Source organism: Papaver somniferum, unplaced genomic scaffold (genome assembly GCF_003573695.1).
Source record: "Papaver somniferum cultivar HN1 unplaced genomic scaffold, ASM357369v1 unplaced-scaffold_132, whole genome shotgun sequence".
NCBI classification, from domain to species: domain Eukaryota; kingdom Viridiplantae; phylum Streptophyta; class Magnoliopsida; order Ranunculales; family Papaveraceae; genus Papaver; species Papaver somniferum.
Genome location: NW_020622381.1, coordinates 13,947,133 through 14,019,221, shown reverse-complemented (window position 1 = coordinate 14,019,221; position 72,089 = coordinate 13,947,133). Strand labels below are relative to the sequence as shown.

At 37.6% G+C, this 72,089-nt stretch overlaps 2 protein-coding genes and 1 pseudogene across 3 annotated transcripts; 2 read left to right on the top strand and 1 right to left on the bottom strand.

Annotated features, from left to right (window-relative positions):
- Nucleotides 1-6,412, top strand: part of LOC113333178 — a 6,440-nt pseudogene extending 28 nt beyond the window's left edge.
- Nucleotides 6,413-42,908: 36,496 nt separating this feature from the next.
- Nucleotides 42,909-43,809, top strand: LOC113332974 (enoyl-CoA delta isomerase 2, peroxisomal-like). Its single transcript, XM_026579461.1, has one exon. The coding sequence runs from the start codon at nt 42,976-42,978 to the stop codon at nt 43,594-43,596; it is 621 nt and encodes a 206-aa protein (XP_026435246.1). The 5' UTR covers nt 42,909-42,975; the 3' UTR covers nt 43,597-43,809.
- On the bottom strand, nt 43,756-46,976 carry LOC113332973 (pyruvate decarboxylase 1). Of its 2 annotated transcripts, none has more exons than XM_026579460.1 (7): nt 46,386-46,976; nt 46,003-46,194; nt 45,124-45,685; nt 44,940-45,028; nt 44,711-44,828; nt 44,361-44,549; nt 43,756-44,150 (listed from the first exon to the last, which is right to left on the bottom strand). In XM_026579460.1, exons 1-7 carry the CDS (start codon nt 46,643-46,645, stop codon nt 43,980-43,982), a joined length of 1,581 nt encoding a protein of 526 aa, XP_026435245.1. In that variant the 5' UTR covers nt 46,646-46,976; the 3' UTR covers nt 43,756-43,979. The 2 variants fall into 2 exon arrangements, with proteins under 2 accessions (XP_026435245.1, XP_026435244.1); XM_026579459.1 differs by having other exon boundaries at nt 46,003-46,166; nt 46,386-46,972.
- Between the last annotated feature and the right edge of the window lie 25,113 nt (nt 46,977-72,089).

Below are 72,089 nucleotides of genomic sequence, written 5' to 3'. Positions count from 1 at the left end.
TAGTAGTACAAAGCTGAGCTTTCAGACTTGAAATATGAAATAAGTTTCTGACATAGAAAAAAGCTGGTCTCTTTTTACCCAAATACTGACATCGGCCACGTGACGGACTTCCTTTACTTGTATCAATGTTTTTTCTTCTAAACAAACACTATTAGTCCCTCTTCTGTTTGGATTCTACTTCTTCTTTCTTCTTCTTCAGCTGCAATTTTCTTTTTGTAGTTTTTGTAGGGGTTTTACTCCCCAAGATCCTTGTTGCAGGCTCAAGTAAGTTCTAGTTCCTTCCGATTTTTTTGTAGCATTATAGTTCTTCAGCTTCAATGGGTTTCTGTAGTGTTTAGGTTTACACTTGATGTTGTTGTCTAGTTTTGCATGCCACAATGAGTTTAGATGATCACATTGGTGATGTTTGTTTGTTTCAAGCTTTGTATATAAAGATGATGGGTTTAATTCTTCAGCTCCAATGGGTTTCTTTGAAAAGCGGTGCTGTTTGGATTTTCTTGGTTGATAATTTTCTTGCTCTAAAAAAATACAGTCATATTAGTTCATTCTGAGTTGTGGGGTATTCTTTGTTTTTAGTTTTGTGTTTATTTCAGTACTTTTTTTTTTTAACTTAGTTTGCTGTTTCAACATTTTTTTATAGCAACTGATTCAACTTAAAGGAAGTGTTTTTTTTTTTTTTTAATTGTGTTTGAAATTTTCTTATGGCTTGGGGAAGTTTAAGCTTATTTTGCTGATTCAACTATGAATGTTGGTTTTTTTTGTTTGTCTACTTCTAAATTTCTCTACCAGGTATTTTAGGGTTTAGAGTTATTGTTAAGCTTTTTCTGTTGAAATTGTTGTTTGCTTTTGCATGCCACAATGGGTTTAGTTGATCATATTTGTTATGTTTGTAAATAGGACGAATTTTTAAAGTTGGATTAGTATTTTGCAGGAATGGGTTTTATTTCAAGGAAGGTTCTTCCAGTATGTTCGAATATGTGTATTTGCTGTCCTGCTTTGAGGTCTAGATCCCGGCAACCTGTCAAGCGTTATAAGAAACTACTGGCTGAGATCTTCCCTAAATCTCTTGTAAGTATGAACTCACCTTTGCTGTGTTGCATTGGTCTGGAATACATTTTGCTAAGTAGTTTTGTTAGATTGTTATCTAATTTCTGAGAGGAATTTGTAGGATGGTCCTCCCAATGAAAGGAAAATTGTGAAATTATGTGAATATGCTTCCAAGAACCCAATTCGCATTCCGAAGGTAAATTTTTCTATTCAAGTTTATTTGTATCATTAATCTTTTGATTACATCAGACAGTAACCAATTTGAAGTGAATCTGATTCACTGTTCTTTATTGTAGATTGTCAAATACCTTGAACAAAGGATCTTCAAAGAATTGCGTAATGAGCACATTAAAGTTATTAATATTATTATGGAAGCCTATAACAAATTGTTGTGCATATGCAAGGGGCAAATGTAAGTGTTTAAGTATTACCTGTCAAACATTCCTCTTTAGTCTTGGTCATTTAAAAGCTTTGGATATCAGTGAATCGCTTTACTGTTCTGTGGGAACCAAGTGTAAATGCATTTGACGTTACCTTTGACAGTATGTTATCTGGCCTTCCCATCTCATGAATGTTGTTGCTTCTGCAGGGTTTATTTTGCTGGCAGTATATTGAATGTCGTTTCTGAACTTCTGGATGATACAAAGAAAGACACTGTTCGGGTTCTTGGATGCCACACCTTAACCACATTCATTAATAGCCAGGCGAGTTTAATTGCGACTTCCATGTTCTTGCTTACGTATTCCTGTTTGATCTTTAATGTTAGATATTAGTCTGACCCATTGCACAAACAGGTTGACAACACATATAATCATAACATTGAGAGTTTTGTTCATAAAATATGCACGTTGGCACGCGAGACTGGAGAAGAGCATGAAAAAATCTGCTTGAGGGCGTCAAGCTTGCAATGCCTTTCTGCAATGGTAACTCACGTTCCTACCTTTTTTCAACTTATTTGTGTTGTACTGCTACTTAGGTAAATTTGTTATGTACAGTACGGTAGCATTGATGTTAATAATCTATTCTGTTCACAGGTGTGGCATATGGCACAATTTTCACATGTTTTTGCTAATTTTGATGAGGTGAGTATCGGTGATAATGTTCTAATTTAATGTTCAATTACGGTTTGCAAAAACATGTTTATGCATAAAGTAATTTATGGCAATTTCTGTAGATTGTGCACGTCACATTGGATAACTACAAAGCAGATAGAAATGTTGAAGATGATGGAAGAGGAGAGTCAAATCATAACTGGGTTGATGAAGTAGTAAGATGTGAAGGAAGAGCTGGTGCAGGTGTTTCTACTAGTGTTAGCCCTAGCCACATGATCACGAGGCCCCGTCCAGAAAAGAAAGATAGTTCTCTCTTGTCAAGGTAGAAGTTAAATAAGAAAACTTGAAATCTCTATCTTTCTGCATCACTTTTGCTGTATCTAACACACTTTTTACGCTATAGGGAGGAAACTGAGACACCAGCAGTATGGACTCAAATATGTATCCAGAAAATGGTGGAATTAGCCAAGGAAAGTACAACGATGCGTCGAGTATTGGAACCAATGTTTATCTACTTCGACACTAGAAAACATTGGGAACCACAGCATGGCTTGGCGATGGTTGTTTTGTCTGACATGGCTTACTTTGTGGAAGACTCAGGCATTTCTATCAAATTTTCATGCCTTTCTGTAGTAAAATAATGCTTCTTATTATCAATGGTTCTTTTTTTAGTTTCTTCCTTTTCTTTTGGAGACTTTGAGGAAATCAACTTATAACAATGTCCATAGCTAAACATCTTTTCAAAGACCGTACTGATCCTTTTTTTTATTTTGTGTTGCATCTTCAGAAAATCAACAACTAATTTTAGCTGCTATCATTCGCCATCTAGACCACAAAAATGTGGCATATGATCCCCAAACTAAATCTAATATGATTCAGATCGCTACCGCCTTGGCTCAGCAATTAAGAGCACAAGCTATAGTCCCTGACATTGGAATAGTCAGTGATATGTGTAGGCATTTGAAGAAGAGTCTTCAGGCGTCGGTTGATTTTGGCGGACAACAAAAGCCAAACATTAGTACTTCACTTCAGAGTGCTATAGAAGATTGCTTACTAGAAATTGCTAGAGGAGTAAGTTGATTCTCTTATAAAGAGATTTTTTGTTCACTTCTTTTTTTTACGAATTGCTTTTATTAACTTTTGTCCAATTACCTAAGCTTGTTTGTCATGACCCGTCTGCCGCTATTAGATTGATGATGCTCGACCACTATTTGACTTGATGGCGATTACATTGGAGGATCTTCCACCAACGGGAGTTGTTGCAAGAGCAACCATTGGATCAATGCTGATTCTAGCTCACATTATATCTTTAGCATCAGTTCCTTCTTATTCTCAAAAGGTTTCTTCAGTCTCAAACTCTCAACAACTCCTGTCTTTTTTTTCATATTTCAAATTTGAGAATTTACTATTCTTTAGTTAATTTGAAAGGACCAAGTTGTTATCTTGACCCACTTTGTACAGATTTTCCCTGAAGCACTTCTTGTCCAACTTCTGAGAACCATGATGCATCCCGATGCTGAAGCACGTATTGGAGCACACCAAATTTTCTCGGCTATTCTAATACCATCCTCTAGATCTGAACTCTCCATGTTGCATTCGGGGTCTCAATTTGAAGCAAGGAGGTGGCAGTGCAAGACTGCATCAGCATTCGCCTCGGCTACTGCTCTGCTCTGCTCGAAAAGCTCCGCAAAGAGAAGGACGGTGAAAAAGTAGATAAGCATGAGAATGGCAGCCCTGATGATTTCAGGGGAAGTGAAACCATTGAAGAGGAATGGAAGCAGGGTTGGATTCATAAAAAGTTGCCCAACCTTTTCAAATTAAATTCTTCCATAATTGAAAAAGCAACTGGGCCGAACGTCTCTCTAGATGCAGTAAGTTGTCATTTGAGGTTTTCATGTATAACGTATTAACTAGTTATTCAGGCCATATTATGATTTTCTTTGTATGCGCTTAAGGTTTGTTTAATGGCTACTTCAGGAACCAAATACTATACAACTGAGTGAAGATCAAACAGTTCAATTGCTTTCGGCCTTTTGGATGCAAGCCAGTCTTTCAGATAATTTACCATCCAATTTTGAAGCTATAGCCCGTTCTTTCAGCTTAACACTTATTTCTTCTCGTCCTAAGGTATTGTGTCTGATTTTCCGTTCAGTGTTACCTATGTAGTTCGTCATCTAACTTGATTCCTATTTATCATTTGAACACGCTCTATATTGTGTTTGAGTTTTCGTTCACTGGGTTGAATATTTGATGTCGCAGAACTCAATTGACAACATTGTCATCCGCTTCTTCCAGCTTCCACTTTCTCTGAAGAGAATATCTCTTGATCCTAATTACGGTAAGCAGCTTGAGAATCTCATAGCGAGGAAGAACCTTTTTCTTTGATTTCAGTAAATATTAATAAGTTTATTTTGAATTTCATTGGCAGACATGTTACCCCCTTCGTGCCAAAGGTTGCTTTTTACATTAGCAACATCTATGCTAATGTTTGCAGCAAAGATATATCAAGTACCCAACCTAAATAACTTTCTTACTTCAGTGGCCTGTATCAGTGTAAGTTGCCTTTATGTTGGGTATTCTAAATTGACATATCTATTTTGTTGTCTCTTTGCTGTTTCTATCAAATTCTGATTTAATGTTTCCTACGAAATTAGCATGATCGATATCTGAGCATTGGTGATGACCTGCAACTGTGCGTAAAACCTCAAGCAGACTTGAAAGAGTTTGGATCCGCGACAGATCATGAAGCTGCATCATATGCACTATTTGAGTTAAGGGAAGCCCGGCAGGAAGCAGACAAGGTTATACTAAAGATTTTGGTGGAGAACTTATCTTGTTTGACCAAGGTATGAATATTGTCAATGTGCTAGAAATGTTATCGTTCTATTTGTTTTATCAGATGGCTGTACTTGTACTTTCAAGTGGACCAAGTCTAATGCTGATTTATTTCTGTTTGTTTAGCTTGATACGGATGACTTGGCCGCACAGTTGTCTGAAGTTTTCACTCCCGATGATGCCTTTTTGTTTGGCCCTCAGTCGATTCTTGACTTTGACCACCTTCAAATGGCATCCCTTGCTAAGGAATCACTTTCCTTTGATGAGGTATGCTATATGATCCCTGATGGTTTTCTGGACCTATTAGAAAGTATTGATAATAACAAGAGTGTTTATGAGTGTTCTACTATTGATGTAACAAACAGGAATTTCAAGCAAACTCTACCATGGACGATGATGCAGCTACTGAATCATCAGTGCATAATTACTCCAGCACTATGCCTAGAACGCCTAATAACTCGTCCTTGCCTCATATCATAAGTGCTGGGCAGTTAATCGAGTCGGTATGAACACCTATCTCCTATGCTGATCTACATTCACATATTACATGCTTTTTTTATGTTGCGCCAATTTTAATGCTGATTGCGTAAATTGTGTACAATGGCGTTCATTTGATATTAGATTTTGATGTGTGGCTTTTGATCTTTCATATATCTTTTGTGGAACCAGGCATTTGAGGTAGCTGGTCAGGTGGCTGGTTCATCCATATCAACCTCACCTCTCCCATACAGTGCAATGGCTAGACAATGTGAGGCCCTAGGTACATGTACAAGAAAGAAGCTGTCAAGCTGGTTGGCTCATGAGACAACACCAGAGTCAAATTCATTTGATAATTTGTCCCTTACTTTACATGGCGATAGTAGGTCTGCACTCGAGAAGGTGAGCTCAAGTAGATGAATGTAATTTTAGGCTCAATATTTTCTTAGTAGACGGGAGTACGGGACTCTTGAGTAGCTAACCCAATGTCTAATATGCTTAAAATCCTCTGAAAGATTGAGCTTTTAGGAAAAGAAAAGAAAACAAAAGAAATCCAATATATTCATCTAGAAACATTCTAACTAACCTCCTTCGACGTAAATTGTTTAGGAACTTGTGACAATCTCTTGTATTTTTTAGATTAGCGTAGAAGCTAAAAGCTGATGTGGCCTGTTATTTGGAAACTGAAACCTTCTCTAGAGTTTCTCTAAATCATATTTTCTTTTGCTGTTGTTTGATGCAGGTAACCAACAATATTGGGTCATGGGAAAGCATCATAGGATCATCAAGCACAGAACAACAACCATGGTCAGCTATGAAGCTGCCCCCTGCTAGTCCATTTGACAACTTCATGAAAGCAGCTAGGTTCTAGATTAGAGAAAGAGAGAGATATGTTCATCATCATTGTATTATAACAGCTTGTAAAACCCTGAGTAGTTCACTAGTTATCATTATATATTCCTACCTATGTATGTTTCCATTTAGCAGGATCAAGTACTTAACCGACATTTACCTTCTCTACTTGTATTTTCTGCAATTTATGTTCCTTGAATAACAACGCAAATCGCTTGCAGAGCGACAAAAAGAAAGATTTGAGGAATGTAAAAATCGTAGTCAACTCGTCTATTAAATATAATCTATTAAATATAATCCTTTTAGCGTACCTATTTTTTTTTTTGATTCCACTAACGGCATATAACTCGCATCCATTTTCCAAATATGTCCCACCAGGATAGGATACATTATATCCGTAGATAATCAAAAGCTAACCTATTTTACATTGCAGAATCATTGATTAATTTCGATGTAGAAAAAGCTTTGAAACCTAAACCTAAGGATTTTCAAGATTTGAGTTTATCTGTTTCTTCAATCGGGCTACTTATTTAGAGGAAGGACCCACTTGCACTTTAAATCTCACACTTTCTATGTCATTTTCGTGAATAAAAACGAAACGGTAACGAATTTGAAGCTATTTTGGAATATGATCCCCTTAGAGCAACTGCAGTGGTGCGATCAAAACCAAAGATCAAAGATCAAAAAAAAGACCAAAATTTGGGTTTAGTCCGTGGTGTGACGCAACGGTACATGATTAAAATTTCGTCAGGCGGACTTTAAAAGTCCGCCCCATTAAAATTCCATCAGGCGGACTTTAAAAGTCCGCCCCATCCTTTGTAAATTTTAACAGGCGGACTTTAAAAGTCCGCCTCATTAAAATTCCATCGGGCGGACTTTAAAAGTCCGCCCCATTCTTTGCAAATTTTAACAGGCGGACTTTAAAAGTCCGCCTCATTCCTTTTTTTTTTATTTAATTAAAATTTCATCGGGCGTAATTTAAATCTCCGCCCGTTAACAAGCGTACTTTAAATTTACGCCCAGCATCATGCGTACTTTAAATTTACGCCCGACTATATTAGAATTTGGGATTTGGTCGCGACCATATTTGGTCTGGAATTTGATCTTTGGTCCAAATTTGATCTTTACTCCGTCCCACTGTGTTAGGATCTCATCCCATAAATTTGGTTATACTCGCCCACTGTGGATGCTCTTACAAAGCTATACATACCTACCAAAAATGAGTGTATTCTGAAATGTATAACATCACTATTTACTACTTTGAAAATGAGTCGTTGAAAAGCAACAGATTTTTAACCGTCAAAATTAAAGCCGGTAGATTATAAGATTTAGTATTTCAGAATGCCTCATTTTTAGTAGGTATGTAGAGCTTTATTAGAGGATTATATCCACATAATGTTTGCTTCAACTCCGTCATCATTTGATTTTTATTCACAGAAATAACGTAAAAAGTGTGAGATTTAGAGTGTTAGGGGATCCCTAAGGGTGGAGGCAGTTTAAAGCAAGGATGTGCAACTGCCAAACTGACTCCTAAGCCTAATTTAGGCCCATTTAGAAATTTTAGGCTATCTACAAGCCTAATCTTGCTTCTTTCTTGAAACTTGTTTTGAGGCATACACATTTTTTTTTTGAGGCATACTAAATGATGATACCATCTAGGGTATACTTATAAGGGGTGTCCTAGCAATGGGTAAATTACTAAGTTACCTTTAACTATTTTAATTTACTTAAATACCTTTTCGCAAAATTAAAAACATAAATCTAAACTAATCAAAATCAAAATCAAAATCAGTTCAATTTCTCTTCTCTTATTCTCCCCCTCAAACCGTTAGAATTTTTTTTCGTCGTCGATTAATCGTTCGGTCATAAATCTTTAATCGTTGGTTAAAGTCACCACTGTAAAATCAGTAAAACAAAGTGTTGCGCTAGAGATATCAAAATGTCGCAAAATCCCTAATGGAACCTACCTTCGTTCTAAATTTTTTGTGTTTCAAAAGAACAGTTCGGCTAATTCATAAATATCAATTTTGACCTGAACTTAGTTTATAGTTTTAAAAATAATTAAGTTCGGCTGATTCGACTTTGCTATATTTTCAGCCGAACTTTTGACTTGAGTTGTTTAAAATTGCTAGTCATACATTCGGCTAATAATTGATACCCCATTACAAATAACATAACGTTTGGATTACATTTAGGTTCGGCTGATTCGAATTTGCTAACTTTCAGCCAAACTTAAGACTTTAGTTTCATAAAGTTGCTAATTTTAGGTTCGGCTTATAATGGATGTCCAAGTATTAGCCGAACATAAAATTGTTGTTCAAATATTTTAAATAATTAGCCGAACCATGTTATTTATAGCCGAACTTGTATCAGTTTTTATCCGTTATAAGCCGAACCTGTGATGTATTACTTACATTTTCCACCAAAACAATACATTTTCAAACACTTAGGTTCGGCTGTATAGTTTCCGGCCGAACCGTTCTTCGCGCGAAAAATTCGGCAGATAAATTTATAGCCGAACCCAACACTGAACAACCGCATTAGTTTGTAAAAATTCAATTTTTTGATGAAATCAACCTAAAAGAAAAGGAGATTAAATACGTGTACAAGTATACCTGTGAATCATTTGAATCACACGTTTACGAGATGAAGATTTTCTTTCATCATTTCAGTCGCACATTTTGAATTACAAAAATCTCAAAAATCAAGTTTTTCTTTTTTACTTCTTCTTCTTACTCTCAAAAACCCGGCTGACTCTCTCACACAAATCTGATTTCTCTACTAATTTAACATTAATAACTTAAATCATTAATATTACCAATTAATTAAGGGCACAACTGTCATTATTAAAAATGGATGGATAAGGGGTGATAAGTTTTACAGCCTATGACCCTATTTTGGCTCCACCAGGTATGCGTCAAAAAAATCCAATATGCCGCAAAACAAATTTCTTTGCTTTATATAAAAAAATATGATCCTTCGTTGCACCTCTTAAGTTATTTTTTGGCACCCCAAAATATAGTTTTGCACCCCCTATTAAGAAATCTTGGTTCCTCCACTGGGAATCCCTCCTCATTTATGAAAGCTTTAGGTAGTAAATAAATTGTGGTTAAAGCTATTGTGAGACCAAATCGGTTGATTGTAGATTTCCCAAAAAAAAAAATCAACCTAATATGTTGTTCTTGATCAAAGGATGACAATTAAGAAACACTTTCAAATATTCCACGACATTTTGGATTGATAGGATTGTCGGTAGCTATAGAATAAGAAATAAAGAAGGTGGTGAAATTTTTTTTATTAGTTGGTTGAGGACGGACAGAGAAATTGATGGTGGTGGCGGTGGACACATTTGGAGAGTGGGTGTGAGATTGTCAGTTGTGTGCAATCCGTGGTTATATTTAGGAAGGTTAATGTGGTCTGAGTCATAAAGACTATGCAGGTTTAAATATCGAGTCGACTATGATTTTCACATCGCTCAAATCTTATTTTTCTCTCCTTTTAACAAAAAATCAGTTAACTGAGCAAATTATGGATTTTGCTTGTTCAATTGACAAGAATCGCAAAATAATGTTGGAAACTTTTATTAAAAGAATGTGGAGTGGAAAAATCACCGAATGTATTATTATCTTCGTTTTTGGCGCAAATCAAAAAAAAATGATAATAACTTTTTTCCAGAAACAGCGGAAGTAGTCATGTGGCCAGTTGATTGAACATGGAAGTATAAAGTTGTTAGTGGATTAAGAAGGGGGCCTATTTGGAAGCATTGTCGGAAGTGGGGTTTTAAAGAATAAAGACAAATGAGAGAAGATGAGAAAGGGGAGTTATGCCCAGAGGCGGGGAGTTTTCATTTTTCCTGTGATAGGAGAAGTGAGAGCGTTGCTGTCAAAGGTTGGAGGCCAGAGAATTCGAGAGAAAGAAGAAGAAGGATTATTGTCGGAGACGATGGTTAACGGTTCAATTTCTTATTGTCTTGTAATATATTAAGAGATTTTTTCATAACCATATTATAACATTGTAACCAAGGTTTACGAAGAATACTACTTAGAACCATGATTAGGGCTTTACACATCTCAATTAAGTCGTAAAAGGTCTTCCCAGCAATGAACTGGATTTTAAGCGAAATAAATATGTGTAACAATTATACACGATCTATCAAAATAATATCAACATTAAAAGAAATAGATTTTTACAAATGAAGAACATAAATATAATAAGAAACAATTTATGTCGTAATAAATTATACTAATGGAAAATCATACGTATGTGCAATAAATAGGCACAAACTAGGTATATGTAGCAAATATGCACAACTCAATTTATAGTAATATCAAGATTTGCCGATGATGGGGAGTAACTATCCACTCTTTTAGAACATTCAGTACAACCAATATGCACAGTCATATTTTATTTGTATGAGGTATTCCTTCCTGAATCTGTGTAAGAAATAAGCACAATTCAATCTGGTCGTAATTATGCATATTTTTTATCTGCAAATCCAAAATACACAAAAGTGGATCTGTGCAGCAAGTATGCTCAACCTAGACCTGTGTAACAAATATGCGTCACTAGATACGTGCTTATATTTTAAAGATGATCAGATGTTAACAACGTATCACACTCATAATATGCACATACTCGTATTTGCACAAATTCAATATGTACAAATAATATGCACAAAAAAGTGTGCACACACTCGATATTTGTAAACATTAAATTTTATCTAAAACATAAAAAACATATCAACAACAGCTAAAACAACCAAACATCACCAAGAAATATACTCTATAACTTAATATTTCAATATATGATAAACTAAATGACTATGTAATGATTAAACTCTTTAAACAAGTTCTGCTAAATATATCCATAATTAGAATTTTGTGCAGGAATTATGCTAAACTAGAATCTGCGCATGAAATCTGCACATATCAACACTAAACCTACTTGATGCTTAACCGTTCATAAGAAGGTAAATATATAGCTTCAAAATTAAAAGCAAATTAGATCTCTGAAAAAAGAATAGACGAATATAAAATATCAAACAATACATATTTTTTTACCCATGGAAGAATACACAATACATTTTTAGGCGTCGGTTGGATCAATTCAAAGGTTTATTCAGCATGCACATAAACAAGAAACCTATAAATATAAAGAAAAAACACCAAGAGAATTAATACCTTTTTTTGTTAATGTTTTTTTATTAGTTTTTTCTCTAGCATCTGATTCAGATTGTTCTTTATAAAAAATTTCAATTTCTTCTTCTTCAACAACTTTATATTTAGGTATTTTCTTTAATCTTGTTTTATGTGCATTCATTCGAAATCATTCATTTTTGTCTGATTTTTTTATTTTTAATATTGATGATGTTTTCTGTCCAAGAGTTGAAATTAACGATTTTCAAGATAATATTAATGATGATGATGATGAAGAATAAATTGTAGAAGAATGAGTTGAAAATGCTACTAATTTTTTAGAGATATTTTCTATTGCTAGTGTTTTTGTGGGATGATGATAATGATGATGTTTTCTGCGAGATGATGATAATGGAAATTCTCATGATGCATAATAACGATGATAATGTTTTTCGTGGCTTGTTCAACTTATTTTCCTAAAAGTAATAACTTTTTATACAATTTTGGTAATTGATGCAAGTCTCTCACAATCCATCCATTCAAAACTGTTTATCTCTTTAGTATCTCGAATACAATTATTCTTTGGATTGAAGAGACCTCAATACTGCTTCAAGTCCACTTTATTTCGGGGTTATCATTTCAAATTAGTCTTATTCGACTAGTAAAGAGTCTAAATTTTGCTTCCGTGTCGGTTTTCGATTATTTAGACATTTTGTGTCATTTATGGTTTTCTTCTTCAGCTTGCCATATTGGCAGGATTTTATTCTTCTTCTTTATTTCTTCGTGATGCACATCAATATAAGATGATTTCAATTCACTAGGGAAACTAGGTTTCTACTATTTACGCCGATTTTGGACGACGCCACATTTAATAATTTCCAGCCTCTGAAAAAATACAACAACAATAATGCAAGCTAGAATACGAAAAAAATTCGAACCAGTTGACTCGATTTTCAGAGGCAAAGATTCTATTCCATGGTGTGACGCTGATGATATTCTTGTAAGTATTTCTCTTTGGAGGTTATGTCACATTTCTTGATTCAGGGTATACAAAGTTTCACTTTTTTTCTTTCTATCTAATCTTGATTATTAATTTTCACTATAAACACCCAATTGGATGTTATACTGGAAAAGTGGACATGGTGTTTGACAATTTCCTAATCTGATTTTTTTTTTTGTTACAGTCTAAGCAAAAGATTTTTAGAATAAAAAAGAAAGAAGGTTTTGATGGATACTGGTTGAGTTAATGCAAAAATTGTTCTCCCTCAGTTTCAATTTTTTTGTCATATATATTAGTTTCATCAGTTCCAAACTTATGTCCTACTTATGTTTATATTCATACTTTTTAAATAAACTCTCAAAGGTACCCTTTATTTTTATTAGAAATATATTTTCAATAAGATCTTATTTAAAATCATTAAAAATATCTATCTAAATACGAAACAATATAATTAATATCTTTATTTTTTTATCATCATATCTTTTAGAGAAAAATTATGGTAAATAAGTAAGCGTAGTCTAGGAAATCTTATAGTCTTCTTAATACTTTGACTTTTTCAAAGCGGACTAAATATTGGAACGGAGGTAACATTAATGAAAATATGCTTGCCTTGTCACTTATTAATTTCCATTCTATTTATTCTCTCATTTAAATTTTACAGGTGTTTTTAACAAAAATAGTGTTTATCTTTCTTTCATCTCTTTATTGTTTTTTTTTTTTGTCGTTGTTAGGTTTCAACCAAAAAGGTTCTAGAACACTATATTATGTGTTCTTTAATTTGGGATAATATTTGATAAAGACAAAATGACATTCTACTGTGTAAGAGGCCAAAAGATTCGTAATTCAAGGATATAAAAACATGGGTTTTAAACCATTTACTCTAAACATCAATTGGATATAAATTTATTCATCCGACTCTAGAATTTTCAAAAAAAATTTCTGGTGGGTCTTGAAATGTGGATTTCAATTCACTCTATAACAACTGAGTTAAATATATCCATCTCATGAGTCATGTTGTTCTGAATTTAATTCGTCATGATATGGTATGCAACCACCTGAACTTCAAAAGATATATTTGACCGGAGATTTAAGAGATAATCATCCGTTTTATGTGCAACCCTTTTACCTACTACCAATGTGGTACAATCGTTTATAACGTTCTAAATTTTCTGGAGGATTAGCACAACTCCACAGAAACTGAATACTAAGGTATAAAAAGTCATTGCTTAAACACCGTCGAAGTCCAAGAATTGCACAAGCTCGACTCCTCCGAGGGAAGCTGAGCTGCAATGGACTCATTGATGTGCCAATTACATATGCCTAAAGTGGACTAGGTAGCCTCTTTGACGTACCAGTAGCAACTGCCTCAAGTAGAATTATCCAGTAAACATCTAAAAACTCGAGTCATCATTTTTTTTCATATTTCCCTTCGATTTTACTGATAATGAGTTCAGTAACAAGTGAACGAGACAACCTCTTTGACGTACAAACAAGAATCACTAAGAAGTTTTGCTGTTAGTAAATAAAATAAAATGGTTCCAGGAGATGTACCGAACGACCTATCCCGTTTAACTGATCTTGAGAAGATTTTGATTGCTCGTGTCCATCCAGTAATGCCGGTGTATCGAGTCAAAGGCCAGCAGTATAAATATGGTGGTAATGTTATTAATTTCATACAATATGTGAATGCGATAGCTAAAGTACTTCCATGTAAACTTAAAGATCTATCGGAAATTTTGGTTGCGAAGAGAACTTGCAATGTATCAACGAAAGAGTTTATAGTGCGGCGGGAGTATGTGCTGCAAGCTCTGAAGTGGCCGCAAGAAAACCATAAATTTTTGTCATATATATTATTTTCATCAGTTCTAAAATTATGTCCTACTTTTGTTTATAGGCATACTTTTTAAATAAACTCTCAAAGATACCCTTATTTTATTTTAATTCGAAATACATTTTCAATAAGATCTTATTTAAAATCACTAGAAATATCTATCTAAATAGTAAAAAATAGTAAACAATATCTTTATTTTTTTTATCATCATATCTTTTAGAGAAAAATTATGGTAAATAAGTAAGGGTAGTCTAGAAAATCTTATAGTCTTCTTTATATTTTGACTTTTTCAAAGCGGACTAAAATTTTGAAACGGAGGGAGTAACGTTATTGAAAATATGCCTTTGTTTATCTTTCTTTAATCACTTTATTTTTTATTTTTTTTTTTTCCAGACATTGTTAGGTCTCAACCAAAAAAGGTTCTAGAACACAATATTATGTGTTCTTTAATTTGGGATGATATTTGATGAAGACAAAATGACATTCTACTATCTTTCTTTAAGAGGTCAAAAGATCCGTAATTCAAGGGTTTAAAAACGTGGGTTTTAAATCATTCACTCTGTAATAGCTGATTCATGTCAAATAACAAGTTGATTTCGAAGTATAATAAATTGTCTTGGAATAAACTCCAAACATTAATCGGATATGAATTTATTCATTTGACTCTAGAATTTTCAAAAACGGATTCTAGTGGGTCTTGAAATGTGGGTCGCAATTCACTCTATAACAACTGAGTTAAATATATTCATTTCAGGAATCCTGTTAGTACTGTTGCTATCTTTTTAAAAAGGGAGAAGCTTTATCTTATCTCATTTGGATAATACGAGAATTGGTAACTATCCAAGAAGCAGGCAGTTTTTGGATCGATGTTTGAAGGTTTGGTCTTCTTCAATAATCCACTAGTAGTTATATAGATCAAAATAACAGTACTCCACATGTAAAATCTCTATCATAGTGCTCTCTTAAAAGTTTGATTGATGGGAACATTATTTGTATTCCTCTGACTATATCACAACAACAATATTTGTATTCCTCTAACTTCTTATCCTTTTATGGCTAAAACTTAAAGATCATTGATTTTGTAGATTTTAAGTGCAATCTATGAAACATATGGAAGTTCAACATATTAAATAATAACGAATTACCAATTAATGCAATGCGACAATACGAAGACCATTGATAAACTATACTTTGTAACTCCATATACTCAAGTTCTAGAAACAACTAGTTTATCATTCTTTACTGATACTTTGATCATAGCATGATGACCAAGTCACCAATACTAAAGTCATTATAAACAAACTTAACTTCACATGTTATGTTTTCAACGAATACTGACTTGAAAGAAGAAAAAATAGAAATGGAACAAGTCAAACATGTAATCACTAATTTCAAACTGAAGGAAGATGTCTTCGTTATCTTTGACATATCTTCTAATCTTCGTGAGTAACCAGAGCAAGTGTCAACATTTTTATGTTCTTAGTCTAATCTAACAAAGTTGATTTTAGTAATCAAATCAGGCGACTTCGAGGTTTGGAACTAAACTTTACAACCAAACTTGACATACCAATGCTTGGAAAGACAAACGGAGCAATGATCTAATAATATAACATGTCAAATTTTTAAATATTTAAAATTTTAATTTATTTGTGATCGTTAATAATTTTTTTGTTGTAAATTGCAGGAACGAAATTGTCTATCGTATTGGCACCACATAAACTACAAAAGTTTCCAATGTGTTGTTACAATATCTTAAAAGAGTTACCTAAATGAACCAGCTTTGTAAGCAAATAGTTATAAAGTTCCTGAAACATCACCATAATCTCATTCTTCTTCTACATCAATTCACACAATTTTCTCAAACCGCTTTGTCGTTTTCTTCACCGAGTTTAACAACTACTCGAAATGCCAATTCAAATTTCAATGTTGCTAAACAAGAAATATTTAGAAAGAAACAAAGCAAAACTGGTGAGAAAGTTATCCCAAGAAGGAGGATCTGAAGGTTTTGACATGAACGAGTTTATGGACCATCAACGGACAACTAAGAAATAAAGAGCAGTTGTCCGGAAATTTATAAAGGAGATGAAAGTCGTCTTTCTTAATTAGCATACGATTCTTAATGCAGACTCTATAACAATGAATGAGAAACAAAATATGTATGGCGAATGGATTTTAACAGGCTAAAAAGGAAGATGGAAGAAAAAGAACAACGAAAGGAACATCAATTTGCATATAACAACACAATTGATGATAATGATGATGATATTTGACTAATTGATGGTTAATCAATGTAATACTTTTACTTATTTTGAAATTTAAATTAGTAATTACTTAATTAAAAAGTAATTTTTAGTTTGTTGTTTTTGTTAGAGCACTGCTCGGTCGAACTCGCATGCGTTTCTATCTCAAGCATGTTTGTCAATGTTAGTGATCAAAACTATAAGTCTTGATTTCTAGCCTATTTGTAGATGTCTCGGACTAGGACATAGATTGTGTAGTTGAGCTTAGACTTCACGACGTTCATCATTTGAAGACGAAGAACTACTAAGGAGAGCTTGTGGAACTTCATCGGAAAAAAGGTATGTGGAGACTGAAAACTCATCTATCACTTGGAAAGTCTATTTATACTCTATCTCCTATATTGAGACATAAGTCGTATTACGATATAGCTTTCTATATACACATTTGAGATTTCGAGCTGAGTATATCTCGCTTACATATTTCTCGAAATATGTGTTGGCAAGCTTTCGCTTCGACCAAGTTCATCTTATATCATGTGAAAATTTTCGAGTAACATCTTGCATGGTTTGTGTGATACAATCATTTGATGTATACTTGGAATGATTGATAATGATTATTTCAATATCTTGAAAATTGCTTTGATGCTGATAGTGTGTGAAAACGGCTATTGTCATTATAGAAGAATGTTTCAATGATTGAAATAAAGAGTTGAGAACGTAACCATGTTTGGATATAAACATATATAGTGTGTTCGCACATTACTGTATAAATCCACAAATCGGGAACCAAGTGTATGCATATGTGTGTATGCCAAATTGGTGAAGGAGACAAGATAAGTATGCGTACCCGTACGCACATTGGCGGAAGTTTTCGAACCGAAAATATCTGCTGAGTTTGGGAATTACAAACTTCTAAACTAGTCACCTTAAGTATGCGTACCCATACGCATACTGTCGGGAGTTTTCGAACCGAAAATTTCTGCTGAGTTTGGAAACTTAACAAACTCAAATCCGGTTTCTTAAGTACGCATACCCGTACGCATACTTAAGCTGGTTACTTTGTCAAATCGGTCAGATCATGAACTTAAATATTTAAATCATAAGGAATGCAATCTTTGCAAACCGTGGATATAATGTTCATGATTGATTCAAGTGAATCAAACCGATTTGGTTTCAATTGTGTTTTCTATAAAAATTGAACAACTCTTTAACTAGTTTCATTTGAGTCATTTGAACTAGTTATGGTTGAGATGAATAAGGTTGATATGAGAGTAATCATATGGCTAAACTCGGTTAACTATTTGTGAACCAACATGGTGTACACGTTTAGGTATGGTTACATAAACCTAAATGAGGGTACATTTCATTTGTGTGTAACAAGCTAAGTTCGATCTAACAGTTGAAAGATATTAGCTTGGTTGAATCAGGTTTTTCATCTAACGGTGAATATTGAATGCTTTGTTACCAAGGTAACTTGGATTGCAAACCCTGATTTGAAAACTATATAAAGGAAAACTCTAGCAACTGGGAAACCTAATCCCCACACCTCCTATGTGTTACTAGTTGCATAACTAGAGTCGATTCTTCTTTAACCTTAGGTTTCTTCTCGAGACCCTGTAGGTTAACGACTTGAAGACTTCATTGGGATTGTGAAGCCAGACCCAACTATTATCTTTCTAGTTGCGTGATATGATCTTGTTGTTTCTATCGTGTTGAGTACAATTGAAATAATTGGCTCGAGATTTTATATCTCTGATAGGCAAGATAGAAAAGTAAACACAAACACCTTCGTCTCATCGTTTGTGATTCCACAATAAATTTTTTCTCTAGTCGATTAAGTTTATTGTGAGGTGATTGATAATTCTAGGTTGTTCTTCGGGAATATAAGTCTGGGTTATCAATTGGTTCCTGTTCACCTTGATTTATCAAAAGAAGGAACAAAAACTCTTGGGTATTTCTGTGGGAGACAGATTTATTCAATCCTATAGACTTTTCTGTGTGAGAGAGATTTGTCTATCAAGTCTTCGACTTTGGGTCATAGTAACTCTTGGTTGTGGGTGAGATCAACTAAGGGAATCAAGTGCGTAGTATCCTGCTGGGATCAGAGATGTAAGGAGCGCAATTGCACCTTGAATCTGTGTGAGATTGATTAGGGTTCAACTACAGTCCAGTCCGAAGTTAATTGGTAGTAGGCTAGTGTTTGTAGCGGCTTAATACAGTGTGGCGTTCAATCTGGACTAGGTCCCGGGGTTTTTCTGCATTTGCGGTTTCCTCGTTAACAAAATTCTGGTGTCTGTGTTATTTCTTTTCTACATTATATTTTGTTGTAAAATTGAAATATCACAGGTTGTGCGTTAAGATCAATCAATTAGAATATCCAACCTTGAGTTGTTGATTTACATTAATTGACACTTGAACAATGGTCTTTGGTACCGTTCAAGTTACTCCTCTTATTCAATCGGGCTCACAAATTTCTATTTGCTGATTCCGGATTGAATTAAGAGTTAGAGATATTAAACTCTTTGATATACTTTACTCTAGATTGAGTTTGACTGTCTATTTGATTCTCTAGAAAGTATATTGGGGTAAGTCCTCTCAGATTTCCAAACGAATTGTTGGGTGTGGTTGTTAGACCCCCGCATTTTCAATTGGTATCAGAGCAGGCAAACACGTTATAACCCTTATAAGTCTGTGTTTGTAGCAATCTGATTTCTGTGGGCTTGTGTATCTCTTAAACCAGCACATACATAGATGTCTTCCAAATCTTCTGATTACACCACAAATCTTGGGTTTGCCTCAAAGGATAACTCCTTAGCAGATTCTTCCGAATCCAGAGGGAAAAACAAGACTTGTGAGAACATGTCAGAATCAGAAATGGAACTCACCAGAACGTTAAAAAAATCTGCTGAAATCATTGATTATCAAGTTGCTTAAATCAAGTCTCTTGAAGAAAAGAATGATCAGCTCATTGATGAATTTGAGAAATCTCTTGACAGGGAACGTGAACTCTACATCTTCATTGAATCTCTCTCTAAAAACATCGAACAACTGGTTCAAGAAACTACTCTACAGCGTGAAAAGATTAGTACTCTTGAAGATACTGTTAGAGAAGACTCAATTAGAGAAAAGTGTTTGGTCAAGGCTCATTCATCAGAAATAAACAACTATCGTGTTGAAAAAGAGAATTTTTTTGCATCTCTTCAACTTGCCCGAGAACAGTGTGATACCTTGAAAAAGGAAAAATCTGTCTTGATGATTAAGTCATCTTCTACACCTTCTCCTGATACACACAAGGTTTTATCTAGCGTAAAGAAAAATTCCTCCAAGAAATTACCTACGGTGAAGTACTTGCAAAATTTGCATGTGCAGGCAGAAGTGTTGGGTCAAGAAAATCATGTCTCAAATCCACGATATTGTTCCTTCTGTGAGAAAAAGAATCACTATGCTCTTCATTTTTTTGCTAGGAGGAAACAAATTTTTAATCTCTATAATTTGCTTCTTTCTACTGTCAATGGAGTAAATCGTCTGAGGACATCTACAATGAATCTCTTACCGACAGAAAACCAGAAATCTTATAAAAATGATCTCTCTTCAAGAAACCATCACAGGTTGTATGTTCCTCATTACAGTATAAACTCTTGTGCCACTAATGAAGACTTTCCCTGTGTTTATAAAGAACAAGTCTAGTAAGTCTAGATCAAGAAAATGGAAATTCTTCAAATTCCCTTTTCTGGAACCTATCTCTAGAGGTCTTAGACTCAATCCTCAGAAAAATCCTTCAGATGGACTTTTGAAAGGGTTTATGACTAATTCCTCTGGAATACGTTATAATCAATGGAAAAGGGGGAATATACAAGTAAAACGGTCAAACAACCGGTACAACCCTTATCCCATGATTGGTAGTGAGACCACTTCTCACTCCTTTACCTAACTTTAGGTAACCTCATCCTTGAATCTATCTTGAGAGGTACAAGGATGATGATTATGGGAGTCTCAAGATTTGTTGTACGTCATTGTGTGTCGTTTTCTTTTGTCAATCAATCAAAGTTATGAAAGTCTGTTTTATGACCCAGGCTCTAATTCGAAGGATTGTTGAGCAATATTTGACAAACATTGTGTTTTTCCTCTTACTAGATTTAACTTAAATCCACCCTTCTCTTGTGAACGGTATGTGAACGTCCGTGTCCTACTCCTGTGAGTTCATAGGGTTTCCTTAATGAGAAGTGTCTTCTCTCAATACATATATATCTTATATTGTATTAATCCATCTATAACAAAAAATTATATAGAGAACTCTGCAAAAGCTCAAGAGATTGTGCATCTTGATATGGAGGAAGACACTCAAGGACGTGAGTCAATTCAAAAGCTGGTTCTAAAGAAGATGCTTGTAATAAAGGACCACAACTCCTAGATTGATGATTCTATCAAGGATTTAACTCGTTTCCAGAACGATTCTAAGGTCGAGTTTTCAAACCTTCAACTGGAAATAAACCAACTCTTAGATGGTCATGCCAAAATCCTTGGAAATCAAAATATTCTGATACGGAATCAGAAGAAGCTCATCATGGACTGTGTCAAATCTAGACAACTTGCTCGGGTTGTTGATCGAAAAGTGTGTGTTCTAACTAACGAACATGGAGTGTCTACGGTCAAGAGAGCAAATAAAATCAGTGATACCTTCTATGATGGATTCATTGAAAGGTATGAGGTTCTCAAAGAACTTTGATTTTTTCTAGTAAATCTTCTCTTTATGTTTTTGAAGAATAACTAGGGTTTGGAATAGCCATTATTGTGAGTACACATAGCTATGTCCAACAATTTTCATCTTCAATGTTTTAGATTTATTTATTTAAATTCTAAGTTTTTGGAAGATGATTTTTGCAGTCTTAATCTTTATGATTTCTTATATTGCAAACTGTTATGGGATATGTTGTTTACGTCAGTGAACCTGCACTGTCCCATACTTGTTCAAAAAGTTATCTCTATTATGTCAGTATGAATGTATTGATAAAAGATAGAATGAACTTTTGACATTACAAAAGTTATAGCCTTTTATGTCATTATTTTGATGGAAGAAAGGATAAAATTTTGTTTACAAGGATGAAATATATTATATGTCATTGTGCAAATAGTGATGGAAAATATAATGAATCCTTGTTTATTCCGCAGTATTGGTCGATCTCCGATCCACATCTTTGTGCATATACTGTGTTGCTCCGTAAGGTTACTTATGTTTGAGCTTTTGGTTATTTTAGTTGTTGCTCTGTAAGTTCTCTTATGTCGAGCATGACCAATTGAATTGATCATGTTGTGGTTAATTTGGTTGTGTATTCCAATTAAGTTACTCGTGGGTTTTCTTGTGATTAATTTGGTTGTATTTTTTTTCGATTGGATTAATCATGAATTCTTTTGTGGATAATTCAATTGAATACTTTGGATTCAAATTCATGTTTTCATGTGATTTGATTTTGTCCAAAGAAATCCTTCTTTTCTCTTGAAATTAAGGTCGCCTTTGTTGTTCTTTCGGGAATGACATACTACATGGGGGAGAGTTCATTTTGAACTTGTGCTTAATTGCCAAATCATTGTGGGGAGTGCGGCTGTGGAATATTAGGGGTTATCTTGTATATTTATAAACTCCTTGATGAATGCATTTAGCTTCGGATTTATGATGACATCTAAATAAGTTGATATGGTATTCTCTTTTGGTCATGAAGTATCTCTGTGAAAATTTCATGAGGACACTAGTTTTCGTACCTTTGCCAATTTATATTGACAAAAAGGGGGAGAATTAATGTGTAGTGTGATACTATAAATACATATGGTTTACGGATCATTATGTAAGGGGGAGTGGTTTTCATGTTGAGATAGAGTATTGACTAGGGGGAGCAATACATATCACCATAGTATTATTGTCAAAGTTGTGATACAATTGAACTTTGATGTTGTGTAATAATATTATGACATTGTATAACAATGATTGAGAGCAGTTTGTTTTCTCATTGTTATCGCTACGAATCTTCAACAACTGTGATGCTGAACTTACAACCTTTAGGATCATGGAGTACTTGGAAGTGATGAAGATTTCGAGTCGCGTTGAAGATGCCAAGGAAATCAAGCATTTGGATGAGAAGATACAATTTATATCTATTTTGTAATCCATATGTATTGATAGTTTTGTCACTAAAATTGACAAAGGGGGAGATTGTTAGAGCATTGCTCGGTCGAACTCGCATGTGTTGTTATCTCAAGCATGTTTGTCAATGTTAGTGATTAAAACTATAAGTCTTGATTTTTAGCCTATTTATAAATGTCTCAGACTAGGACATAGATAGTGCGGTTGAGATTAGATTTCACAAAGTTCATCATTTGAAGACGAAGAACTACTAAGGGGAGCTTGTGGAACTTCTTCGACAAAAGGTATGTGGAGACTTGAACTCATATCTCACTTGGAAAGTCTATTTTTACTATCTCCTGTATTGAGACATAACTCGTGTTAAGATATAGTTTCTCTATACACATTTGGATCTCGAGATTAGTATATCTCGCTTACATATTTCTCGAAATATGTGTTGGTAAGCTTATTGTTCGACCAAGTTCATCTTATATCATGAGAAAATTGCCGAGTAACATCTTACATGGTTTATGTGATACAATGATTTGATGTAGGCTTGGAATGTTTCGATAATGATTATTTCAATATCTTGAAAATTTCTTTGATGCTGATAGTGTGTGAAAACGACTATTGTCATTATAGAAGAATGTTTCAATAATTGAAATAACGAGTTGAGAACGTAACCATGTTTGGATATAAGCATATATAGTGTGTTCGCACATTAGTGTATAAATCCACAAACCGGGAACCAAGTGTATGGATATGTGTGTATACCAAATTGGCGAAGGAGACAAGATAAGTATGCGTACCCGTACGCATACTGACGGAAGTTTTCAAACCTAAAATATCTTCTGAATTTTGGAATTACAAACTCCTAAAGTAGCCACCTTAAGCATGCGTACCCGTACGCATACTGGCGGGAGTTTTTGAACCGAAAATTTCTGCCGAGTTTGGAAACTTAACAAACTCAAATCCGGTTGCTTAAGTACGCATACTTAAGCTGGTTACTTTGTCAAATCGGTCAGATCATGAACTTAAACATTAAAATCACAAGGAATGCAATCTTTGCAAACCGTGGCTATAATGTTCATGATTGATTCAAGTGAATCAAACCGATTTGGTTTCAATTGTGTTTTCTATAAGAATTGAACAACTTTTTAACTAGTTTCATTTGAGTCATTTGAACTAGTTATGGTTGAGATGAATAAGGTTGATATGAGAGTAATCATATGGCTAACCTCGGTTAACTATTTGTGAACCAACATGGTGTACACGTTTAGGTACGGTTACATAAACCTAAATGAGGGTACATTTCATTTGTGTGTAACAAGCTAAGTTCGATTTAACGGTTGAAAGATATTAGCTTGGTTGAATCAGGTTTTTCATCTAACGTTGAATATTGAATGCTTTGTTACCAAGGTAACTTGGATTGCAAACTCTGATTTGAAAACTATATAAAGGAGAACTCTAGCAACTGGGAAACCTAATTCCCATACCTCCTGTGTGTTACTAGTTGCATAACTAGAGTCGATTCTCCTTTAACCTTAGGTTTCTTATCGAGACCCTAAGGTTAAAGGAGAATCGACTCTAGTCGCAACTAGTATCACACATGAGATGTGGGGATAAGGTTTCCCAGTTGCTAGAGTTCTCCCTTATATAGTCTTCAAATCAGGGTTTGCAATCAATGCTACCTTGGTAACAAAATATTCAATATTCACCGTTAGATGAAAACCTTATTAGACTCAAGCTAATATCTTTCAACCGTTGGATCAAACTTAGCTTGTTACACACAAATGAAAAGTGACTTCATTTAGATATGAGTAACCGTACCTAAACGTGTGCACCTTGTTGGCTCAACAATAGTTAACCGAAGTTAGCCATATGAACACCTTCATATCAACCATATTCATCTTAACCATAACTAGTTAAAATGACTCAATTGAAACTAGTTCTAGAGTTTTTCAATTGTTTATATTCTCATAGAAGTATACAAGACACAATTGAAGCAAAATCGATTTTGATTCACTCGAATCAATTCATGAACATTATAGCCACAGTTTGCAAAAGATTGCATTCATTATTATATAAATGTATTAGTTCATGAACAAACCGATTTTAGAACATAACCTACTCAAGTATGCAACGGGTATGCATACCTAAGTAGCCGAATTTGGACTGTGTTCGCCAGTATGCAAACGGGTACGCATACTGTCGTACACTTCCAAGCTTCAGTTGAATCTAGTACGCGTACAGGTACGCATACTATAGCTACCGGACTTCAACTGACTTTGTCAGTACACGTACAAGTACGTATACTCTATCTCCCGGACTTTACCTGACCTCGCCAGTACGCATACGGGTATGCATACTACATTCCGTTCCTGGATCAATACATATGCAAGTACGCATATTGTGCTTATAATCGAATTATGGTTAAGTGTTATAAAATCCCATTTAAATCATTGAAACATTCTTAGAAGACGACAATAGCTGTCTCACACAAACTATTAGCTTCAAAGCAATTTTCAAGTGATCGAGTGATCAATACGAAACATTCCAAGTCAACATCAAATGACTGTCTCACAGAGATCACGTAAGATGTTACATGGCTATTTTCACATGATCATCTTTTGACTTTCGTCAAGAATATAAGATGAACTTGGTTAAAGCGAAAGATTACCAACACATATTTCGAGAGAGATATAAGCGAGCTAAACTCAGCTCGAAATATCAAATATGTATAATGTAAAACATATATAGCTATACGACTTTGTCTCAGTAGGAGATCAAATAGATTAGATTTTTGAGTTACAGATGAGTTCAGGTCTCCACATACATTTTGTTGATGAAGTTCCACAAGCTCCCCTTAGTATTTCTTCTTCTTCAATAGATGAACGTCGTGAAGTCTAAAACTCAACTAAACATTCTATCCTAATCCTAGACATAGCTATAAGTAGACTAGAAATCACGACTTATAGTTTTGACAACTAAACTTGACAAACAAGCTTAAGATAGCAACGCTTGCGAGTTCGACCAAGTAGTGCTCTAACAATCCCCCCTTTTTCAATTTTAGTGACAAAACTATCAATACATATGGATTACAAAATAAATAAACTTTGTAGCTTCTCATCAAATGCTTGATTTCCTTGGTTCTTCAACATTACTCGAAATATTCGTCACTTCCAAGTACTCCAGTGATTCTGAACATGTTCAACTCAGCATCATATTTGTTGAATATCCGTAGCTATAAGAATGGGAAAACAGTAGCTCTCCATCATTGTTATACAATGTCATAATATTATTACAAAACATCAAAGTCCAATTGTATCACAACTTTCACAACAATACTATGGTGATATGTATCATTCCCTCTTAGTCAATACTTCATCTCACAATGAAAACCACTCGCCCTTAGATAATGATCCGTAAACCATATGTATTTTTAGTGTGAACTACACATTAATTCTCCCCATTTTTGTCAATAAAAATTGGCAAAGGTACGAAAACTAGTGGGATCATAATGAAATTCTCATAGAGATACTTCATGACTAAAAGAGAACATATCAACTTTGTTTCGATGATTTCACATAGTCGAAACTTAGTGTATTCATCAAGGAGTTTATAAAGATACAAGAAAACTCCTACAATATTCCACATTCGCACTCCCCACAATGATTTGGCAATTAAGCACAAGTTCAATTAAGAACTCTCCCCGTAAAATGTCATTCCCGAAATGACAACAAGAGCGACCTTAGTTTTACTAGAAAAGAAGGATTTAATTGAATACTTTGATACCTAATAGAACTGTTATCTACGTAGAAAAAAATGCGAAATTGAAACAACACTACATTGACGTTCTAAGCCTTGATTTCCCAAAAGATATGAATGAGTCTAGGGTAAAAAGGCTAGAAACTAAGAAACCAAAACAACTCCAATAGATTGCCGTAAGTGTTGAAACGTAGCAGTATTTAAAGGTTTGGTGAGAATATCAGCCAATTGTTGTTCGGAAGGCACAAATTCCATATTGATGATACCATTTTCATAGAGATCTCTAATAAAATGATAACTTATGTCAATGTGCTTAGTTCTTGAGTGCTCAACAGGATTCTCGGTGATGCGAATCGCACTTGCGTTATCACAAAAGATCTTCATTACATCAGTGTCAATTCTGTTAGAGCACTGCTCGGTTGAGCCCACTAGCGTTGGTATGTCAAGTTAGTTTTCAATTTTAGTTTCCAAAATGCATTCTTGATTTAGCATACTAAAGATTGTTTCGGACTAGATTAGGTCTAAGAAGTTGAATCGAAGATATTCTTAAAGGATGAAGATTGAAGACTACAAGAAGACATCAACAAATACTTCATCAAATGTATGTGATTGATTTCATTTGGATTCTTGTTCTATTCTACTTTTCTAATCTATCAAGATATATGCTCACTATATGGAACAATTCCGATGACGGTAAATGTACATTTATGTATATATACTTGAGGTTATTTGATTCACGACTTTGGTGATAATAACCTTTATCCTTATAAAGGATCTCATGTTATAGTTAATGAGCTTGCGAATCTAATGATCCAAGAATCACTCAATTCCGAGTTACAACGACAAAGTTATGAGTGATTTAAGTTCATTAGTAGGAAACATTCCATGGGCTTTGGAGTGGTCCACGAACTTGGGCCCAATACGTGACTAAAAGGGATTTTTGGTCAAGTTGGTGATGTTTCCTTATCTAGGCAAGTTAGCTATTGGTCCAGACACTTTTGATTACCATATTAAAGTGTTTGTGATTCCCGTCTAAGTTAAAATGTGATTTATTCACATAAATATAATTTTTGCTAAATAAGTTATTTATTTAATTATTTTAGCAAGAGTTTTAACTTAGGAAAGACTCCCTTATTTAGGAGAGTCTTGTAAAAGGAAAATAGCTTTGCTTAGCTTCGAAGCTATTGTTCATTATAAATAAGGAGTTCGTGAGTTTACAAGTTTTTCATCCCTTTGGAAAATTGGTGTAAGCTCTGAAGATTGTTTTCCACGTCTTCCGTTCTTCGTGAACGAGAGTGAGATAAAAGTCTTTGTATTAGGGATCACAAAGCCAAGTTGGATTTAATCTTCGTGATTGATCATACAACTTGTAATCTAGGTTTTTCACCTCTTGTTTATTCTAAGGTTTTCTCTTTTGATATAAAACCATTCAAGAGTTGTTGATCATAAACCCTAGGTTTTGATAGATTTCAGTTTCCGATCGTATACCAACACTTGTTAGTCGAAATCGAAAACTAGAAAGAAAAAATTCTTTTGAGGTATCTCGTAAAAATACTTGAGAAGTTTTAAACAAGATATCTCTAAATTTATTCTAGTTGTTCTTGTGGTAGATTTATTAGGGTTTTCTTAACTTGGAAATTGATCTTTGGAATCGCCCAAGTTTACTTACGGAAATCAGGTTCACGGACTCCTTGTGTGTACGCATACTGATTGTAAGTTAAAACCCTAATCTACAAGTTTGTTTTGATATTACTTTTACCTAGTAATTGTTTTTATCAAAATAAACACAAGATTTCCAAAACCTTGATTCACATCTAAAGGGAAATCAAACTGGTGTTTTGTGCAGACAAAATATCAAATCGTATCGATCGTTGTGGTGTATCTTCTAAAGAGAACTTTGGGTTCTGCTAGAAGATTTGTGTGAAGAGTTCCTAAAGAGAATCGGTATTCTGTTAGGAGTTCTACAAGTGCTGAAGAAGGTATTACATCTAGTCCGAATAGGTAGTAGGAATTTGGTGTAATAACTTATAATCAGTGTGTGTTTATTCTGGACTAGGTCCCGGGGTTTTTCTGCATTTGTGGTTTCCTCGTTAACAAAATCTGGTGTTTGTGTTATTTCTTTTCCGCATTATATTTTACTTATATAATTGAAATAATACAGGTTGTACGTTAGTCAATCATAGTTGTTAAATCCGACCTTGTTTGTTGGATAAGACTTGATTGATCTTGAACAATTGATTTTGTTATTTTCACATTGTTAGACCAGTCTGGACTAACCCTATTTCAAGTGGACACTGTGTTGAAATATTCCTTTAGTGATTGTTGCTTAAAGAGCTTTATACACGGTGGATATTGAATAGGTTGTGATTAAAACAAAAGACTTTGTTTCAAGAGCTTCACACTAAAATCAGGTTTACGGACTTGTTTCTGTTTAACTTTGATTGTATTGAAATAGAGATATTAAACTCTTTGATATACTTTACTCTAGATTGAGTCTGACTGTTTAGTTGATTCTCTAGAAAGTATATTGGAGTTTGTCTATTCAGATTGCCAAACGAAATATTGGGTGGTATTGTTAGACCCCCGCTTTTTCAAATTCCATAATCAGTAAGCATTTGTTTCATCCATAGAGTTGAGTACAAAGCAATATATTCTGCTTCGCATGTAGACATGGATTGTGAGTTTTGTTTCTTGCTATGCTATGCCATAAGATTCAACCCAACACAGTAAAATCCCCCGGAAGTACTCTTTTTGTCTTCCACACATCCTGCCCAATCTGCATCTGAATAGGCCGTAATATCAGTGCTAATAGTAACCAAATGGACTCAAGGCGTGCCACATGAGCAAAGGTTTCGTCAAAGTCGATACCTTCAATCTGTGAATATCCCTGAGCGACAAGTCTGGCCTTCTTTCTGACAGTGGTGCCAAATTCATCAGACTTGTTCTTGAATATCCATTTGGTACCAACAATATTGATATTAGAGGGACAAGGTACGAGCTCCCATACATATTGTCTTTGAAATTGGTTTAACTCTTCATGCAATGCATTCACCCAAAAGGGATCGCTAAGAGCTTCATCAATATTTTAGCTGGGTTCTACTTGTGAAAGATAACAACCAAAATTACAAATATTTTGAAGTTGTCCTCTTGTCTTAGCTGTATAATCTTTTCCTCCAATAATATTGTTAGTATCATGATTCCTTTGAACCCAGAGGTGTCTTGGAGGAACACGTTCTTGTTCAACAGGAATAGCCTGATTAGTGCTCTTCTCCTCGTCACTGGAAATATCAGGATCAATGACTGTTTGAACAACTTCAACTGATTCTGAGATTTCCTTGACTTTCTCAATTGTCTCAGTTGGAGGCAATTCAACAGGAGGACTATCATGACGAAATTGCTTAGATCATCAATGATGACATTTGCATATTCCATCATAACTTGGGTTCTGAGATTAAATACTCGAAAACCACGACTATCAAATGCATATCCAACAAAGATACCCTTGTCGCTTTTAGAATCAAATTTTCTTTTTTGTTTTCGATCTTTCAGAATGTAGCGCTTACTTCCATACACTCTGAGATAATGTAAGTTGGGCTTCCTACCATACCACAACTCATAAGGAGTGTTTAGGGTTTTAGACCGTAGGTAGACACGGTTGATCAAATAACATTCTGTGAAAACAACTTCTCCCAAAAACCTTAAAGGTAAGTTTTTGTTATGGAGCATTACCCTGGCCATTTCCTGAATGTTGCTATTCTTCCTTTATGCAACTCCATTAGCTTGAGGAGTAATGGGTGGTGAGTATTGTTGAATAATCCCCAGTTTGTCATAACATTCAAACACCTTAGTGTCCTTGAATTCAGTTCCACAGTCACTTCTAATTTTCTTTAGTTTGCGACCTTGTTCATTCTGGATTCTATTAACAATAATCTTGAATTCATCAAGGGTTCATTCTTATGAGCTAAAAATGCCACCCAGGTGAATCTGGTGTAATCATCTACCATAACTAAAGCATACTTCTTCCCAGCAACCGTAGGTTGTTTAATAGGACCGAAGATATCCATATGAATTAAATCAAGTGGAGCTTTAGTAAGAATTTCTCGAGATGATTTACGTGGAACTTTCGTTTGTTTACCCTTTTGACAGGCACCACAGACACCATCAATCTTTGCATTGATTTTGGGAACGCCTCTAACAAGTTCTTTGTTAATGATATTAGTTAGAAGGCGATAATTTATGTGACCAAAACGCTCATGCCAAAGATGTGTAGATTCCACCTTATTCAAATTGCAACAATTGCTAAACTTAGTATCAAGAAGATAACAGTTATTTTTACCACGAGTTCCCTGGAAAATTACTTTTTCAGTTTTGTCTACAATGTCACATCCATTCGCATTGAAGACAACTTTATGGCCTTTCTCACAAATTTGACTAACAGAAGGGAGATTTGCAGTCATACCTTTAACGTATACTACATCATGAATTTCAAGAACGCCCGGAAGTTTGATCGTCCCCTTCTTGCTTATGTAGCAAAAACTTCCATCTCCGAATGTTACAAGACCTCCTTCAAAGTTGCTTGAATTCACAAACCACGAAAGATCTCTAATCATATGTCGGATACATACACTATCAAGGAACCATTGAAAGGGTGATGTTGATTTTAGAGCAAAAACTCCCATACTAACACTACTATCCCGTTTGGTATTTCTTGTTAGCTCTGTACACCTTTTTAGAGAAGTAAACAGTTGTTTATCTTTTTTATGAAGACTACTAGCAACCTTTAAACTTTTCTTAAACGACGTACACGTATGTTGAAAATGATCACGAGAATTTCAGTACATACATGGACCAACATCTTTAAACTCATCTGAGTAGTTCTGAGTAACATCAGGTTTCACAAAGCCTAAACCTCGCTTATCCCCTGACTTGCGACAATAATTCAGGGAAGAATTAAAGGATTTATTAAAATCCATTGAAGGAACTTTGACAGACTTCAAATCCTTATACTTTTCAATTTCTGCAATAAGATCATAATTGATCCGGATTTGTTTGTCCAACTTCTTCTGGAGAATAACTAGCTTCTCAGAACATTCTCTAAGATCAGAGTTAAATCCTGGTGAATCGTTTATCGAGACTTTACTATCCATAGAGTCAGATTGCTACAAACACAGACTTATAAGGTCTTAAACGTGTTTGCCTGTTGTGATACCAATTGAAAAAGCGGGGGTCTAACAACCACACCCAATATTTCTGAAAAACGGGGGACTAACAACCACATCTAATATTTCCCTTAGCAATATAGACTAACTCCAATATACTTTCAAGAGAATCAACTAGACAGTCAGACTCAATCTTAAGAAAAGTGTATCCAAGATTTATATCTCTATTTCTAAATTCAATCTGCAATCAAACAAATACGAATTTGTGAGCCCGATTGAATATAGGAAATAACTTGGACGGTATCAAAAACCAATATCCAAGTGTCAATCAATTTAATCAACAACCAAAGGTTAGATTCACAATTGATTGAACTTATTCACAACCTGTGATATTTTAATCATATAGAAAATATAATGCGGAAAAAAAATAACACAGACACCAGAAATTTTGTTAACGAGGAAACCGCAAATGCAGAAAAACCCCGGGACCTAGTCCAGATTTGAACACCACACCTTATTAAGACGCTACAGACACTAGCCTACTTCAAGTTAACTTCAGACTGGAATGTAGTTGAGCCCTAACCAATCTCACACTGATCGAAGTACAGTCGCGTTCCTTACACCTCTAGAACCATGCTGTGTTCTGCGCACTTCCATTAGCTGATCTCACCCACAACTAAGAGTTGCTACGACACAAAGTCGAAGACTTGATAAACCAATCTGTCTCACACAGAAAAATTTATTGAATAGATAAATCTGTCTCCCACAAATATACCTATGAGTTTCGTTCCTTCTTTTGATAAATTAAGGTGAACAGAAACCAATTGATATACCAGACTTATATTCCCGAAGAACAACCTAGAAATATCAATCACCTCACAATAATCTTAATCGCATGGTAGCGAAACAAGATATTGTGGAATCACAAACGATGAGACGAAGATGTTTGTGACTACTTTTTATCTAGCCTATCGGAGATTAAATCTCGAGCAAATCTTAGAGAAGATAGTACTCAATCACGATAGAAAACAACAAGATCAGAACACGCAACTACAGAGAAAATATTTGGGTCTGGCTTCACAATACCAATGAAGTCTTTAAGTCATTTACCTACTGTGTTTTGGAAAAACCTAAGGTTAAAGGAGAATCGACTCCAGTCGCAACTAGTATCACACATGAGGTGTGGGGATAAGGTTTCCCAGTTACTAGAGTTCTCCCTTATATAGTCTTCAAATCAGGGTTTGCAATCAATGTTGCCTAGGTAACAAATCATTCAATATTCACCGTTAGATGAAAACCTTATTAGACTCAAGCTAATATCTTTCAACCGTTAGATCGAACTTAGCTTGTTACACACAAATGCAAAGTGACTTCATTTAGATATGAGTAACTGTACCTGTTTGAGGGTAAAAACTGATTCTGTTGTTTTTCGGTAAATTTGGGGTGTGTTGATGAGAAACGAATTCAAACCTTAAACAATTGCACTGCACGAGAGTACTTTTAGATTCGAGAGATCAATCTGTAAGACTCTGTCCTAAACCAAGAAATGGTCGTTCCAGATTCAATTCGGTCACAAGGTGAAGGAGAAGGGATGATCTTAGGGAGGGAAGCGAAGAAGGTGTTTGAGATCAGAATGTTGAATTATGAAGGTGTGGTTGTTTTATGACTTGTATCAGAATATGGTTTCTGGATACTTGTGTTGATAACACTTGTGTTTTTTTGTTTGAAATAGGTTGAAATCCTATTTATACAAGTCATTGAGCGCACACCTGATCTCGTAGGAAGTGGAAGCAGTTAAGTAGTGGAAAAGTGGGGTTGTGTAAAGAGTGGTGATCACCACATTTCCATTACGAGGGAAAACTTGGCACACTTTCACCAACCACTCCCATTACTGTTAATCGTCCGTCCTTTCCTGACACTTTCTCGTAATGGGCGCGTTGCACGCCGCACGCTGTAAACCGCCAGAACAATACCCCAGTGAGCATCCCCCGGTTTGTGACATATTTGTTGTCTCGAGTAAATTGGTGAAGTCGTGAGACTCACAGCTAAAAGCAGGTCAAATAATAAAAATCAATATTTATAAAATATCTTATGATCGATGTATATAAAACATCGTTTTTAAGCAAGTAGCTGAAATTAATCGATGTGCAGGAAACATCGTTGTTTTAGAGCTCGTTCAAATTAGTCGCGAATTGAACGTCTTAAAAAGGTAGCATGACCGGACACCTTAAGGCAATTGTTTGGGAACCCTATAGGTGAGCTACCACTTGGTCGATCGCTCCCTGTGGATGAGGGGTGGCCGATGATCACATCGTTACCTTGTTAGCCTCTTGAAAATAAATCTAAACCATCCAACTAGGCTAGCGAAGTTGGATGGACGAGAACGATTTGCGGCAGTTGCATAACGCCACTGACTTAATTTAGGTTTTAAAAGTCGCGCGATCACCCTTCTTTGGGCGAGCGATTCAACGCGTTTCTGGTTTGACGTGGGCAAGTCGATCGACCAAGAATGTAGTTGGGTCGTTGGTGATCACTCCTGTAACCTTTTGAGCATTCGAGGGAAAATCTAAGCCGTCCAACTAGGCTAGCTAAGTTGGGCGGTCGTGATATTTTCTGAGACCTTTTTTGCCGGTCTTAGCTCGTTTGAGCTCATCTTTCAACAACGAGATCACCCATGTTAGGGTTTAGCTTTCAAAGGCGTTGCAGGTGAGCTAAAAAAATTTCGACTGGTCGGGATGTTAGTGGGACCGTCGATGTTTATCATGATGATCGCCTAGTTCCGCTAGGAGTAAGCTAGGCTTGTTAAACTGCGTGGCCAAATCGTGTGGCCGTGATCGTTTTTTTTTAAGACTGATATGTACAATCTAGATTTTTCTTAAGGAATTTAAACGTGTTCGATCGCGCTAACTTTTAATTAAAAAATGTGTAAACACACTAATATCTTTGTCAGAGGGTGGTGTAGCCTATGTGAGTGTTTTCATGCAGGTATTAATGCTGACATTTTGGGAGATTCATGCTACTCCGCTGCGAGTGAACATTAATCGTCATGTCATGCCAATATTTAGAGTCCAGCTGGGAACATTGCATAGGAAAATACTAGGCAGGTCAATGCATTAGTGAATAATGCAATAAATTAAAATTTACAGAATATCCGGGGATTGTTGCTTCACGCACCATTCTGGATAAATTTCGTAAATATGTTGAATTTATCAATACATATGTAAGTGAAGAGGTTTATGCACTCATCACTTTCAAATGGATTTTGTTCCTTTGCAGGATGGAAGCGTATTAAATACAGGGTTTTACAATTTTGACCCTGAACTAAATACCACCATCAACAGTGCCTAAACGTGTGCACCTTGTTGGATCAACAATAGTTAACCGAAGTTAGCCATATGAACACTTTCATATCAACCATATTCATCTTAACCATAAATAGTTCAAATGACTCAAATGAAACTAGTTCTAGAGTTGTTCAATTTTCTATTTTCTCATACAAGTATACAAGACACAATTGAAGCAAAATCGATTTTGATTCACTCGAATCAATTCATGAACATTATAGCCACGGTTTGCAAAAGATTGCATTCCTTATTATATAAATATATTAGTTCATGAACAAACCGATTTTAGAACATAACCTACTCAAATATGCAAACGGGTACGCATACCTAAGTATCCGGACTTGGACTGTATTCGCTAGTATGCAAACGGGTACGCATACTATCGTACACTTCCAAGCTTCAGTTGAATCCAGTACGCGTACAGGTACGCATAGTATAGTACCCGGACTTCAACTGACTTCGCCAGTACTCGTACAGGTACGCATACTATAGCTCCCGAACTTTACCTGACCTTGCTAGTACGCATACGGGTATACATACCACATTCCGGTCTTGGATCAACACATATGCAAGAACGCATACTTTGCTTATAATCTAATTATGGTTAAGTGTTCTAAACTCCCATTTCAATCATTGAAACATTCTTAGAAGACGACAATAGCTGTCTCACACAAACTATTAGCTTGAAAGCAATTTTCAAGTGATCGAATGATCAATACGAAACATTCTGAGTCTACATCAAATGATTGTCTCACACAAATCATGTAAGATGTTACAAGGCGATTTTCACATGATCATCTTTTGACTTTTGTCAAGAATATAAGATGAACTTGGTTAAAACGAAAGCTTACTAACACATATTTCGAGAAATATGTAACCTAGTTAAACTTAACTCGAAATATCAAATGTGTATAATTGAAGTCTATATAGCTATACGACTTTTGTCTCAAATAGGAGATAGAGTAGATAGACTTTTGAGTGGTAGATGAGTTCAAGTCTCCACATACTTTTTGTTGATAAAGTTCAACAAGCTCCTCTTAGTAGTTCTTCCTATTCAATCGATGAATGCCGTAAATTCTAATGCTCAACTACACACTTATCCTAATCCGAGACTTAGCTATAAGTAGACTAGAAATCAAGACTTATAGTTTTGGCAACTAAACTCGACAACAAGCTTGAGATAACAACGCTTGCGAGTTCGACCGAGCAGTGCTCTAACACTAACCAAACCTTTATGAGCCATTTATAGTTCGAAAATAAATATATATATTTATTTGAGCATCTAAGTACGAAAGAGGAATGTCTGTTCAACCTAAGAATGATAACAAGCGCCGAAGTAAAGCTTGTGAAAGACGCCCTAATATGGTGCTAGATGATCCCAATGCCAGACTGGCTACAGATAGTACAAACCAGCGCCAAGCCACACTAATAGGGCATTGAAGTTATGATTTACGATGATGGCTGGTGATTTGGTATGACGTTAGGCTATCCCTAACACCAGGATGATATTACTGTGCTGGCTAAAACTCGGTATTGTGTTGGGCTATTCCTAGTGCAAAAGCGCTAATGAAACACTGGCCTAGTGTCAACGCTATTTGAAATACGTTATGGCGTTAGGCTAATCCCAGCTCCTAAGAAACTGCTATCCCGTCCTAGCGCCAATCCTAAGATATGGTATCATGCTAGGCTAATCCTAGCGTCGAGATTCCTAATAGAGTTAGCCTAGTTCTAGGCTACCTAAGTTCCAGTACTATCCTATTTCTTGCATCACTACTACCATGCAATAACCTAATGCCAACACTAACCAGATCGTCAATGTTAGCCTTGGTACAATACCAATATCTATGCTCTGCTCATGCGTGCATCTCGAGTCTGAACTACCCTTTCTACGTCATGGGTTGAATGAGCCTCTAAAATAAGGTCACTGAAAATATCTCATTTGGTCGTTCATCTCATCACTGAGAATGAGCTTATTCATATGTTCGTGGCATCATCGTCAGAACTCAAACATCTAGTCATGACAAGACAATCTACTCTTAGACTTACTAAAGTTGGCATACTAAGATTTAAATCATTATTGACTTAATGTTTCCATTAGACTTGACACTGATAAGTCCATTTTATTAAATATTGAATTGAACATTCTTTCTCAACAACCATTACCATGACTTAACCAGAATAGTTCATGAATCCGTTATTTTCTATGAGACATCAAATATGTCACACAGGGATTCACATTGGGGTATTGGTTTGGTGATTTATAAAAACATGTGATATGGTAACACATCCATGACGAGAAGGTAATATGTAGTTGGATAAGTTTAGAGCAGTTAAGAGGATGAGGGAGTAACGTTCTTAGAATCTTCCTGACATAGCGGACACGACCTTGCCACTACCTCCATGACGATCGCTTCTTTACCTCTTCACAACTTTTACCACTTAAGAGAAATCCTTGTGTTAATTACAACTATAAATATATGACTTTATCTATTCAGAAAGGACGTCTAAGAGATAATCAGATTTATAGGCATAAATCCATCCTTCATTATAGTTCACCAACTGTACACTGCAAAACTCATCATACAGTAATTTCTCAACCTTTTCTGTTTTCCTCCTTTAAGATTAACTCATTGTCTCCATCTTTATGACCAAAGAAAAACGTGAATGTTTATTTCTTGGTTTAGGCTCATCTTATACGTTTTTTTATTTCTCGAACCTTTAAAAATTACTGTAACAGTATATTGTTTTTCAACCTGAAACAATAGGGGATTGATTGACAGTGGTTAAATGAACTAATCTTTGGAGGCTAAGTTTTGGTCGCTTGTTCAAATGTCTACCGCTATATTTTAAGTTAAGATACATAAAATTAAAATCTAAGAAAAATTATTTGAATATAGTACGTAACTAAAAAACTTAAAAACAAAGTAATAACTAAATGTTTAAACTAAAATAATAACAAGGATTTGCCCACCAAGTACCCATTATCTGCAAGGGATGCTGCACTCTGGAAATGCAATAAAGCTGACCATGCCATGGATTTTCTTAAGGCCATACCTGTTCAAGGTTTGAATCAAACATTTGGGTCTCGTCAGTTTCGCGTTGTCCTTAGCTACAAATTGGGTGTACCTTTGTTTGCGGAAGGTAGTTTGTGTACTATGGATATATATGGTGACCATGCTCTCCATTGTGCCAGTGAGATCGACCTCAAATTTCGACATGATATGGTACGTGATGTATATACGGACATATGTTACAAAGCTGGTGTGGCAGCTCGTAAAGAAGTTCCTATGGGTTTTCTGTCTAATAAAACTCATGCCATCAGGACTGCAGACTTGCTTGTTTATAACTGGAATAAAGGTCGGGATGTTTGTTTTGATGTTACCGGTGCTTATCCGTTCACTAGTGCCCGAGCCACTTCTTTCACACCAGGCCAAGCTGTTTCTGTTGCAGTCACTCGCAAACGTAATAAGTACTTGGATAAATGTTTAGAACATGGGTATGAGTTCGGTATTCTAGATTTTTCAACTTTTGGCGAGTTAAGTGAAGATACTTGTGTATTTTTGAGAAGACTGAAAAATTGTCTTGCTAATCAAGACGCTAATTCTAAAGTAGGATGGTCTCTTTTTCATAGAATAGGTATTACTATTCAGAAAGGGGTTGATGCCCAGATTGTTGCTAGGTTACCAACTAACTCCATGTAATTTGACTTTGTTTATAATTAACATTGTTAATTTTATAATAACAACAATAATAAAAAAATTTCCCTTGTGGTACTCTTTCTAATAATAATACATATTAGGCTTAAAGATCCACTTTAAGATCTTCTCATAACCTCTCACACATATTCTGGTTCTGAATGTTATTAGTCATATTCATGTAGTTCCATGCAGGTAGTCTTTTTTAATTTCATGCCTGAAATTTTGATCAACATGGTTAGTCCAACTCTTATTATGTCTAATATCCTGAATTACCATGTTATTTATGATTATTCAAGTGAGCTGTTATGTTTTTCACGAGTTTGAAACTACAATCAGAGTGGGTACACTCAATGTCAGTAGTGCTCAACTTGAATTTATTGAAAAAACATCTAATCAAGCCATAAAAGAATCAAGGTTGCCAACAAAAGATCTCATATTACTAACAACCATGATAGTAATGTTGTTAATACCATGATTCCTGGATATTTGAAAGGACCTTAATAGGCAGATTTATTTGAGAAGGAAGGTGAAATTTATCCACTAAAGGCAAGAAACAGAGAATGAATCTCCTCGTTGAGGTTAAACGCGGTTGATAATGCTGATACTAACTTATTTAGCATGCTATCAATGTACACAGATGGTAATGAATATTATGATTGTCCCATATTTTTATTATCACTGGCATTTGATAACATGGTGATAAAAGATACTCCTTCTCCTCCGTCATATGGTTTTCATCCTGTTTTGCGTAAGAGTACACCACCACAGGGAGTCTATTAAAACTCCTAATAAGAATTCTAGAATGAAACACTTTACTTTTTTTTGAAGCATGATGAAACGCTTTAGGTGAGTTTGTTGACGTATTTACGGATTCTTTTATTTTATTTTTATTTTCTGCTTATTTCTTCAGGAGGTTACGGTTATGTCTCGTTCCTGTTTCGGTTTTCTTTTCTTTGTTAATAAATTTTGTTGCTTACAAAAATTTAAAATAAAAATAAAAATGTATTTCATGAGCATTTAAACCATGATATGGCGCACAAATGATACGAATTTCCGTTTCAGAATTCCAAAAGCCCGTTCCACATCTTTACTCAAATATATTGGTTTACTTTTAAATACCTCATTGAGCGACCCATATCGCTACGAGGGGATGACGACATGCTTGAACTAAGGTTGACCATTTTAGATAGATTCCATCAGCAAGATAATTCCCATGAGGGTATTGATTATCGTTGATTGTTAAATTTACTTGTATATACTTTAGGTCTTCAAATAGAGGGGATTGTGCAAAACATTTTTTTTTTCATATTATGAACCTGGGATGCTACTAAAAGTATGGCTTATCCAAAAATCATAAGTACCGAGCAGTCGATTTTGAATAATGAGCCTTATATTGACCGGCCTAATATGTAGGGCATCCCAACGATACCCAATACATGCAGTCAATACTACCTAACATTGATGGAAAGCCCTTATCATATTATTGCTTTAATATTTCTCTCACATCTGCCTAGGTTGGTCTTCCCTAATATGTTTGACCAAAATGATTGATCATTGTTTCGCAATACAATGAATGATAATTTCACATGAAGTTGTTTTTTCTATACGAAGGTACTCATCGTTAGAATCCAAAAGACGCGCGCAATCTCAAAATCTTTGAGCCGAATGAGCCTTTGTTCAAGACCGTGACCTATAATATTTATTGCATGAAACTGATAATTACATTGAGGTTTGTACCTGACAAAGCACTCAATAATCTTTATTACCAAGTGTCGGGGCTTACATAATCGACGTTTGAAATCTTCATCAGAGTACACACAATCAACATTGAAATAACCGCGCATCATCTTCTAGTGGTACGCATACCTCCCTCGATTTCATATCTTCTTGTGTATACTTGTTTTGTCCCCAGACCTTTAGGTATCTTCCTTGAATGTATAAACATCATAGTGTTGATCAGTTATCTATCTTCATCTGAATCACATACAATTGTCGGAACATCAGAACATACATTTGTCTTTTTGAATTAAACCGATTCATACGAATTTGCATCTTTTCATCAGAAGAATTCATTGATTGTAAATTACAAAGCAAGTTTGTTAAGGAATATGTAAAGAGTAATATAAGTAAATTCAAATTAGTGAAATGTACATATGCAGAGGAGGGAACAACCACCATTAGCTAAAAGCAGATGTTAGTAATAAAGTTTCTACCGAGCGGTAGAGATTCTCTCTCCCCATATTACGGTAGAATTTTCTAAGCCACCTTACATGGAAAATTGAAAATTAGAACCGGTTTAAGATACATGAAGAGTTTTAGTACTTTTTCTTTTATCATGAACGTCTTTGTAGCTAGTAAAAGTATGGTCATTTGGCATTAATCTAGATAAACCTTACCTAAAAGGAACGAGCATGCGATAGTCAAGAAATCATATGAAATTTTAACTTTAGTGAAGAAGCGGAACAATTCATATACTATATCACCAAAATTTAAGGTTTAGGCAGTCAAATCCCCTTCCTTGTATGTGTTGGACAGTACAGAATAAACACTTGTTTGTTGTTGATTACGTTCCATATAATCTACAATATTGTTAATGGCGGTGCCAGAGAATACCGAAATCTATATAAAATAGAACACTTTTTAGTTTGTCTTATTTGGACTTTGGTATCCTCTTGGTAAACTAATACAATCATTATCAGCCATGTTTATTTTATAGATATTCATTTCAATTATAAATCATGATTTTTAGTATAATATACAATAAAAAAAATCATAAATAACATTATTCAACTAGTTTTAATATAATTTTATATTAAAAAAAAGAAAGTATCTTTTCTATCACTATTAGATATTAGACATATGTTGAATTCCATATGTTAAAATGTATTAAACAATATTTTTTTTTTTTTTGGTATGGAACACTGATCCCTAAACTATTTCCTAAATCATTCGTCTAGGAATATTTAGACAATTACAAGGTTTGAATCCCAACCTCCACGGAAAGAAATAATTTTTAAAATCAAACGATTAACGATTCAATTCTTATGATTTGATAAAAAAAATTCCCCAAACGATTCGCAACTATGAATCGAATCTACTGTGAATATTACTATTCACATTTGATTTGTGCGATTCGCGCCGATTTATAAGTCAGATAAATCTAAATTTGTGGTTTCTAAGCGTTTTTTTTTTTTGAAGACATTTTGACTTGCGCGAGAGTATAAAATTCGAACTCAAGGGCCATGTCCACCTAAATAAGCACCCAATCATTGATATGGACGTTAGATTGTGTTATGTATTCTTCATTATTCATATCCACAATAATAATAACATACATTTAAATTTATTAATTTATAACTCCAATATGTATACGTGTATTTAGAGATCTACCATGAAATCTTCGACTCACAATTCTAATATATGACTGGATTCTTAAAAACGAAAAACGATTCACGGTTCGATTCACGATTTAACAACCTTTATTCATTTTCATATTTTTTTTCTTCAGATTCACACATATTAACTGGACATTTGACTACATTTATATTTCATCTAGTCAGTGCGCCCATTTTTTCCGATTCCTATTTCCGCCGGTCGGCGAATGACTAAGCAGGCTGAAGGATCTTTTTAACGTCCATAATATACATCTAATGTCGAATCAGAATCAACTAGGATCTTTTTAACGTCCATAATATACATCTAATGTCGAATCAAAATCAATTAGGACAGAAATAAAGCATTGGGTCGAACTCTTTTTTGGTGTCAAGGTAATAGCTATGATTCTAGTTCTGGGTGTAACATTATGAAAAGATCCTGGGTGGAAATATCATCCAAGTTTTGTACATGTACCTACTACTGTTACGGTACCGACCCTAAACTCGTCATAAGTCCATGGGTAGAACTCAACTCGAAAACCGGTTGACTAGATGAGGGAACCCATTGACTTATAAACTACCAATTAAGCCCCATTCAACCAATATGGGACTAGAATCCCAACATCCCACCACGCTTCCAGACCAAACGTCCTCGTTGGCACTGACCCGAAGGTAGCCCTTTCTCTTATGGCGGCTTCACTCCCCTATCAGTATTTAATGCGGGTGACAACTACGCCCATACATAGATGCCCCAGCACTTTAATCTAGCCTATAGATCACCCCTTCCGTGGAGCGGGTATGGATCATAGTGGTTGGCTCTGATACCAAATGTTAGGGTACCGACCCTAAACTCGTCATAAACCCATGAGTAGAACTCAACTCAAAAACCGATTGACTAAACGAGGAAACCCATTGATTACCCATTGATTTATAAAATACCAATTAAGCCCTATCCAATCAACGTGGGAACAGGATCCCAACAACTACCCAGTAGTACCCACTTCCAAATATCTTCACAGTGCCAGTTTGATCATCTCTCCGCCAAACAATGTGCAGTTTAGAGAAAAGTGGTGACATTTTCATTTTAACCTTAACCGGCGATGACGAACACCGGCTAACTCCAACGCTAATCGAATCAATCCGAATCTCTCTTAAACAAGTTCGCACAGATGCAAAACCTGGTTCAGTTTTGATCACAACAGCACAAGGCAAATTCTTCTCGAACGGCTTCGATTTGAAGTACGCTGCAGCTGCCGGATCTGCCTCTGGTTCTTACGATCGGCTTCGTGGGATGTCAGATAGTTTCAAATTCGTCGTCGCCGATCTTTTCTCGCTTCCAATGCCTACTGTAGCTGCCGTTTCCGGTCACGCTGCTGCAGCCGGATTCCTTCTTGCGTTGAGCCATGATTATGTATTGATGAGGAAAGATAAAGGGATTTTGTATATGAGTGAGTTGAATATTGGGCTAAATTTTGCTGATTATTTCATGGCTTTCTTGAAATCAAAGATTCCGTCTTCCAGGGTTCGAAGAGATGTTTTGCTTCAATCTATGAAGATTAGGGCAGATAAGGCTGTGGAAATGGGGCTTATTGATTTTGCTTATAATTCTGTTGAGGAAACAAAAGAAGCTGCTTTGAAATTGGCAGTGAAATTGGGATCTAATAACTAGAATGGTGAAGTTTATGCTGATATTAGGATGAATTCATTTCCTGAAATTTGTGAATTGTTAGGGTTTGTTGCCAATTTCAAATCAGGGTTTGTTGTTGATCTCAAATCTGTTGTACCATCCAAGTCTAAGCTCTGAATTAATGTCCAATTACCGTAGTTTTAATTTGTACCCAATATAACTATTGACAAAGTGATAAATAAAGGATTTTATTCACATTCCGACGAAAGCATGAACACTACTATACTAAACATTACAGAAATTAAAAGAGAAATATAAAAAACACAGATCAAAGCTCAGAATTTCTGCAGAAGTTAGAGAAACCCAATTGAGCCAACTTATTCACTCTAATAATCTGCTAAGAAACCCCAGAGGCCTGTAATTTGCTACTGAGGATTGGGTGGGCGGCTATTGGCAGCAGAGACCCTTGATCCCCACTCTAACAGTTCTTTGCTCGTATCATCTTTGTGCACCAAGACTTCTATAAAGCATAAGCTATCCTTTTCATCTCCTGTTGCTTTTGCAATCGCTTCAATTAGTTCCTCCTCTGTTTTCACCTGCAGTCAGTAGTTCAAGACGTAAATGCCATCATCTAAGTAGGATTTACAAAACTATGCAAGCAGGTTTTGTTTTGGATTACTGTTCTTCCAAAATAAGATTGGTTGGCCACGGTTATTGACCACTTTTCAAATTTTCTTCGGAACTCCACATGAATATAGAACAAGCCTCGTGCTTATAACAAATGAAAGGCGACATAGGCAACTCACCTTGGTGGTCCAACATTTTCCTTCACCATTATGGATGGCATCAACGAACTTGGTGTAATTCCAGTTTTTGATTACATTGTATGGCCCGTCATGGATCTCAACTTCAATTGTGTATCCTCCGTTGTTGATGAGGAATATGATACTCTTCTGGCCACAGCGGATCATTGTGGATACATCCTGAGCTGTTACCTATAATCAATGGAAAACTATATTAGTCAAATTATATTCATCAACAATTCCATCCATGAGCCAATGAACGGAAAGCTCTCCTTTTTCGACTCGTAAATGCTGTGTAATTAGTCAGTTTAGAGTGTTCCAAGTGTAAGCAACTAGTCATCCTTGTGATTCACCTGGAAACTGCCATCACCAATGCAGGCAATGACACGCTTATGTTTGACAGCCTGTGCATATCCAAGGGTTGCACCTACTGACCATCCAATAGATCCGTACTGCATCTGGAACTCATATCTGTGAGATAACATTGGAAGAACAAAAGTAAGATCAAACATACCTTTTCTCTAATATTGCAGAGACATTAGCAAGTACGAAAATTTTAAGGGTGAATATCTGATAGCTTACCCGCAATTTTCTGGGAGATGTAATTTCTGACAATTGAACCATGAATCTCCTGTTTCTGCAATAACAGCTGTGTCTCCGCTCAGCATTTCCTGTATAATGGCATTGAATAAATACAACTTAGCAACAACGAGCATCTCAGCAGAGTACGTTGAAAATGGAAAAACCAAATGGAAAATGGTTCTACCTGAATATGTTTGAAGAGGATGTTGACTCTCAACGGTTCATTAGCCTCACGCTTCAGAGCGATACCGGGCGGGACAAAGATTCTGCGATGATTTTCCATAGCTGTAGTGTTCCTCTTCAGTTTTGAGGCTAAAGCAGTCAAGAAGTCAGCCATAAAGACCCATCCAAAAGAAGGGCCATCACCGATGGTAACCCGGTTAGGCTGTATAATTATGGCTTTCTCCTTCTTGATAAGCAACGAGTATCCCACAGAACTGTAGTCATTAAAAATTGGACCAACAAAAACATAGGCATCCGCTGACTCCACAATTTCACCACAGAAGCTGGAACTGACGGCACCCCAGTATGTTCCTATGAAGTGAGGGTGATGTTCAGGTATCAGACCTTTGCCTGATGGCATAACAGCTATGGGATACCCGCTGGCATCTGCTAGCTCAACAAATGCTTGTTGAGCCTTGCACACCCTTAACCTAGGCCCTCCCACAATCACAGGCTTTACAGCCTTGTTCAAAAATGCTGCTGCTGCCTCCACTGCAGCCTCTAGCCCCATTTGATTGCTAATCCTATATTATTTTCAAAAGTAGAATGGTCAATTTCAGGTCTTATGGACAGCTTCCTTAAAATTTTAAAATTATCAACCAATCAAAATATGAGTATCAACAAGGCCAAAATGACAGTCTAGCAAATATACAACTAGCTCCAACCTAGAAGCTTGAAATCCAACTTCAAAGAATAACAAGTTTATAACTGATATATTCAAAATTTTCTTTCGAAAACTTCAGTGGCTCAGTCGTATGCACAATGATTTGAATTGAATACAAAGTTTCTTTAGCTAGTCATGTATATGAATTGTAAACAAGAAGAGATCGATAAAACCAACCTTGGAGCAAGATAGAACGGAACAGGCTCCCTAGTGAAGGTTGGGTGAGGAACTGCAGGTAAGTTACAGCCAATGCTGATATAAACAGGCTTGCTTTCTTTCAAAGCAGTGGAGATGGCAGTGTCAATCAGCTCATGTGCATCATCCAAGTTGTTAACTACAGCCTGTGTCATTTTATCAACGACATTTATCCTATCAGCCACAGCTTACAAAATCAGTTAGTAATGGCGCACTCTTGGAGCAAATTACTGGAATTACTTGCAAAATTCTTTTCAACATGAATGAAATAGACAACTCTAGCTAAGCACAGTATTAAGCTCCTACTGAACCAATTATAAAATCACTAAATGGAATCTATTTATGAAAATCATTCATTTCATTACCTGGAAACAAGTAACAGTTTGAAAGCATCGAAGTTCTTGAGTAAAATCAGGTAATCCAATAGTATGATGAAGAATACGATTAGTACCATAATCATTAGAATTAGGACCACCGACAATACAAATAACAGGTAGATTTTCACTATAAGCACCAGCAATTGCATTAAGAATACTAAGTCCACCAACAGTAAAAGTAACAACACAAGCACCGACACCATTTGCTCTTGCATAACCATCGGCAGCATAACCAGCATTAAGTTCATTACAGCAACCAACTAAGTTGAGCTCCGGTTCAGCTATTAGATGATCTAATAAACACAAGTTAAAATCACCAGGTACTGAGAACACATCTTTTACACCAGCTTGAACTAGACGACGTGCTAAGTGTCTACCAAGTGTTGCAGAATTTGAAGCATTAGTTAGTGGTACGGGTGATGAGTTTGTAGGATGTAGACTGGTTCCAAGTTCAATTTGAGAACTCATTTTTTTTTCTTCTCCTAGGTTGATAATGATGATGGTAAGTGACTTGAGGGCCGGGGTATTAATAAGGTTGATGAAAACCATGGGCGGTTTTGGTGAAAAACAGCAGAAAGTTGATAAAGTTAAAGTGGAAGAGCTTATTGGTTGATCTGGTGAAATTAAATTGTGGCCAAGACTTTGAATTCTGGTTTTGTATAAAAATATAATACTGTAAGATATTTATAATTTTGTACAAGAAACTATAGTAGATTAATAGGTCGGTAGGAAGTTGCGAAGCAGTATTTTTGGGGAAGCATGGGATCAAGGAATATGTAATTTTTGTGTTGTTTGGTTAATTTAATCCCTTTAGTTAATTGAAATGTAATTAGATAATTTATCTTAAACATGAACAGATTTATGTGCAAATAGACAACGGTTTCTCCGACAAGGCATGATATAATAGATGACCGAAAAAAGACGTTTATTAATAGCCCTTATTTTGTAACAGAAAAACAGACGCTTGTAACATGAAAATAACTTGCGCTCTATAGGGAAAAAAAAAGAAGCCAATTATTGGGGCGTCACATTCCAATAGAGGGAGGACAAAAACGGGTCACTAGTTTGTAATTTCAAAATTCCTATATCCAATTATTTTTTATAATGACAAAATTATCCCAGGTTTATTAGTGATAAACTGATAATTATCTAATTAAGTTAGATAATCAAATTACATTAACGATTTTGATTTAGATAAGATCCCTGATTTACTAGATCAGATTATGGTTTAGACTACGGCTAACGAAATTATATTTCCAGCCGTAAATGTATTTTCTTGCTATCTACGGCTAGAAAACGAACGACTCCTAACCATAACTGGCTTGAAAAAATTTTACGGCTAGAAATTCCTACATTCTAAATCCCAACCGACAGAAGATTCAATACGTCTTTTTCATGTTCAGCTCACCGGCAACCCTTATTGTATGAAGTGTATGAGCTGTTATGATGAGAGAGAAGATTATCAAAAAGTTAATAACATCACCAAGGGTTGAGTTGGTTGCTGCCATTTTCATGGGTTATCGATCATAATCATGATTTGATTGATGATGATAATTTTCCTCAAGATATTTCGAGCTTTATTGGACATCAGAGTACATCATTGGGCTGTTGAAGATGATAGAAGAGTTGGGGTGTTTGTGAGATGAAATTTAAGAAATAGTGCGAGTGTTGTTATTATCGTTTTGGTGATCAATGGAAGAAAAAAGGTTATCAAGTTAGCGACAAGCTTCACAACCCCAAGTTTGCTCTTCTTCCTCCACCATATCCAGTGATACTGGTACTGTTTTTCATTTCTTTTTTGGGTTCTACGGTCATGGCTTCTTCCTCCACCAACTTGAAAATCTGTTTATATGCATGAAGATTTATTTTACATTCGTTTGATATTAGTAGGTGTCTACGTTCAAGCTAAAGAAGCAAGTGGAGTTCACGCCTTATCACGATTAGGTATAGAAGTGGAGGTTAACCATGAGTAATGATAACTTCTTTACGAATTTGTAGACAAATGGAAAGGGAAGTATGAGCTGCTAAATTATCATGGCACCAACTGAACTTGATTTAAACCATTAAACGCAATCTTGTCCCAATTCACCAATACGCCGGATCCTCATGCATGAATAGTATGAAGGTGACTTTTTTCTTCCTGGTATTGAATTTAGTTGTCATTAGAGTTGTCCGTTTAGGGTTCGAAAGTTATTATGGTTTAGTATTCCAACCAAATTCCTTTGTTTTAGGTAAACGAATATATATAAAAGATTTTTGTGGAAATGAATTTTGTTTTAGGTAAACGAATATATATAAAAGATTTTTGTGGAAATGAATTGACCGAATAAAATTCTGTTCGTAAAACATTAATGTTACGGCTAAGTTTGTAAACTCGAAGCTAACCGTAAAATGACTTGGACAAATTTTTTATGTACCCAGAACTTTTTACGGTTAGTTATAAAGAAAACCATCCCAATCGTAATGAGTTACGGTTTGTGTTTAGAATCTCAAACCTAGGCGTAACAGAGCTTTGAAAATTAAATAATACAGTTCCAGGATTTTTTACGGTTGGATTTTTTGAATCGAACTTAACCGTAACAATTTCAGAGAAATAATTTTCTCTCTTAATTGAGTGAATCTAAAGGACAATATATCAAATCTATGATTTAAGTTTAGAAGAAAATTAGGTTTTGATTTTTTTTTTAGTTGGAGGGTAATTTAGACATTTTCTACTACATCAAGACACCCCATAACCAATTTTTTAGTCACTAAGAATCCATGTGAAATCCCTCTAATGGAATGTGACGCCCCAATAATAGGCTTCAAAAAAAAAGAGAATGAAAGAGAAAACTAGAACACTACTAAACTATCAATTCTGCAGAAGCTTTTCATCGACCCATTATACGATCCGGGGTTGTCTGACTTTATCACCTTGAACAACTTTCATGTTTATTCATAATATGGATCTCCCAAAGGTTCTAGATCGGGATGTGTTATGCAAGGCTTCCTAGGATTCCCTCCAAAACAAGTTGGTTCGAATCCTGGAACTTCAGGAGGACCGTAGGGGTCGAACCGCGCACCTGCTGGAATCCCTAGAGGGCCAAGAAGATTAGGACGACCAGCACGGAAAAACCAGCATGGTCTTGCAAGAATGGAGCCACCACCAAAGTCTAGACTGGGTAAACCATCATCGAATATACCAGGAGCAAAAGGAAGGACAACATCACCAGCGCGATCGGCGAAGATACCTTCTTCATTACTGAAATTCGGTCGTGTAGCTCTGATTACAGGAGCAATATCTATAATGACCCGACCAATATCACCTTCATCTTTGGCCATTGGTGCTTCGAGAAAAGTTTTGATCTCTTTTAAACCCTAGTTTAGTTTTTGCTAGATTTCGGAAGTTTTTGTATAATCTAGGAAAAGAATATACTAATAATTTGGATGTTTTTTCTTGAGTTATTTTGTAAAAGGGTCGCAACCTTTTGATCTAATTAGGGTCTGGGTGGTAAAAGATGCACTTGATGCGTTAGGGTCGTAGTCTAACTTTGACCATCCAATTTATTACCACAATACCCTGATAAGATTACCAAAATGACATTATATCCTAACCTTGGTTAGAAACTTAACCTGTTATGCCATGAAATTTCATCAAACATTTACCAGAAGACATTACCGAGCAAATTTTTATTATCAGCAAACATCATACATGGAAGAAGACGGAAAGGAGCAGAGAGTTAAATGCTTTAAATTTTATAAGCAGTCAACGCTAGTCACTGATGGTCCAGGTGTTTGGTGAAATAAGAGAAGTCAATTAACTATTTTCTAACAGTCTTTGGTTAGTCAACGACCCAATTACACCAAGTGCATGTTTTACGACCCAGATCCTAATTAGCTCAAAAACTTGTGACCCTTTTACAAAATAACTCTTTTTTCTTTGTAATACGCCTTCTTATATAGGCTTCAATGATTCCTAACATAACTAAGAGTAGGAAAAAAGAATCAAACTAAACTAGGAAATAAAATCTAAACTAAACTAAAACCAGGACAAAAGAAGAAATCCAAAACTGAGAAACAAATTAACTATGTTAAATTTGTAGAGTTTAACGCGCACAGGTAGAGTTAGCTTTCCCCCTTGCGATATAATCAACCCCACTATCCTCTTCAGCTTTCTTGGCTGGTTCCTCATGAGGCTCGATGGTAGGCTAGCACGACAACCTGTTCAACTAGTTTTTTGTAGTAGTACGCTGTTGGAGCTTAGCTTGTTAGGCTTCCAACTAGTTTCTTGTAATAATACTCTTTATCTAATTGATTTATAATAATATAATATTTGCAAAACTCTAAAAAAATAAATATTATTACCTTTGTGTGTACATATTTCATCATCAAACACGTGTATGTGAGAAGACACGTGGAGAGCATGCGGACCAAGTCATCAAAACATGATGACACACGCCCACAGCCAAGAAGCCCATCCCGTCGACGTCGGATCTTCGCCCAAAAAAATCCAAGGGCAGAAGTTAAAGGATGTACCAAAAGCACGGTGTACTGCGGAAAAATAACTCCCGAAGAGTTGCTTTATATCATCCCCAAAAGAAGCCAAGATAAACGGTGAAGATAAGGTTGACTGACATGGACGTGACACGGGAAGAAGACACTTGTCTGACACGAGCATGCGTCTCAACTACCCGCATTAAACACTCTGAGCAGTGTACGTGTCGATCAACCCGTGGAACGAACGAGGATGACTCTGCGTGATCAAGCAATGAACGAATACCCCTGCGTGATGGACACAAAGCAAAAGAAGATAAGGTTCCAACGGCCTCAGAAACGGGTCCCACACTCTAACCCTATAAATACCCCCTCTCCACCAAGAGAGGGGATCGAAAAAGAAGAGAGGTTAGAGGAAGTCGAGAGAGAATTGTAGTGTAAGTTTACCTTTTACAATTCGCAGACCTATGTAAACTCCAAAGTCATTCGACTACCTCTGTAATCATCAAATGCATAGTGAAAACGACAACCCCGTGGATGTAGGCCTTAGTGCTGAACCACGTAAATCCCAGTCTTATTTACATTTCAGCACTTTACACATTTCATACTCCACGAGTTTTACTTTTACACTTCGTTTTCTTTATCTTCCTCTATGTGAACGCCTCTGGTGATGATATTAGATGGGCTATGATAAACCCGAAGGTTTTGAGCCAAGGAATCAATGCAATGTCTCATCAGTGCGAGCATGTGTATAGAATGCGAACATTGTTTGTGAACATATAGATGCCTTCGTGATTTACGTGTTCACAATTTGGCGCTAGAAACAGGGACTTCGTCCCGGTAAAAGATTTATCTTATCCTGTGATTTCATCTTAAACTAGCATATGATTGCTCTGCTTCATTAGCTCTAGCAGTATTTATCTTTTGTTAACTTTATATTTCAAAAACACCCATTATCTTCATAGCTCGGCAGTATCTCGAGCAGTTTAAACTGGTTAAAAGATTTATTGCTTAGATCCATGGATTTACATTTTTTAGATCTCGTACGGACCTGTTTCTTCGGTGGGTTTTCGTACATTTTCAAAGGATCTACGTGCATTTCCAAGGGATCTTCACGCGTTTTCACGTATTTTCAATGAATCCGCACTTTTAATAAGACCTTAACCCATGTATTTTAACTCATATGTTTTAATCAAATGAGCCTCCCTAAAGTTTTCTCTGTGGCCCTCGGGCAGTTTTTCCCATCTTGGAGTAAGGTATTTCGCAAACTAACCCGATCCGCACGGACATTTCTGTTTCTCGCTGTTTGAAATTCCCTTGTGCAGAAAGAAAGCGAAAAAAGGACCCACGATGGAAAAGACGCAGGAAGCAGGAAAATCCAAAGCCTCGTCAAAGGAAGCACCAAGGACAACCCCGGTCATCACCCGAAGCAAGCAGAAAGGAGACAAAGCCAAAATGACTAGTCAGAGGAAAGATACTGCGGAAATCACTTCGCCTATGAACGCTAACTCCGTCGCATCCGCGGCTCTCAGAGTAGCGGGGACAAAGTACAGTACGGCTGCGGTAGCCCCGAAGGCTGCAGAAGCCAGCAAAACTTTTGCTACGAATCAATTTCATCAACCAAAATAAAGGGTGGATGAATCCAGAACACATCAACCCGCGCACCCGCCAACCTTCGGAATGCCATCAACAAACGATCAGAATCAAACTGTGCCGGCGGCTCTAACACCGCAGATGGGCACTCAGCCTGATTTGGAAATGCCAACAATCGAAGCTGAACCTCTACCACCTTTAGTGAAAACTGTAGAAGAAGGCGGCACCATGGACGTAGTAGCACGAGCTGGGACTCCCAATCAGGGGTCAAACCAATCACATCGATTGATGGCTGAGCTTGAAGAATTAAAGAAGAGCCAGCAGGTTTACGCAGATGTTGTAGCTCTGCTGGCCAGAGAAAATCAAGATTTAAAAGACCGGATTACCCTAAGTACGAAGACCAGCCAACAACTTGATGAAGCAAATTCAAAGGCACCAGAACCTAATCGAGACCGAAGAGTCATCGTAGCAGACGCGGCTAGGGGAAGTAGCGCATCCGGATTATAATGACGAGAGTCAGACTATCACGAGCAGAAGAGCGTAGGGCACCACCGCGCGATGGAAGAGCTGCGTGATGAAATGATGGCTGAGATCAGGCAGTTAAAAACTAGACAAGGCGGGGGAAGGTTAGAAGAGGTCATGAGAGAGGCTAACTCCACGCCCCTAACTCATCGCCTGGCCAACACCCCTATTCCGCTGAAGTGCCCTGTCCCGACCTTCGAATGCTATGACGGATCCAGTGATCCCGCTGCACATATTCGGTATTATAACCGTGTCTTAGCCAGATGGAGTCAGAACGACGCCGTACTCTGTAGATACTTCCCATCAAGCCTGAAGGGATCGGCATTGTCTTGGTTTGATAATTTGCCGCCTGACTCCATCCACTCCTACGATCAACTCGCAGAAAAGTTCTTAAGAACTTACATGTAACAAGGCTGTTAACACCGGAATGGATAAGCTCTTTTCGCTGGCAATTGGCTACAAGGAAAACACGAGGGAATACACTAACAGATGGCACAAGATCTGCCAAGCCATAGGAAGTGTGGACCCAGTGGTAAGTATCAACTGCTACAAGTGGGGATTAGACCGAATGAGTCCACTTTGTTGAGATTCATGGAAGCGTGCCTAAGACAGAAGGAGATCTTCGAATAATTATTGAAAAGCACGCTCGTCTTGAAGAAATCCAGCGTGAAAACCCGAGGGCATACCCGCAGAGGTCTCACCGTACCAATTCCGCAGAACAAACCAATGGGGCCAAAAGGAATAGCTCAGTGGAACGGCCTCACGAAGATAGGAAGGAACGAAGGGATGAACGACGAAAAGACGATCGAAAATTCGAAGATCAAGTTTACACGAAGCTCAATGCTAGCTATGCTCGGATCTTGCGAGAGATCAAAGGAAGGGAAAATTTGGAGTGGCCGTGGTCTAAGGGAAAACAGCCCCAAGAACCGAGAAGTCTAAAGATTACTGTGAATATCACTGCTTCAATGGACACCAGACCGAGAAATGTAAAAACCTCAAAATAATGATCCAAAAACTGATTGATGCTGGCGAACTCCAACATTACATACGAAAGGAGGTCGCCGAGGATAGATCCAAACGGACCAAGCCAGTCCAACTTCCAGAGGGGAACCGCACAATCAACACCATCTCGTGTTCTGAAGCCGCGGGCCCTCACTTACAGCACAGATAGGAAAGAGGCTACGGAAGCAGTTCGAGGACCACTGCGAATTATAAGATTGATGGTGTAGAGGTGGACGAGCACGAAGAGTGGATGGACTCACCTATTATCTTCGATGCTGAAGAAGATATGGAAGATCATAACGATCCCTTGGTCCTAACACTACCAGTGGCTGGATGTAACCTCAAAAAGATCCTCATAGACGGGGGAAGCTCAGTAAACGTTCTATTCTACGACGCATTCAAACGAATGAAGCTCCATGAAGAACAGCTAATGACCTCTTATTACACCATCTACGGATTCAATGGAGCACCCACGAAGCCATTGGGAGACATCGTGTTGCAGGTTAACGCCGGACCCATGAAAGTAGAAACACGATTCAGCGTGGTTGACGCCCCATCCCCCTAAACGCCATTATTGGACGAAAGTGGTTACATAAACTCAAGGAGTGGCGGCAACTTACTACCAATATCTCAGATTCCCTACACCTGAGGGAGTGATGGAAATCAAGGGAGATCGGGTCTCTGCAAGAGAGTGCCAACCACTCAGGATCGTATCAACGAACAAGAAGAGCAGCGAAAAACCCGAAGAATTAAAAATAAAGAAGCCGCGAAAGAAAAGGCCATAGACCTGTTCCTCAAGGAAACCACAGGGAGGGGTTTGACAAAGGATGATAATGTCCTAAACACAGAAACAGGTACTTCAGCAGCCAACGAAGGACAGAAACATACCAAATAGCAATCAAAGAACGTCCCAGTCCTCGGGGATCCGAAGCCGGTGTTCACACCAGTAGAGCCCGTAAAAGAAATCAACATAGGAACGGAAGAAAACCCGAAGATGATCAAAGTAGGGACCATAATGGACGAAAGAAGAGAAGATTCCTTAACCAAATTACTTAAAGAATACGCGGATGTATTCGCCTGGAAGCTAGGAGATATGCCGGGGATTGACCCGAAAATAATCCAACACGAGCTGCGCATCAAACCAGGCACGCCACCTTTCAGGCAGAAAATAAGAAAAGTTGCACCGGAGTATCATAAGGCAGTGGAAAAAGAACTTCGGAAACTACTAGAAGCAGGGTTCATCAAGAAGTCAAGTACCCTACATGGATCTCCAACATGGTCGTCGTTCCTAAGAAAAATGGAGGGGTTAGGATATGCATCGATTTTACTAACCTCAACAAGGCATGTCCAAAGGACAGCTATCCCCTGCCAAGCATAGATCAGCTGGTTGAAGCAGAGTAGAAGGATACGAAGAGCTGTCATTCATGGATGGATATTCTGGCTACAACCAAGTAGCCCTGGCAGAAGAAGATCAACTACACACAGCATTCTACACCCCACATGGCCTTTATTGCTACACTAGAATGCCCTTTGGACTTCGAAACGCAGGGGCAACGTACCAAAGAATGGTCGATGCTATCTTCAGGCCATGGATTGGTAGTACCTTAGAAGTCTACGTTGATGACATGCTCGTCAAAAGTAAGCTGCGCAAAGATCACCACCAGGATCTGAGAGATATCTTCGAAGCAATGAGGAAACATCACATGAAAGTAAATCCAGAGAAATGCACTTTCGGTGTCACCTCAGGGAAATTCCTCGGATATCTGGTAACAAAAAGGGGCATTGAGGTAGACCCAGCGAAGATTCAGCCATAGTAGAAATGCCATCCCCGAAGAATTTAAAAGAAGTGCAGAAGCTCAATGGGTCCATAGCAGCCTTGGGCAGATTTATTGCCCGATCCTCGGACAAATGCAAACATTTTTTCAATATTCTCAAAAAAGGGAGTAAGTTTGAATGGACCGCAGAATGCGAAGAAGCCTTCCAAAAATCAAAGAACACCTGGCTTCAATTCCAATCCTGCAGAAGCCTGATCCTGATGAGGTTTTGGCATTGTACATAGCAGCGACAAGACGCAGTTAGCGCAGTGTTGGTCAAAACCAATACGAAGATAGAACAACCTATCTATTATGTCAGTAAGACCCTCAATTCTGCGGAAAGGAACTACACGAAGATCGAACAACTTATCCTGGCATTGGTATGGGCTACTCAAAAGCTGAGAACCTATTTCCTAACTCACTTCATCCGCGTCCCATGCAAAGCACCACTGGAAGCAGTCCTCAAAAGCGCGGGAAAAGTAGGCAGAATAGCCAAGTGGAACACCCACCTGGACCAATTCAACATCATTCATGAAATTCAACATTCCCAAAAATCCCAAGTTTTGGCGGATTTCTTAGCAGACCTCCCCCTGGACAACGACGAAGAGATTAAGGGAATACCAGAAGCCGAGGAAGAAAGCAAGGATCCAATGGATATCCTCGAACCCGCGAGTCAAAGACAATGGGAAGTCTTCGTCGATGGTTCCAAAAATAAGGAAGGAGCAGGAATAGGCATTGTCATCACCACCCCAACGGAGAAAGGATCGTACAGGCACTCAGGTTAGAATTCAAAGCATACTAACAACATCGTCGAATACGAGGCAGTCGTACATGCCCTCCTTAATAATAGAGATGGGGGTAACCGATGTAAGACTGACAAGTGATTCGCAGCTTGTCATACGGCAAATAGGGCTCGAGTACAATGTGTACGACGACACCCTCTCAGCTTACATGGCCTTGGTCCAAACATTGGCATCACAAATTCCGAACATCAAGTTCCGGCACTTATGCAGAAGGGATCTCAGGCACGCGGATGCCCTAGCATATATATCATCCATGCTGAAGGACAAAAGCGTCGAAGCTATTAAAATAACAAGGGTATACGAGCCTTCAATTGCATCGCAATTCTCCTTCGCTACCAATCAAGATACAGTGGAAGAAAATATCAAGAAGGTAGGAGAAGACATCCATAACGATTTTGACGAAGAAGATATCCTGTCAAGAGCAAATCAAGACGAAGATTTCAGCAACGAAGATGATTGGAGAATGGTGATCCATGCGTTTCTCGAAGAGGAACCTTACCCGCGGATCATAAACAAGCCAGGAAAATACTCTCCAAAGTAGGAAGATATGATCTTCGGGATGGGGTCCTGTACAAGAAATCCTTCCTCGGACCGTTACTACGTTGCTTGTCCAGAAAAGAGGGGCATCGAATTCTAAACGACATCCATTATGGTGACGCAGGGAATCATAGCGGCATGAGATCACTAGCCGACAAAGCAAAAATGCAAGGATATTACTGGCCCACAATGATACAGGATGCCGCAAGAATGTCCCGACGATGTGAAGAATGTCAGCGTTTCGCCAAAAAGATACACGCGCCAGCAACAACGTTAAATTCTGTAGATAGCCCGTGGCCATTTGCAAAATGGGGCATAGATATCGTCGGGCCTTTCATCGAAGGATCAGGGAAAAGACGATTTTTGATAGTAGCCACGGACTACTTCAGTAAATGGGTGGAAGCTAAAGCCTTAGCCAGGATCAGAGACGTGGATGTGTTTACTTTCATATTCCAAAACATCATTTGCAGGTTCGGCATACCAGCGGAAATCGTGTCCGATAATGGTAAGCAATTACAGGGGAAAAATATAGACATGCTCTTCGATACTTTCAAAATAAGGAAGAACAAATCCACCCCCATATACCCTCAAAGCAACGGACAAGCGGAAGCCACTAACAAGACCCTCGCCCTTATCCTCAAAAAGCAATTAGACGAACATAAGGGGCGATGGTGTGAACAGCTGCACAATGTGTTATGGGCATACAGGACAACACGAAGATCTGCCACTGGGGAATCCCCGTTTCTCCTCACTTATGGAGCTGAAGCAGTCATCCCAACAGAGATCCTCATGCCAACCACAAAGACCGAAGCATGGGAGAAAAATCTCACAACAGACATGATGTTAGAGAGATTGGACGACCTGGAAGGAAGAAGGGAAGCAGCATTGCAGAAGATGGAAAATTATCAACGAAGACTAGCAAGGGAGTACAACAAAAAGGTAAAGCTTCGAAATTTTGTAGAGGGGCAGTATGTGCTAAGAACAATCCCACAGTATCAACGAGAAAGAAATGGGGAAAGTTAGCACCTACATGGGGAGGACCTTTTATAATACACGACATTGCGGGAAACGGTTCCTACTATCTTCGCAATCTGAAAGGCGAGGTCCTCCGGCATCCTTGGAATGCTAAGTGGCTCAAACCGTACTACCCATAGGAGCAACGCAGCTTTGCATCTGCGTGAAGAATACCAGAAGAAGAAGGCAGCGTAACCGCTTACATGTTTCTATCTCTGGACGAGGAGTAGCAGGCCTCAACCTATCAATCAAACAAGCTTTCTGAAACCTTCAAGTAAACAAAACTTATCAACAATATTGGGGAAAGTAGTTAATCTACAATCTCTCAGGGCTCCCCCATCAGTGTCCATGAGTGTAAGACCAGGGGGAAGGCACCCAGCAGAAAGAGATACCCAACCAATCTTAAGGCAACGGGTCGACGGAATGGGTGTATGTAAATATTTTAACCCCATATCCTAGAACGTTGCCTCGGCCCCCACCGTCTGGGAATCCTCTGGCCAGGGTTCGCCAGCGGGGTGACAGGTCTCAAGACGATCACGAAGGTACCTCCCTTCGGTATCGCACCCAAACACTTAAAACATTCTTCTTTTGTTTTTAATGTCTTTCCTCACAATGCTTAAAATAAAAAACAAACTGATACTGCAGGTATACCAAACGAATGATCCATTTCATAAGGGTTGGTTACAAAGAGCGGCAAGGCCAATTCAAAGAAAAAAACACATCAAAAACATTCTCTTTACAAAATACTAGCAAAATCTAACTGAAGGCTAATGCCGTGGTTTCTACTTGGAAGATGCCGCCCCATCAGCAGGGTTTTTCCGAAGAGTTGAAGGGACGCTCCCACCAGAAGAGGGTCCCGAGGAGCCATGCAAGGAGGCAGGTACAGGACGACGCGGATAGCTCTTGACGAGGCCATGATCGGTCTTAAGGCCAAGCTCAATCTTCTCCAACATCTTGTTTGTCTCCTCCGACAATTGACACCGAGCGTTATGCATAATAACTGTCGTTCGCTGGTGGGCTTGAGATAACAACGAGGACAGACGATTCACTTCTTTAGAAGCAGCACCAACGGCCTCCTCGCGGTATGCCACCAGACTCTTAAAATAATTAGTCTGTCCTTCCTACTGCACTAAGGAAGATTGAGCCTTTTCAAATTTTTCATTTGCAGCGCGGAGTTGTATTCTAGCCTCTAATAACGAAGTACGCTCACGGGACTCCCGCAGATTCTCACGTGTCCACAGCAGCGTACCATTGAACAAAATACGGTCATGGTTATACAGATTCTGCATATCAACCATCTGAACATGCCTTGCGCGCCATCCCTCAGCCCGAGCGTCCCACTTTTTGGCTTCGCTCTTAATTTTTTCGACCAACTCTTTGATACGAGATTTTTGTCGTGCCCTTTCATTACGAAGCCATATCAGCTCGGGGACTCCACCCACTGAATATAGGGTGGGGAGACTCAGACAGAACAACAAAGTAGTAGAAAGGAATTACGAGGGATAAAAGATGGAGAAGAACTAAACCTGTGAAAGCTGAAACTTTGCCGCGAGTTTGCTCTAACTCAGCGCGAACGGTGGCAAGCTCTGAACGAAGACCAGCCTCCGCTTCACCCAGCCTTTCTTTCTCTTTAAGGCTATTCTTCAGTTCTTCTATCTGTACCTCAGCCGCAGATAATGCCTTTTCCTTGTGACGAAGCTTAGCCTCCAGTTTCAAAGATTTCGCTTTAAAGAATTGATACAACACATGGTTACAATGCTCACTCCTCATCATCTACACATCAAACGACAAACATTATTACACCCAAGGATTCGAGTGTCACGAAGATATATGTACGAGGACTTATCTCCAAGACACGCTGCTGGGGAAAACCATATTGGTACCCATCGGCTATGGCCATCATTTCAGCAACAGAAGATGGAGGGTCCGCTACGAGGGTAGCCTCTGGAACACTCAAGCTTTTCCCCCACATCTCGGCAGCACGCGCCTCGGAAGATAGTTCCATCATCCGACGAGTATAAGCATCAGAATCTTTCTCGCCAGCAACCACCGGGGCAGGATGGGGAACAAACAACAGACTCTTTTTCTTGAGCCAATCCATTATGGCATCCTCACCCTCAAACATCAGCGAGTGAGGGAAATCCTCGGAAGGTGAGTCAACCACAGACTTCCCCTTTGCTGTCATTTCCCCATCAACACAAGTCTCGGCATCACCAATCGCAATGTGATCATCCGCGCCCTCATTCTGAACAACAACATTTTCCTTACCAAAATCCCCAAGCACATCCCAATCATCATTGGGGGAAAGCAAAGAAAAGTCTTCGGGAAAACCGAGGGCATCATCAAAGAGTTCCCTTGCGGAATATATCCTGTCAAAGGAGAACTCTTGAGAAATGGTGGGGAGAGTTTCTGCAGCCTCACCCCCTCCGGTAAATTCCGGACCACCAGGGTTATCACCAGCAGGAGCAGATATTTCCGCGGTAACACTTCCCTCGGCCACCGCGGTATTATTTCCCCCATCAACACCATCACAACCCACACCAACCTCTTCCTCGACATCAGGAGGGGAAGTATCAGTGCGTTCTTCCCCATCAGACATTTCCTTATCCTCGGCAAACTCTTCGTTCACTGGACTGGTAACTTCTTCATGAACCTCAGCCTCACCCGTCACAATGGTAGAAGACTGCTTGGGCCCAATCTTTTTCTTTTTCGACACCTGCAAACTGATAGACGCATTTACGTGTCTAATTTATCTCAATTATATATATTGTTAGTGCTCGATATTGTACTTATTTGGATATTTTATTTATTTGTAGGTGTTTTTAGAAGAATAAAGTTTTGCGGCGAAATTTGCTGAAAATGCGGCGTTTGGACCTCCGTTGATAGAGTACCGGAAGCGCCCCAGAAGTGTACCGGAAGTACCCCAGAAATACCCCGGAGGAACCCCGAAAAAAGTGCGTAAAATGCCCCAGAGGACACTTGCTATACAGACCCTTGATTTTGGATAAGGGGTAACCTAATTACTAAGGGGTGACCCATTTCCAGGCATCTGCTAAAGGGAGACCAGCCACAGATAAGGGGAGGTCAACTTCTCAAATTCAAAAGAAAATTTTGGCGGGAAAATTTTCTTTCACCAGACAAATTTAGGGTTGGATTTTCGAACGAGTTTTAATGAGATTCAATCACTGATTCTCATGGACTGGACGTGATATGGATATACAATTCTAGTATGGATGATTTCATGGGCTTAATTGGGCTAGAATGGCCGGGAGAAGTGAATCAAAGTTCAACAGGATACGTACTCTTTCGGTTTATTTTCAAAGATTTTGTGAAGAATTTTGGGAGAGTTTTACGCTGGATAAAGATGTACCTAGTCTTGTTCAAGTCTTAAGAGAATTTTGGAGCGTAATAACTGGCCATAGGACGCGTACAAAGCAACAGAAAAGAGATTATTCTCTCAACTGCTCGAGAAGAAAAAAAGAGAAATACTCTCGGATTTAGTCGAGATTTATGGATCTGTTGGGCTATATAAGTGTTGGTTTACATCAAAGAAAGGTTAGAAACCCGGAGGAGAGAATTAGGAGAGAGTTCAGAGCCGAAACGAAGAACAGAAATCATACCTGCTGCTGCTGCTGCTCGAGGAGGAAGACGAAGAAGGAAGAACGGACTCGCAGAGTCAGTCGTTTTTCCACAGTGCTTACAGCGAAATCGAACTATCGTTTATCTACAGCATATCATTATTATCGTATATAAACAACATCATCTGTTTTGTAACAGCGACGCTGTAACACTTCTACAGCGTTGTGAATTTCTGTTTCATCTTATTTCTTCAATAAAAACACCTATTCAGCCATGAGTGATTATTTTGTGTGTGTTTTTACCATGAAGAGCTAAACCCATTAGCCAAGGCGACGGAGGAAGCCATTGTTCCACATTAATTGGTATAATTCTAATTTTATTATTTATTTGCAATATTATTATTTGATTATTTGCATGAGATTGAATTGAAATATTAGTTCTTATTGAATAGTTGTGAATTAATTTGATGAAGCATGCTGGGTTTTAAATACTTTTGATGTTTTATACTCTTTGATTACAACTATTACTTCAAGAATATACTTGAGGCAAATATTAGAATTATTTTTAAAGATAAAATTGCATGAATATTATTTAGAGTTTACTATTTATTTGGTCAATGGTGGAATCCTAGTCTTGGTATTTTTCTCCAAAACTTTGAATTATTTTATTTAGTTGCCTGTTTAATTTAAATCTATAAAAATTGTTTTCTTCACAAGTCTGATACGAATCCGTTTTACCACTTCAACTACAATCACTATTTGATAAACCATCAAATTTTTGGCGCCGTTGCCGGGGACCTGTGTTTAGTTAGCATTTTTTTTAGATTTTTTTTTTTTATTATTTTTGTTCTTCTTTACGTTTTTTGGGTTTTTTTTGTTTCCTTGCAGATTTTTGAAGATTGGAGCGAAAGACAATTTTGCCAAAGCTTGTGGTGATTTACTTAAAGTTTGGGAGCAAAAGCAAAGCTAAAGGAGCGAAAGAAGAAGATTTTCTTTATTTTGTAAAAGAGAAAAAAAAAAAGAGTGACATTTTTTTTTTGTAATTTTTTTTTTTAGACTTTCTTTTCTTTTTTTTTTTTTTTATGGACTTTGGACATTAATTTTGGGACATTTTTATTTTTATTTTTAAACCCTACGGAAGGGTACCCTTAAATATAAACTGTTTGCAGGGAAGGACGACGATTACGATATCGTCTCGGCCCCTCGGGTTCGCACACGCATAGGAGTCGTGGCCCGAGTCGACTTCAGCGGTTCTTCGCCCGTCTGGTACGGGAGGTAAAATTCTAAACACCCGCGAATCTCCTGCAAGCGGGTTACTGGACTCCTTAAGGTGAATATATGCTGAGGACTTGAATATGGACTGTTTTTAAATTCCTAGTAAAGGGCAAGGACTGGACCATAAGATAAGGGTTCGGATTTCATCACCGCTCCCTTCTTGCCCGCCTTAGGAAAACGAAACCTAAAGCGAACCTAAGCCTAAAATTTGGACTAGAAAGAGACCTATAGGGTATCGAGCTTAACAGGACAATCATTCGAAAAATATTGGTTACTCTTTTAAGCACACCTCGAAGTTCTTGACGGTTTCTGCGAGTTGAATGCGTGACTGCGCCGCATTGGAGGTCGGTGAGGTTTTGGGTATCAAAGCTCCACTGAGCTTCCCTCGCCTCGATTCAACTTGCTTAACTCGGATTGATTCCAGAGGGGTTTGCTAAATTGTAACGAATTCCCTTTCGAAGGATTAGAAGCTGGTCTAGAAACAATCTAAGTGGAGCCATCATGCTTGTTGTTTGCTAGAAATCTTTAGGTTTGCTGTGGTAAAGTCGAGTCAGCCTGCTGTGTGTTTGCTAGAACCTTCCTGTTAGGATTTTTATTTCTTTTTGAATTCTTTTTAGTGTATGCCCGATTTTGTTAGGGCTTGGAAAAGAGATACTCTAGGTCGATTGATTAGCGAAAAACCTAGTAGTTCTTTCTTTAAGCAGGGAGCTCGAAGACTCTTCTTTGAGAGCCCTGTTTTTGGAAACTTCAGTTTTGAGAATCTGTCTCTTTGTGATAAAGTACCCCTAGTACTTCGTTGTGCCACGATGGCAACCTTGAAAGATTACATGTTCCCAACTAGGACCAACCGAGCTTCATGCATTAAATTGCCAGCCACTACGGCTAATTTCGAGATAAAACCTAGTATTCTTCAAATGATCCCTATATTCTTAGGAAAAGATGATGAGAACCCTTATTTTCATATTAGGGACTTTGAGGAAATCTGTGGGACAATTAGGATAAAGGACCTTACCGATGAAGTCTTGAAACTTAAGATGTTTCCCTTTTCTTTGAGAGACAAAGCCAAGACCTGGCTGACAACTTACCGTCTGAATCCATAGAAACATGGCAGGAACTTATCGCTGCCTTCTATATGAAATTCTACCCTAAGCATAAAACTGCAGCTGTTAGGCAGAAAATTAGTGCTAGTGTGCAACAAGAGGGAGAGTCTCTTTATAGGTTTTTAGAGCGATTCAATGATCTCCTATCTCAGTGTCCTCACCATGGATTTGATAATATGAAACTTGTACAGATTATTTATGATGGTTTAGACTATTCCACCAAAGCCATGGTTGAGTCTATGTGCGCTGGTGAGTTCACTAGTAAAAATGTGATGATGCTTTTACCTTCTTAGGAGCTATCGCTGAAAAATCCCAACAGTGGGAATCTTGTGTTGAACCCCCTAAAAGACTCTTGGTCAATAGAAGTAGCACCAATATGGTAGATACGAGTTTTGCGTCAGATGCTAAGTTTGCTGCTTTATCTAGAAGGTTAGAAGCTTTGGAAATGGGCCAGACTAAAAATAGGTCCCTTGTTGAACCTAATAGAGCCTCTCAAGTCTCTAGTTGTGGAATAGAGCCCGATAATTCATTTTGGGAAGGTCAGGTTAGTGAAGAGCAAGCCCATGCTGTCTATAACAATGCTAGGTTTGAGAACCGTCAGAAGTTTGACCCATACTCAGAAACCTACAACCCTGGTTGGAGAAACCATCCTAATTTCTCTTGGTCTAAGGGCCAGAGTCAAGGCCAGTCTAGTAATTCTCAGCCTCCCCCAGGTTTTGGTTTTAAGAACTCTTCAGGTCAAACCCAGTTTCAGAACACTTCCGAGAAAAAGATCTCTACCTTAGAGGAAGCTATCACTATGTTAGTAAGTAACCATGACATGCTATCAAAGAACCACATGAGCTTTCAACAAGAAACTAGGCAAGAGTTGAAGAATAATTCCCAGAGTCTTGCCAAATTAGAACTTCAAGTAGGACAAATAGCTAAGTTTATAAGTGAGAGAAAATGGAAGGTTCCCTAGTCATACTGATCCTAACCCCAAAGGAGAGAAATCGTACAATCATGTGAATGCTGTCACAACCCTAAGAAGTGGAAAGAAAGTTGACAACAAGGTCGCCATGCCTGATAGTGAACATGCTGTAGTTCACCCTGCTGAGCCAGAAAATGAGGAGACTGATAGAGTCTCCAAAGAGACCAATGAGGGTCCTGTTGAGCCTCACTTTGTTCCCAGAGCCCCGTTTCCCCAGCTGCTAGTTCCGACTAAGAGGGAGTCCAACTTTAATGATATATTGGAGGTTTTTAAGCAGGTTAATATCAACCTTCCATTATTAGATGCAATTAGGCAGATTCCCTCTTATGCCAAGTTCCTTAAGGACTTGTGTACGCGAAAGCGTAAGCTCAGTGTCCAGAAGAAAGCCTTCATAGCTAGTCATGTGAGTTCTATTATTCAGAATACCACTACTCCTAAGTATAAAGACCCAGGGTCCCCTACCATTGCTTGTACAATAGGTAAGTACCGTGTTGAGAAAGCGTTGCTTGACTTAGGAGCCAGTGTGAACTTACTGCCATACCATGTGTACCTTAAGCTAGGACTAGGTGAGATGAAACCTACCCAGATAACACTCCAGTTAGCTGATAGGTCCGTTAAAATCCCTCGTGGTGTGATCGAGGATGTTCTTATTGAGGTCGACAAGTTTATTTATCCAGTGGATTTCGTGGTCCTAGATACCCAACCTGTCCCCGACCCAGAGAACCAAATACCTGTGATTTTAGGTCGCCCATTCTTAGCTACGTCTAATGCGATCATAAACTGTCGAAATGGTATCATGAATCTTTCTTTTGGTAATATGACTATTGAGCTGAATATTTTTAATGTAAACAAGCTACATTCTGAGCTAGATAGCACATGTATTGAAGAGGTGAACATGATAGGAACCTTAGTTCAGGAGTCATTACCAAACATCGTATCGGAAAATACATTGGAGAGTTGTTTATCCCATTTTAGCCTGGATTTCGACGATAATAGTAACATTGAACAAGTTAATGCTCTGTTGGATTCTGTTCCTATGTTAGATATTGATATATGGAAAAATAGGTTCGAACCATTACTAGCTTCTGAGTCTATCTTAACACCTTATTTAAAAGAGCCTCCTGAGTTGGAGTCTAATTATACATTTTTAGGCCCACCCGAGTCTTTCCCTGTGATTATAGCTTCCGATTTGGATAGTGATCAGGAAAGTAGGCCAGAGACCGTGCTTCAAGAAAATATGGAAGCCTTAGAGTGGACCATAGAAGATATGAAGCAAGCTGAGGATGAACCACCTGATTATGACTTAGAGAAAGCAATTGACCTTTTTCAAGAACCCGATGGTCTAGAAATTAGGAACATTGTGACTAGTCATTGTAGAGGCACCCAAAATTCTAAGTTTGGGGGTAGAGAACTAGAAGAATCTCTTGAGTATTTTAAGGACTGGGAAGATCCGGAAATTCAAGCAATAATGAGAGGTTTGTGTGAGAGTAGTGAAAACCCTAAGTTTGGGGCTAGTAATGATTCTTGTGATCGTCAATTATCCCCATTAAAAGTCCCTATCTTGGGACTCGAGCCTAGTGAGGTATTCCATGAGTCTATTCAGACTCCACAACCCGATCCTCCTGATAATGTCCAGGAAAAAATCCATATATTAGAGACCCGTTTTTCGGATAAAGCTGTTTGCCGAGACACTCATATGAAGCCCAAGTGGTCACCCGAGATAAATCCAGTTGTCTTGCGAGAAACTTTAGATCAGGTTGTGCTCTATCTGCTCATTTTTCTAATCTTGGGCATTTGTCTCCTATTCGTGGCAGTTCTATTTGGTCTTATGGACCCACAATTGTTTCGACTATTGGTATACGACTTTGGAAGGTGAAAATTCTTTTTGAGGTATTTGATGTCTAGCTAATGACTATAAATTTAGCATTTCCTGGGAGGCTCCCGCGTTCATGTGATACGGTAATATCCTTCCTTATTTCTTTTCCCTCCAGTGGTAATAGTTTCTCCTTGTTCATGCTTTTAATTTCATCTTTAGAACATTGAGGACAATGTAAGATTTAAGTTTGGGGGTGGGGAAGAAACACTTTTTGTCACCTTTTTGCAATAAATAAACTCCAGAGCCTAGAAATTTATGCCTATTGAGGATTGCACTAACTAATCTAAGTGGATGGAAGCATTTTGATTGTAGGAGTTTGAGGAACCAATCTGATTAGATGGAAACATCTAAAGAGTCTATTCATAAAAGCACAGAGCTCAGATGTTAGAAATAACATGATAGTTTCATCATATCTCGTTGAGTCCTTTTCACTTCTATTTTTATTTTATTTTGTTTTTAAACTATGTTTCTCTAAGTGATACGTGGGGCCCACGATTCAAGTTGTTACCAATGCTAGGGTGAATTAGAGTGATTGAGATACCATGAAAAAAAAAAAGTTGAAAAAGAAAAAGAGAAAAAGAGAAAAAAAAAAAAAAGTTGAAAAAAAAGTTGAAAAAAAGAAAGAAAGAAATTGAGACCAGACCATTTGACCAAAAGGAATAAATTCAATAAAGTCGACCACTGGTACCCTGTATATGCCAGTTGTGTTGACCTAGAGTTAGGTTATCGACCACTGGTACCCTTGTATATGTCAGTGTGTTGATATTAGTCAGACTAGTATCTCAATCCATTAGGATAGGTTCATTTTGGCGGAGGCCTTCAGACAGATATGGGAATCGTCGTTCACTTAGTAAACATCAAAACCATCTATGTTTTCTATATCCATCTTCTTGATCTATCCATGTGATTAGTTTTGACTCCGAATATGATGTCCATAGTGCAACTATCTGAGTAGAGCTCTGTCACTTTATATGAATTTTAGTATGCTTGAGTGCAAACTCGTGTACAACAATTGGAATTTCGCATCAGGGTACTTCTTCCTGTAATTAATAAGTATGCCAACCAAGGAGATTCTTTAGTGCCTTCCAAGATTCTGCGTAGATAGCTAAGGTCTGGAGTACAGGTTTTGTGGGTATATCTCTGGTAAGCCCTCCCGAGACTATAACTCGGCCACTAGGGACACCTAGGGGTTTAAAGGCTTATTGCATACGCTAAATGCAATCGACGATGCCTGCGACAGTGAGTTAGAATTTTATTTTGTAGTTTTGATTTGCTCGGGACTAGCAAATAATAAGTTTGGGGGTATTTGATAGACGCATTTACGTGTCTAATTTATCTCAATTATATATATTGTTAGTGCTCGATATTGTACTTATTTGGATATTTTATTTATTTGTAGGTGTTTTTAGAAGAATAAAGTTTTGCGGCGAAATTGGCTGAAAATGCGGCGTTTGGACCTCCGTTGATAGAGTACCGGAAGCGCCCCAGAAGTGTACCGGAAGTACCCCAGAAATACCCCGGAGGAACCCCGAAAAAGGTGCGTAAAATGCCCCAGAGGACACTTGCTATACGGACCCTTGATTTTGGATAAGGGGTAACCTAATTACTAAGGGGTGACCCATTTCCAGGCATCTGCTAAAGGGAGACCAGACACAGATAAGGGGAGGTCAACTTCTCAAATTCAAAAGAAAATTTTGGCGGGAAAATTTTCTTTCACCAGACAGATTTAGGGTTGGATTTTCGGACGAGTTTTAATGAGATTCAATCACTGATTCTCATGGGCTGGACGTGATATGGATATACAATTCTAGTATAGATGATTTCATGGGCTTAATTGGGCTAGAATGGCCGGGAGAAGTGAATAAAAGTTCAACAGGATACGTACTCTTTCGGTTTATTTTCAAAGATTTTGTGAAGAATTTTGGGAGAGTTTTACGCTGGATAAAGATGTACCTAGTCTTGTTCAAGTCTTAAGAGAATTTTGGAGCGTAATAACTGGCCATAGGACGCGTACAAAGCAACAGAAAAGAGATTATTCTCTCAACTGCTCGAGAAGAAAAAAAGAGAAATACTCTCGGATTTAGTCGAGATTTATGGATCTGTTGGGCTATATAAGTGTTGGTTTACATCAAAGAAAGGTTAGAAACCCGGAGGAGAGAATTAGGAGAGAGTTCAGAGCCGAAACGAAGAACAGAAATCATACCTGCTGCTGCTGCTGCTCGAGGAGGAAGACGAAGAAGGAAGAACGGACTCGCAGAGTCAGTCGTTTTTCCACAGTGCTTACAGCGAAATCGAACTGTCGTTTATCTACAGCATATCATTATTATCGTATATAAACAACATCATCTGTTTTGTAACAGCGACGCTGTAACACTTCTACAGCGTTGCGAATTTCTGTTTCATCTTATTTCTTCAATAAAAACACCTATTCAGCCATGAGTGATTATTTTGTGTGTGTTTTTACCATGAAGAGCTAAACCCATTAGCCAAGGCGGCGGAGGAAGCCATTGTTCCACATTAATTGGTATAATTCTAATTTTATTATTTATTTGCAATATTATTATTTGATTATTTGCATGGGATTGAATTGAAATATTAGTTCTTATTGAATAGTTGTGAATTAATTTGATGAAGCATGCTGGGTTTTAAATACTTTTGATGTTTTATACTCTTTGATTACAACTATTACTTCAAGAATATACTTGAGGCAAATATTAGAATTATTTTTAAAGACAAAATTGCATGAATATTATTTAGAGTTTACTATTTATTTGGTCAATGGTGGAATCCTAGTCTTGGTATTTTTCTCCAAAACTTTGAATTATTTTATTTAGTTGCCTGTTTAATTTAAATCTATAAAAATTGTTTTCTTCACAAGTCTGATACGAATCCGTTTTACCACTTCAACTACAATCACTATTTGATAAACCATCGTTCACTGGACTGGTAACTTCTTCATGAACCTCAGCCTCACCCGTCACAATGGTAGAAGACTGCTTGGGCCCAATCTTTTTCTTTTTCGACACCTGCAAACCAATACACGTTCCACAAAAAGAGTTATTTCCTCATACACAAAGTTTGATTTTCAAAAAAGGAGGGGCGCGACCAGAATCTGCAATAACCATACCTTGGTAGTAGCGGCACTCTTCGGTGGAAGTATAGCACCAGAACCATCTTCCTCGTCTCCATCAACAACGTCGAGAGCATACGGAAAGTTCATGCCCTCGAAATTTAAACGCCAGGGACAGAAATCTCCATAACGAGCAGGAGGAGATTCACGAGGCATGCTACTCTCAGAAGGACGCCAACCGCGCGAACCGGGAATCCAACCATACGCCCAAGGACCAACAATTTCAATAACAGTGGCATGCCACTCATAATCATGGTCACGCTTGATCCTTTCACGAGCAGGAAAAAGTTTCCGCTGAGCCAACCCCTCGGTGCCTGGAACGTATTTCAGTTTGGCATCGCTCACCTCACTTAAGAGACGAATTTCGCCCCGAGGAGCAGCGAGGTTACGAAGACTAACACTCCACGGTTTACGGTTCCTACTATTGACATAATCCCCAAAGGAGCTTTTGAAGTTTTCAGGAGTATACCACTCCCTCTCAGCGGGATTTGGAACGTAACATGTCATCGTCGTCTCCCCCTTACTCCGCAGATAACATTCCCTCAGTGCACAGAGATAGTTCCCCGATAATTGTGACACAGAAAGACTATGAGTATTGGTGGAAGAGCCTTCGCGACCAGCCAGCACATCATAATAAAAGAAATCACCAGACTTGTACAACGACAACATAAGACCCGCCTCGAAGGCTCCAACCGTAGTCAACAGATGAAACTCATCAAACTGATACTTCGAGATGAGCTCGTAAGTAATATCATCCTCAGGGGCATAGAAACGAACCTCGAATACTTGGATCTCATGCTTTTCCTTGAAAACTTCAAGGTCAATGTGCTTAAACGTGACTTTCTTCTTGCTAACCGAAACGCTGCGTATCACCGGGACAACCTCCTCTTCTTCCGCGGGATCGGACGAACCAACAAAAGCTTCGGAAGCTTTTCTTTTGAAAGGAAGATTTTTAGATGATTCAGCTCTCGGCACAGCACCTTTGGAGTTCTTCTCTTTGAAAGAAAGTACTGGAGGCGGCGGCAGAGGGTTCTGCACGGGCACTATAGAACGAAGAGGGGGAATATCGAAGGTGTCACAGCGAGGAGGTGTCTGCGTACACCTGGATTCATCACGAGGACGAGAAGGAGCACGGCTGGCAGTGTGTCGAGACCCGGAAGGGCCCTTCGATGGATCCCCTTTCCTAGGAGGTGAAGCCTTCGTCCCAGAAGAAGACGAAACTCTATTACCGCGGGGATCCATCTGCGACAATTTAGAGAGATCTCCCCCATGTGGAGATGTATCAGACTCTCTATGCGGAGGGGATCTCGGCAGACTGGAAGGCGGAGTTTGATAACGAAGCCGCGGACGGTCAGACATGGCTGCGAGGAGGTACAAAAAACAAGTTAGAAGCAAACACGAGGGCATCACCAAAGATCAAAAAACCAAAAAATTAACAGTTCATCTCAGCATAGCCCAGAAACCCAAAAAAAAAAAAATCAATACAATTGAAACACTGGCCTCCTCGACTTGAGAAGAAGAACATGGGAAAACTAGCATACATGCATCGAAAGATGTTCTTCATCACAAAAAGGTACAACAACAGCAGGAAATTTACAATCAACACAATCAACACAAAATTTAAAACAACAGAAACGAAGAAAAGAAACCTTACCACCACAAACAAAATCCCAAAAGAAGACAAATGAGAGAACAAACCAGAAACAAAGAAGAAACGAGCGTGATTAATGCTAGGGAAGAGAGAATTTAATGGTTGAAGAACAAAGGATGAAATCTGACAGGGAGAATGAAATTAATTTTCAAGGAGAATGGAATTAATTTTTTCTCCTCTCCTTTATATACTCGAAAGAAAGAGAAGGAAGTTAATGGAGGAATGGGAAACGTGCCCATTAAATGAGAAATTAATGCACGAGTGAGAAACGTACCCAAGTATCTAGGAGAAGTTATTAGGAGAGAGGAGGAATATGTAAAGTCTGTTTTCTTCAATGCTCCAACTAAACACTCA

Excerpts from the sequence above, each read along its gene's own strand:
- LOC113332974 (XM_026579461.1), top strand. The coding sequence starts at position 42,976 with ATGTGCAGTTTAGAGAAAAGTGGTGACATTTTCATTTTAACCTTAACC.
- LOC113332973 (XM_026579459.1), bottom strand. The coding sequence starts at position 46,946 with ATGGTTTTCATCAACCTTATTAATACCCCGGCCCTCAAGTCACTTACC. Across the intron at positions 45,029-45,123 it reads TCCTCTTCAAACATATTCAG|GAAATGCTGAGCGGAGACAC; the intron begins GTAGAACCATTT and ends GCCATTATACAG. Across the intron at positions 44,829-44,939 it reads CATCTCCCAGAAAATTGCGG|ATATGAGTTCCAGATGCAGT; the intron begins GTAAGCTATCAG and ends GTTATCTCACAG.